The sequence below is a fragment of the Thalia democratica genome, chromosome 3, assembly GCF_965202585.1.
Source record: "Thalia democratica chromosome 3, ktThaDemo2.hap1.1, whole genome shotgun sequence".
In the NCBI taxonomy this organism is placed as follows: Eukaryota; Metazoa; Chordata; class Thaliacea; order Salpida; family Salpidae; genus Thalia; species Thalia democratica.
The window spans coordinates 59,082,855-59,154,943 of record NC_139167.1 but is presented as its reverse complement, the minus strand read 5'-3'; positions in this window follow the sequence as shown (position 1 = coordinate 59,154,943).

The window sequence follows — 72,089 nt, the reverse complement described above, 5'->3', positions numbered from 1 at the left end:
AATACTTTTATTCTATCAACAAAATTATTATTTTTTACTGCCGATTACATTAAATGTTTTTGAATAAAATTCACAGCATTATATTCAAAATAAAAACAAAAAAATCTAAATGAAATAAAGCAAACAAAAGTTAATAAAAATTACTTTTGTAAGAAAGTTTAACTATTACTTTATCTAACTTAAACAGAACTTTTTTTGTTGTTGTTTTAGTAATTGTTTCAATATCATTGATTTCAGCATTATGAAAATACAAATTTGCTGATATAATGTTACTTTTACTTAAGTATTTTTTGAACAATGATACAAATTAAATTTTAAAGTTTAAAATGTAAACAATTTTTTTAGTATAAAAGTAGTGTTTTATAGCAAAATTTAAAAACCTTAACGTAACATAAACTATAACTTCATATTTTAAGCTAACAGGGCTAACGAATTTTAGCTAAATAATATATCGAGTTAATATATCAATTATAATGTCACACATTTAATTCGATTATATTAACCGGATGTTATTACAATTTCAACAGTTAATTGATTAAACTTTTTAAACAGATGTAAAAGTAAATCTTTATTTAGAAATTTACCGGTTTAAAAATTAGATTTGTTACTAAATATAACCGAACAAACCCATTTTTTTACACCGAATAATTTTTATTTTATTAAAAATAGTTTAATTTTTCTTAATTGTTATCCTCTACTTATCTATTAAATTGTTTAAGTTAAAAGATCATTTTAAGATTTTTTTATAAAAAAAAAAACCTTAAACCGTTTCTAAAGTAAACTTTTATTTTCAATAGCTCCTTCTTATACTTAGAATTTTTTTATTAAAAATATCATTTGAAAATTTGAAAATTTTAAAATAGTTTAATGTTTTCATTTTTAAAGCTGAAAAAAAAACTAAAACATTAAGAAAGAAAATAAAATAAAAAAATTAAATATTTTTATGTGATTACATATTTGTAGTGTTGTTCATCAACTTTGACGTTAATTAACTTGATTTTCTCAACTTTAACTTGATTAAAGCTCATTATCTGTTTGACGATGGCATAAAACTTTTTGATCTGAGTTTAACTTAAAATAATTTCATAAACAGCTGTACTTCAAAACTTTTTGTTTATATATAAAGAGATATCTAAGTATAAAAGAAACATATCAACTAATAATTTTAAGTTAAAAATTTTCCATCTAACTATTTAAATTTAAATAGTAAACATAATATAGTTAATATATTCAATTTAAAAGTGAATAATTTTATTAACTTAAACGCTATAAATACTCCTTGAGTAAATTTTCGTAGAAAAAGTTTAAATTTATTAACGACAAAATATATCATACACTTTTGTAAGGTAGAGATAAATTTTTACAAACTTTACTTCTAATATTTTTAATGAAAGTTAAAATACATCTGTATAATTAAAAATAAGTCTAAACTATTGTTTCTTTTTTACTAAACTTATTTTAAGCGTTTTTGATATCAAAGGCTTTAGTTCGTCTAAATCGTATAAAGTTAAAGTGTTTATAAACACTTTTCGTAAACAATTTAGACTATCTCAATCATAAAATACTTTAAAACGTCATAACTAAATTGCAAGATTTACTTTGTACTTTAATTTACCATTTAGATCAAAACAAAAGTTTAACTGATTCAATAGCAGTATAACTCAACATGAATTATTAAACAAGTGTATAGTTGAGTCTAAATAAAAATTGATTTCACTAATTGATAATAATAAGCTTGTTAATTAACTACTTTAAGTATTTCTCGAACTTTTATGTGCATAATCTGTTAAACCAATTTTACTATACCGGTCTCCATAAATGATATATTATAGCTACATTAAATATTTTTGTGGTTTTAAAAAGATATGATGTTGGTTCAGTAGATTTTTTTGTTATTAAATTGAATAATTATTTCAAAATGTTTGAGTTTAGCTATTGAGAGGTTTGTAGTGTTTTTTCTAAAGTACTCAAATAAACTTTTTATTACCAAACAGTTTACTATACATGTCATTTTATTACCTGTCAATGTTATAATGGTCTATGTAGTATATTTAATTATTTTATGGATATAACCAAGCCTATTGTAAAACAAAATTAATTATAATGATAAATAAAGTATTGAATATATTTCTATTTAAATACTAGTAAACGTTCTTATAAAATTAGATATAAATGCGTGACAAGCCAAAACATACAGTGCTTAATAGAAAAAAAAACATTACAATGTATATCGTAACACACAAAAAAGATATTTATTGACACCTGAAAAGTATGAAATACATGTTTAAATGACATTACTAAATTAGAGTTGATGTAAAAAATTTATTAACATTGAATATATGTATTTGATTGACATTGAGTTATATTGTATTGTTTCGAAAAGTTTACAAAACTACAAGTTACTTTTGTTTGATTAGAATTTAAAGATTGCATTTACAGCTGTTTTAAAATTACTGTTAAAAAAGTCGTTAATGAAAATAATTTATACTTTTAAAAGTGTTTTTACCATTATTTACACTAAGTGTTTTACATTTAGTTATGTTGCATTACTGTATGTATTTTAAAATTTTAGCAATTACTTTTAAGATAATTAATTTTTTCTACTGTTATTTCCAGCTTCACTTAAATATTTATACTATTATGAAAAATAATTTGTAAAACGTGTAAATTACATACTGTTATTACATAAAATGAAATGATTTTTAACTATAAAAATAATTTAGAAGATAATATTAACTTAAAATTTGCATTTAATCATGACTAATATAAACTTATGTCTTGATATCTTAATATTAAGATTTATAAAATTTAAGTTATATTTATAAATACTAAAGCTCAGTGTTTTGATAAAAATTAATTGATACGCCAATTTATAAAATCTAACCGATATGATTTCTTATATGTTTTACCAAAATGTCTACTATAAATAGTCTTAATATCATTGATTTAGAAACTTAGTAATTTCTAATTTTTACAACTTAATTTACACAGTTCTTGTTAATTGTAGTATACTACAATGTACCACAAATAAAACTGTTCACATTTGTCAGTAACAAAACTAACTGTTTGGTTGTAACTGCAGTTTATTAAGTTAGATGAGTTAAACAGTAAAGATAAGGTAAAATTAAAATCATTTAAACTAAAATATGAAATGAAAATATTTTAAAAGCGTAATTAAATTAAGGAAACTTTTATTGTATAGATAACGTCTTTAAACCAAATTTTGTGAGCGATTTTTTTATCGTTTCATAAACATTTTTGTATATATAAAAGAATTAATACATAATTCTTTCAGTAAACAACTAAATAGTAAAGGTCAAAAACAATGATTAATGTTTTTACTTTAAATAAAACGGCTTGTTTTTTCTACTGCTTATTGTTGACAATTCAAATTTAATTAGTTATAAAAACTTTATCTTTTGAACTACAAGTTTTATGTTTTAGATACGAATTTGATTCTTAGGTACGATTTTTTTTTTATGTACCCATAGATAAATATTATGTAAAAACAAAATTCAACAATTTTTTTATCTGTTTGAATATCATAAGCGTAAATTAAAAATAATTATATATGATATTTTTCAAAGTACTGTTTAAATTCCTTAAGTATATCGGTAACTCTTCATAACAATTTCTTTTTCAACTCTAAATTTTTTAAATTACTAAAAAATATTTATATTTTTTATATTTCATCTAAAAACAATATAAACGTCATCTATTTAAACTTTTTTATTAACTTTAAAGCAAAATACTACATGTTTTGATGATAAGATGCTTTATTAAAATTACTTACTACGTCAATTTGACAAATAAAAAAGTTGCAATAAAACTTTGGTTGCGTCAAAAATTTTCTTAGTAAACTTATCAAACATGCAATAAATTTGATTTTTAAATTAAATTGAAGGTTTATTCTTTTATTTGTATAACTTTATAAAAAAAATGTAAACAAAGAGTTGTTAAGTTGTTTATTGATAACTAAATAAAATAATCGAAGTCAGTATATTCCTCTTAGTTATTTGAGTATATAGTTAAAACTTTACTTTTTAAGTCTGATAGAAAAGCCACATAAATTTAAAGTTAATCATATTAAAATGTTGCAATTTTTTCATAAACAATTTAAAACACTTTATGGTTAATTAAAAAAGTTATAGTATTAAAATGTTTCATTTGTTCATTAAGGGTTATTAACTATGATTAATCTTGGTATGCATAAAATTACATTTCTCACGATTAAAATTATTATAATTTTTTTTTTTGCATATTTATCAATAATACAAACAACAATAATGTATTTAGAGATATTTAGTATACAACAACAATATAAATTTAATTTGTACTATTTTGCAAAAACATTGGTTTTATAAATTTATTTAGTAAAAACAAAAGTTATCTTATTTTTTTATGTACTGAATTCAAAAAGTACTAAATCTTTTTTATTATTTTTTTCTAAACTAAAACATACTTTAATAAAAATCTTTAAGCCTTTATGTATTTTAAACAAAACCAATGATAAAAAAATCAAAGTTTTGAAAAATTAAACATTATTTTGGAAGCAGCTATATAAAGGAAGCAGCTAAAACAATAAAAGAGATAAATAAATACACTATAAATGGTTGTTAAGTTTATTATTTTCAAGAAATTAATAAAAAAGTAAATAAATAAAGCATATTATTAATAATATTTTTTATTATGTTTTATATTGTAAATAACTATAAAAATTGTTTGCACATAACTAAACAGTTCTTTTCTTTGTTTTTTTTTTTGATTGCTTGTGAATTCCTTATTACAAGATGTTTTTTAGAATAATTAGTTTTATATAACGTTTAGAAAAAATTCATAAGCAACATTTGAAAACATAGGATTTATCAAACTTATATATCGTTTTAGTTGTATACAAAATAGAACTACATATTAAATGGATGCTAAAAAGTAAAAAAAAAAAAAAAAAATACGTGTAAAACTATTGAAATTTAGTTCATTCTATTTCTAGTAAACATGTTTTAACACAAAGATCAAGCTGAATTTAAAGTTGTAACTTAAATACTATGATTACGAGAAAAACAATTACATCACTTTATCACGTTTAGTGTTAAAAAAATGTTTTAATATGTACATAACAAGTATTTATATATTTTACTGATATAAATAAACATATGTCGAAATATGTACAAAATAATTTAAAGTATTAGTTTTTGTGAATAAAAATTAATTATTAAATTTAAAAAGTGTCTCAAAACATTATGTTTAAAAAGAAGAATTTTGTTTTTAGAAAAAATATCTGATTTAAAATTTTTAACTTAAGTTGCGTTAAACTAAATTTCAATTGTTTCTTAGAAACAATAACGAAAAATTAAATTTGTTTAATTCTAACCGATATAAAACTAATAATAAATTTCTAACTTACCTAATACTATCAGTATCCATTTAGCATATTTATTATCCGATTCAGAATCAGAGCATTCAATTCCTTTTTTGGAATGATTAAACGTCACTTATCTGTCACGTGATGGTGTAATTCTTGACGTCAGACTTGAACATCTGGGACATGATATGACGTCATTATCGTCGGATTTCATCTCGGTATCAAAATCAGATTTTTCTTTCTCCTTGTGATATGTGATGACTTGGTCCTTTACTGTCAAAAATTTGTGTGAGTATAAAAATATTGCATCCACTAATTAGTTTATACTAAGTGACTACATAAGATTACTTTATTAAAATATTCACAGCTTTTTCGGCTGCTTTGTCTTACAGCTTTTAATTTATTTACCTGATATTTAATTTATTTTTTGGAGAGCAATTAGAGTTGGTATATTCTCCTCGAAATATGTTTTTGTGGTCGTAAAACATCCTTTTTTGTTTACTTTCGTTTCTAAAGCAACTTCTTTTTTTCATTACTATTTTTATGTATAAGTTGGGCAAACAAATAAGTATCTAAGGTAAGACCTTATTTTAATTATTACCTTTATCATACTGAAAAGTCAGACGTGAGATAAAATTACTGCAGAATTTAGAATAAAGTGCAAACAAACAATTCATGCAGTTCAGTATTTTATCAACTCCCATAATTATTACGTCATAAACAAGAGATTTGCTGTAGATTCCGTACAAGAAGCAACTTTTGTGGTGAAAATTATCATGAGTGTCTATGAAATTATCGGGTTGTACCAGCTGTTACTATTAAACAAGGGTTATTAAACTTATTAAGAACTTTTTTTTAAGTAACTCAATAATGTTGTATTGTAAGCAGGTAGTAACATATATGTTAAAAAATTAGTTAAAACACAAATTAGCATACTTAGTAAGTAAATTTTCGAAACTTTATGTATAAAAACTACATGTTAAACTACATGTAAAAAAAATCGAAACATTTACTTGCTTTGTTGCATAAAACACTTTTTTTTGAAAATTTATATTTATGTATTTTTTGTTCCAAAATAGTTTTATAACAGTTAGTTATTAACAATGTCTGTGTAAATATTTGTTTTTTTCTAAAGTTTTAAATTAAAAATAGTGTAAATTTTAATAAATATGTGGCTTTTACTTATAAACTCTAGAAAATAAAAAAACAGTATCTAATAATTCCTTCATAAAATAAAGATCAAAGCAGCAACTTTTCAGCGCTACAAATAGGTCATCCCCAAATATTCTACCACTTCAAAGTCAAATATTTACCTTTCATCTTCTTATATTTTTAGATTCGACATCAAACTGTGTGGAACACCGCTTCTGTTTAACATGACGTAACATTTGTGATGAATTAAAATTAACTTTTAAAACTAAAATTTCTACATTATTCTTACGTCAATTATTTTATTGCTGGTTATTATTTCAAAATCGGGTTTAAGATATTTTTTAAACTTAATTGAAAAGACGTGTTAGTTACAAACAAAAGGCTTTAACCTTTAATGTAAAATTTATTCACACGTTGTTTCGAAAAATTTTGAAACATTAATTAGTAAATTTTCCTTTAAAATTATAATTAATTTTGTAAGTATTTTAGTTAAAAAGAGTAATTAATTTTCAAAGCTATAAAACAAAACTTAAAAATATTAAAAACCTTCAACAATTATTTTTTTTATTTAAAGTTTTTGTTTGTCTAAAAAATATATAACAGACGCCCGAGTTATTATTTTTTTGCTTGTTGGTCAACTTCAATGTCACTTCAATACAATCATAAAAGTTTTTGCGAAATTTATTCATTACACTTAGTTTAACTACCTTTTTTTCTCATTAAAAAGTACACAAGTAGAAGTTTTATTTTGTTTTGAGTTTGATCATTATAACAGAAATTACTGGAAATCGTATAATCTATTAACTTATTTTGCTAACATTAACACCAAAAAAAAATTTAATTAAAAATACCTAGCTTTATATTTGTGATTGTATTAAAGTAGCTTAAACTCTTAAGACTCAAAGCGTGTAACACTTAAGACTAAATATATACATGTTTGTAAAGTGCTAACTTTTTAAGACTTAATTCTTTAAAACATTTTTATTACTAGACTATACTTTTAAAATTGCTTTAACATAAAAGAATTTCTCTTAAGTAAAACTGTGAAAATCAAATTGGAAAATACTACATTTTTAATTAAAATAGTATAATAGCCTCGTAAATCCGTTCTTAACAACTAAGTAGTAAAAACTTTTATTATCCAAGTTATATATTAAGTTAATTCTCTTGCATTTTACGATTGTGACCAAAATATTTCACGAACAGGAAGAAAAACAGATTTAACGTCATAATTCTCAATTTTCCTGAGAGAAAAGTATTCTAAATGCAATTTAAATCAATTTTACTCGCGATTTTACGGATAAGGTTAATTTTTTTAATTCTGGAGTTTGTAAGAATTTGTTTAAACATTTAAACTAAACGTATTTTTTTAATTTTTATTAAGATAAAAATGTTTGTTTTAAAAATAGTCTGTAAAATAAGGATTAGTTTTTAGTATATTTTATAAAAGTAGTTGCATAAACAAAGCTGATTTTATTGATTAGTTTAATTATTTTTCACATTCTTTTCAAAATTTAAAGTTTAATGGTTTTTTGTTTTGTTGTTTAATGTTAGTTTTAAACTAATAATCATAAAAAAATTATTCATGGTAAACTTTATATTGAAAAAGGTAGAATATGAATTTTACTGTAAAATTAAACGATGATATTGTTTGGATTAACTGACAATTATTATTAAAATATATATTAAACTAACTAAAACTACTGGTGAAAAAACATATTTACTGTTTATTTAATATTTACCATACTTTAGTGTTATGTAACAAAAGTTTATTTTGTTCAGAAGTATAATACTTTCAACAAAACCTGAACTTTAATTAAAAAATGTCAAGTTTTTAAATACACAAAAATCTAAACAGATAAAGTTCTGAAATGCTTTCAGCTTAAGTTTCTACAGATAAGACATCAATTTTTTTGAAATTATTTGATTTACGATTAAATATTTTTTTAAGAATAAGAGCATACAAATCTAAAATTTTAAAAATTTTTTGCTTTAAAATTGTAATAAGTAAAAGTTCACTATATTTTTAGAAAAAAACTATAAATAAGCTCATACTATTTAAGATGAATTGTAATACATAGAAACCATTACTTTAATAAATAAACTACATGTTGTGTGATCTATAATCTAAAAAGTATATAATAAAACATATACTAAAAAATGATACAATTTTATATTTCAAAGAACTTTTCTAACTCAAAAAAGAACTGTTTAATTTGTTTACTTAAACATAGTTTTATTCATTTAATGATTTAAAATTTAAAAATTTTATTTTTTTTTGAACACAAAAAAAACAAATACAAAACCATGACTAATCAAATTAAATGTGTTTAACGTACGGTTATTTTTGTTATCAACTTTCAACTAAACAACTGACTGTTTTTATAACAAAGCATATTTAAGATAATATATTTTTCAGTTTGAAGTCAGACATTAAGTTTATACAGTTTTAGTATAACAAATTAAAAATCTGGCAAAGTTTATATTAATATTCGATACAAACCGCAGTAACTGCACGCGGTAAATTTATTAAGGGTTTTTGATAAATTTATGTATTTTTGTCAGGTAACTTTGTTTAGTAGTGGTTTTTTTGAATTGTCGTAAAAACACAGACAATGAAAACATACACATAGTATTTAAATATTTATTCCTGATAATAAATGCAGAAAACTTATAATTTTATTAATTTATATTTACCTATGTCAAAAAATTATTAATATGACTTAAAAACATTAAAGTTTGAAGTAAACTTCATCAAACAGCTATATAAAGATACCTATACAACAGGTTTTATAGCAGCCGCCAAGTTTTGTGAAATTAGAAAATACTCCATTAAATTGACTAGTACGTTTAAAAACAAAAGAAAACAAGTCAAGTTCTTAGTTCTGTGTTTCTGTTTATTTAGTTAATAAAGGACTATATATTGTATAAGCTTATATATACTTCAATACTTTTTAAGGTGTTAAAATTTCTTTAACACTGATAGTATGTATTTACTTTGTCTATCTAAGCCAAAATAAAAAAGTGGATTTAATTACCTAATTTCCTCAATTAAGGCGTTTTTTTTTGTTGTAGTTTAATTCATTATAACTGTTATTTAAGTTTGTTTAAGTTTATTTCAGTATTTTTCAAGCTATTACCTCAATTATTCAATTTTGTAGCATTTCGATATTAGCTTTTATCAGTTTTGGTAATTATAAAAATGTTTTTAATGGTAAGTGAATGATTTAATTGATAAAGTTAACTAATAATAATAAAGAAATCTCTATAATTTACTAGATTGACTTGTACTAAGATCTATACATACTGGAACTTCAAAAATCATGAAAAAAAAAGTTTGATATTTTATACAAAAACTTTAGTAAAAGTAAAAAAACATATCTAGCTTAAATTTTTAACAATGCTTTAAACAAGAACTACTTTTGATACTTTAGAGTTTAGATCGTAAAATAAACTAAAACAAATTATTGTTTTAATCAAAATAAAAGCACATTTTGAATAACACGTGTCGTAATCGAATAAAAATATAGTCATAACTGTTTTAGTATGATGGTTAGCAACTTCACAGTTTATAACTTAATCTATTTTAGAAATTGTAAATCAAAAAAATATAAAAAAGAAAACTAAACGTTTCAAAAGCTATTTTTAAAATCTAGTCTTAATGTTTATTTCGTTTATTGTTTGAAATAAATGAACTAATATGTAATTATTCTGTTAAAAAAAGTTTTAAAGTTAAGGTAAACATATAAAACTATTAAAAAGTTTAAGCTTTTATTAGTACTAAAATCATTGCATATATTTGCTTATCATAATAAACTTATCGTTGAATAGTTAAATTCATGTCATCCGGATAATACTGGTAAAGTTGATTTATCTGATGCCATTTTTTTATATGTGATAGCCACAAAATTAATAGCATCCTCTTAAAATTTTATCAGTTATTTACTAAAATTTTGAAGATTTCTCAAATATGAAAAAAACTATATAAAGTTAAAACTAATTTTGAAAAAAACATATGTATTTTAACACATTAAACATTACAACTCTGCATGTCAAATCTATCTTATTAAAATTTTGCAAGTTTTTTAATTACTTTTCACTGAAAGTCTCTTCTATCAGTCTTGCCATACTTATAAATTTTGTTTCACATTAAAACTAATTTAAGTTTTATATTTTACAAAAAACTTTAAATCTTTGATTCAATTAATGTTTAGATCCATACTTAGAGTAAGAGTTATAGATAGAAAAAGTGTTATAATGTTTTGGTCAGCCGTTTATTTTAAAGTTTAATTGTGCGTATCATAAGGTAACAATACGTGGTTTTCTTTGTTAACATTTACATAATATAACAAAGCAGTAAAACTTCACTTTCTTTATTTTAAATTCGTAGAATGAAAGCAAATATATTCACGTGTAGATTTTTAAAAGCAAAGAAAGTCTTTAAAAAGCGCTTCCCTTTTTTTATTGATCTAAGATAAGCAACAATATATGTTTACGTGTATAACTGTATATTTATTTTGTTTAGTTGACTAAACTGTTTGAGTGTTTTTTAGTGGGTTTCGAACTATAACATTATAATTAATATAGTTGTGTATTGTTTTTGCTGTTCAGTGATAAAAATTTAAATTATCAATTCTAGACTAAAAACAAGAAAAAAAAAAACAAATTCTACAAAAATAATATTTTGATTACTTATAAAACATTAACTGTAATATTAAAATTAACTCTACTTAAAGGGTAGCTGTCAAATTTCCACTAGCGTATACAATTGCACGAGGCAACCAAGCTGCACGAAGATACTTATGCAAGAGGACACTTTTACACAAGGGATAAAATTGCACAAAATTAAGATTTCACGAAGACACTTTCGCAAGAAGACACTTTGGCACAGAGACATTTTTGCACGGGTTAATTTTTTATTTTAAAAGCTTTTTTATTAATCTTTTTTTTTTTTTAACTTAATTTTTTTACTAACACTGTTACCCCTTACCCTCGGTCGGTAACTTATTCTTCTTTTTTCTTTTTTTTATTTACTATCACTGTTATCCCTAACCCTTACCCTAGGTCAGTAGCTTTTTTTTTAGTTAAGTTATTTAATTAATCTTTTTTTTTCTAGTAACTTTTATTAATTATTTTTGTGTTTCTATTTTTACTATCACTGTTACCCTTAATCCTTACCCTTGGTCAGTTACTTTTTTTTTTATGAATTTATACTTTAGTTTTTTCTGTTTTTTTTTTATCTCGTGCAAAAATGACGCTCGATGCAGTTTTGTCCCTTTGTGCAAATCTTTCTACGTGCAGTTTTGTCCCTTCGTGCAATTTTTCTTCGTGCAATTTTGACCCGTTCCCTTATTTAATTTACCTTAGTTATAATAAAACTTTTGCTACCTACTCAAAGAAGTTTAGGCATACATCGAGCTAATTTATCAATTATAAAGACACACAATTACACGGTTATATTAACCGGATGTTGTCATAATTTTAACAGTTTATTGATTAAACTTAGTAGCAGATGTGAAAACAAGTCTATATTTATAAATTTGCTGTTGAGTTTATAACTAATGTTTGTTACTAAATATAACTGCAAACACCGCTATTTTTACACTTGATATTTCTTATGCCACTAAAAAACTTATAAAGTTTACCTCTTTAGTTGTCTTATGGTAAACTTTCTTAAGTTTAAACAACACCAACAATTAAATATTTTAAATCAGAGTTAGTAAAAGTGTACATTTACTATTACATTAAACCTTTATTTTTCTACAAACTGTATACTATTTTTATAAGTTTTGTTTTCACAATCATTTTTTAAAAGTCGCTAATTTCCTAAAGAACGACATTCTGATCTTGTTTTCTTTTAAAGTATTTTTTTAAATTGAATTAGATTTTTATTAGCTAAAAAGCGATAAATTACTATAAACTTATAAAAAAAGTAAAATGTTTTAAAGTGTATACTTATTTGTAGTGCTGTTCATCAACTTTGACATTAATTAACTTGATATAAGCTCATTATCGGTTTTGACGTTAGCTTAAACCTTTTTGATCTGGGTTTAACCTATATAACTTTGATAAACAGCTGTTTTTTTATATTTATTGTTTATATTTCAAATAATAATGAAAACCTAAATTAAATAAAACTACAAATCAATAGAGGTTTTACCTTTACAATATTTATCTAATAACTTAACTTTCAAAATTTAACATAAGGCAACTGTCGTATTTCTTTAGATTTTTAAAAAATACCCTACTTATTTTATCGTTTATTTATGTTTCTTTAGCAAGCTTCAAAGAAAAAAAAAATGCGTAAAAAGTTTTGTTGAGAACAAAAGCATTAAAAGACTTTGTATTAAAATTAAAAGAATTAAAAAATACACAAAAAATGTATAAAGAACGTTACTTCAATTTTTTATTTAGAAAATAGCCCATGAAATACTTCATTGTTCTTATTTTGTCTAATGTTTAAGTTATTTAGATATCAAAAGATTTAGTTCTAAGCTAAAATGTTTATAAACAGTTTTCATAGACAATTTAGAATATCTAAATCATAAGATACTTCAAAATGCCACAAATAAGTTGTATGAATGGCTAATAAATTCATTTAATTTGTAGTTAAATTAACAAAAATAAAAATTCATTTACAATTGAATTTTGGTAATTAATTATATTATGCAAGTATAAGTCAATAAATAGATTAATTCAGTTAATTCTTGATATTAAAAAACTACGGTACTTTACAAAAAAGTAAGTTTATAATATACTTTTAGTACGTTTATGATTTTTATTGTAATTATTAAAAAACCTTGTTTTTTGATAACTTCTATTACTCTATTAATTTATTTATTTTTATGAATTTCATTTTAATGTGTTTTAATCAGTGTATTTAATCAGTGTATTTAATCAGTGTTGGTGAGATTTTTAAACTTAGTAAGTTTGTTTAAATTTTTAAAACTCAATATTTATGATGTACTTAAGCAAACTTTATTTTACTATAGAAATTCCCTGTAAATATTCCATAAAGCATCAAGAAATGTTTTATTTAGTTCGTCACATGTTAAAATATAAGGTGTTTTATGACGAAATAATAAGCAAAAACTTTGCAATGTATTTTAAAACACTAAGAAAAATTTTTAGTAGGCATTAAAAAGTACAAAAACCTACTTATATATTTAATATTAAATAAAAATATGTTTTTTTTTTTCTGAATGGTTATTTTTTTTTTGACTGACGTGTAGTCATTTTGTATCGTTTTGAAGAATTTATAACAATACATGTTACTTTTGTTTGTGAGGAATTTAAAGCATGCATTTGACAGCTGTTTTCAAATTACTAATTTATCTTTTGCTGCTTTCGTTGAAAACTTTGTTATGTGTATATATATAAATGTATTTAACTTTTCTATAACTAGTCTAACAATAGAAACTTTAAATGTATTTTTAATATTTAGAATGTTATGATTAAAAGTAAAAGTTACTTTTTTTTTAAGTTTAATTAAAGTGAATATACTATTCAGAAGCTCTACTTAAACAAATTACAATTTTTTTTGTTAAAATAGGAGCCCAGTTGAGTAAAAATAAAACATTTATATGTTTAAACTTAATTAAAAGTTTAATTGTTTAAATTATTGAAAAAGTTAGAAATATACTTATATAATTCATTTATAACGAAAAATAGTTAGGAAATCATGTAAATTAGATCAATATCAAATCAACTTTAATCATTTAAATTTAAAAAATTAAAAAATTTGAAACAAAATTTAACTAAACTTTATAAAATTTTGATATACTACAAAATTGAAAAGTCAATTAATACTATAACTTTACAGTTAGATATACATTAACAAATATATAACATATAAAAAAGGTTAAATGCTATAGAAATAAAAGTAATGCTTTTATATAAAATGATTAAATTTTTAAGCTACATTTATGCAAAAACTAAAATAATTAGATTTTTTGTATATTGAGTGATTTTCTAAATTTATAAAAATATATTTAAACAAATTATATATTTTTACAAAAAAGAGATCAAAGTAAAATAACAATTCAAAATGAAAATACTTTTTTTCTCAGTCTTATGATATAAAAGTTCAAAGCTTACACAAAATTGTTTTTCAAAGATTTAAACATTTGTTTTAAAATAAAAGCTACTTTTTTTTGCTAAATGGATAACATTTTAGTGATGAAAATATCTGATTTAAATCTAATCTCACTTCTTAACAGAAATTTTGTTGCATTTAGTGCAAGTAAGGTCAACAAATAGTAGACACTAGTTTCTTGTGTTTTGAAACATTTGTTAAGTCAAAGGTAATATAAGTTGGGAAAGTTATTAATGTAATGTTACATACTTAATTCAACTAACTTTGAAACCAAAATTGCATCTATAAGGTACTAAGTAAACTGCAAGTTATCAAAGATAATTTTTACAGGTTTTAGTTGTTGTTGTAATGAAAGGTAAGTACCCTATTTTGTCAACCAAGTGGTAGTTAACGATACTTAACTTAAGCAAATTACTGCTGATTAGATCTAATCTGTATTTTTAACGGAAACAGTTTAACTTTTATGTCTAAATAACTTTTACTCACTAAAAATGTAAGAAAATTATTAAATTTCAAATACAAGTCGTTGTACTTAGATAATATTCACAAATAAATTTAGACTAATAATACCCATAGACTTTAATTTGATAGTCGTTCTAGGTTATTAAACATTAAGATTAGTTTACAAGTAATAACATAAGTTTTCGATAAAAAATTCTTAAAAAGCTGCAAAAACTACAACTAAATAGTAGTGTTATTTATAAGTATATGAAATAATTGTTGCATAAAAACAAAAAAATATTATTTGTAACATAAAGTATCAGATTTCAGTAAGAGTTTTATTTAAAAGAAGCTTATTTTTAACTGATTTAAATGACATCTTTCTTAACTAGACTGCTTATCATTGTTTAAATGTTAGTTATAAAATCATTATCTAATAGTTATTGTACATATGATAAATAATAATGAATCATTTTGGTTCTCAACAAATCACGTGCCTTAATCATGTAAAGAGTGAAAAAATATTTATTATTTCAATTGTAAAGTAAAACAAGTAAACTTTCCAGTTAATAAAATTTGATAAACAAAAAAAAGTAAATAAATTTTTTTATTACAAAATTTGAATATTTGAAACTAAATAGTTTTATTTTTATGATTAGTTTGTAGTTTCACATAAACAAATACCTAAGTACTTTTTTCGAAACAACTAGTCTTTGATAGTTTTATTATACGTTAAAAAAAATGTCAAGTTCCTAGAAACTTTTATTTTTAAACACGAGCTTTTAAAGGTTGAAATGTTTTCCGTACATTTTGCTAAAAAGCTTAAAGCATATTTTAGGTTTGTACAAGTTGCATAAAATACTAAATGACAAACATTAAAGTTTCATATCTTTAAGATGTACTGACAATCAACAAGTAACTCAAAAAATTTGATTGATTACAACAGTTTGAAAACTTTAAAAAACGACTAATCATTTACGTTAAAAAAAATTGAATAAAAGCTGATACAACTTTAAAAATACTTTGTGTCATGCATTGTACAAGAATTAAAGAACCTTTAGATGACTCATTATTAAATGACAAAATCAAGTTTTGCTGCAGCCGCTCGACTGTAATATAGGCTAGAAAATGGACTTGTATTTAATACTTAGGTAAAAGAAAGATTACTGTGGCTAATGTGTAGCTTGATTTTCTTTGATAAACGATAAACTAAAATTATTTTTTTTTGTGATTTAATTGTTTTTACACACTTAAATCATAGTAAAACATGTAATAAAGTTTAATTAGACATATAAAAAAAGTATAATTAATTTATCTTGTATACATTGTAAGACTCCTGGTAATAAAGCACTCCTTTAATGCAAACAACCTATTCGTAAATCAAATATACTTATATTCTTAGCATAAAGCGACTTTTATGCTTCAAAGACTCAAAGCTTGAGAAAATAAAAACTAATAAAACTAAGGTAAAAAATTTTGTGCGGCTTTATAGTGTTTTAAAAGAGTTATTATAAAAAAGCAATGAATCTAGTTTACAGTTCAATAAAACATATTTTCTAAGCTTTTATGTTGTTACGTTCAATACGGAAGTTCGATCAGATTAATTCGATGCATTTTATCCTGTTTATTACTTTTTAAAATAGTTATATAATCGCGAACTAAAAACTTTATTTTTTAAAATATAAAGAGTAACCTGTAAAAAAATAAATTTATAAGCTAAAAAACGCGCTTAAAGATTAAAATATTTCAAATAAAAGTTAAAACTTTTTTTAAGATATTTTAAACTAATGTAGAATAAGTAAGTTAACACTAAACTTTTGGAATAAAAATACCTAACTTGTTTAAGTATAGGTTGATAAAAACTTTTAGCTTATAGAACATTTTAACATTTTTTTCTGCAAACAATTCATAATTACGTGATGTTCTAATTTTTCTGCACATTTTATTTATCAATTTGAAACAAAATTAAATAAAAAACTTTTACATTGTCGAAATCTGCTTACTAATTATTTTAACAATTTAAACTATCCTATTTATCAAGACTTTATAAAATTTACTATTAATTAAGAAAAAACAAAAAAAAAACTTCACAAAAGTGTAACCTTTGTTTTATAAGTCTAATAAAACAACATTATATATATTTATGCGTTAATATTACAGTAACAGATAACTATTTGAATATCGTTTTATTGAAATGTAATGCGTGTGTTTTTATTTTTACAAAACAGTTATAAACATGAGTATAAAAAATTTGTTGATGTCATTGCTTTTTTTTAATTTTAAAATATTATACTTACTTTAAATAAATACAGTTTTGTTGATAATATATATTTATATATTTATATAAAAATATATTTATAATGTTTTATAGACACTTATTGATTTTTAGTATTCTATTTAATTTAAAAAAGTAAACTTAAGTTATGTAGTCTAGTTTACAGTCAGTATTTTAACTAATTTAAGTAAAGCGAGATTCAATTTTTATAAGTAATAATAAAACTTTCCGTTTAAAACAACCACAAGGACTAAACATAAGTTTCTATTTAATAAATCTAAAATATAAGTTTAAAGCTTTTACTAGCAACTGACATATGTTTTTCATAATAATTATCACGATAATTATGAATGATAACGTCTTACATTATGTTCGATTAGGCTAGCCGGATGTTATTCTTAACTTTAAATAAAATTGATCAAGTTATATAGACAGATATTGAGACAAATCAAAGTTCTAAAGGTACCAGGTTCTGACTAATGCTTGTTAAAAAATAAAGGTACAAAAAGTACGTGTTAAATATTTTCATTAACTCAGCTGAAAAAAATATCAGTTTAGTAACGTAAGAGTGATGTATATTATACTATATAGTATTTAAAGAAAAAAAAATTAAATAAATTTTAAGTATCAATGAAAAGTTTATATGAAATGTTTCTATTTTTAAACAAAACTTGTGGAAAAAACCTACTTATAATCGCATAAAAAGTCAATAAGTACCGCGCTTGTTAAAAAACAAATTAAGCAATTTTATATACATTGTTAAACGTAAGCTAAATAGTTTTGCTTTAATGTATTATTTCCTAATATAGATTAAAAAAATACTTGATAGCTTTTAAAAACTCAAGATGTTATGCTGATATCAATATTAACTATTATTTATGTTTGTGTTAGTGTATGACAGATCACTTTACGTTTATCAGATTTATCTCATATATAAGCAGTTATGTTGATTAAGATTGAATGTTTATGTATTGTTTTAATATGATAAATGTTTGTACAAGTAAAAGTATAAACAAGTTGTTAATTTATTTCATTTGTAGTCAATCTATTTTAAACATTGTAGAAAAATTTGAAATATTTTACACACATTAACAAAACAACTAACTGTTTATGCAAGACGATAAAAAATAAATACATGTTTTTAATAAGCATTAACTTTATAACTTTAATTTTTTTTTTAGTTTATAAGTAGTTAGAGCTTAATTAGTGTAATATACAAAAGAAAATACAATGTTATTTGCATGTTACAACAGCTTTCAAGTTAAAAAAAAACTGTTTTATAAATATTCTACGAATAAAAACAATTTTTTATCTTTATTTGATATTCTATGATATCAAGAGTTTAATTTTAACTTTTTTAAATTTTTGACAACTATCTTTTAAATAATTAAAAATATTTATAAAACTTTAGTTTTTGTTTTTCAAAGTAAATATTTTGAATTGTTATCTTTTAGAGCCTATCTTTAGTAATTTAAGTTAAAGTCCTGAGAGTTTATTACTTTTCATCAGTCATACTAATTGATTTATTGTTTATTTTGAGAAAAGCTTTGCATATTGAACGATTTAAAGTTTTTTAAGTTTTTTATTTTAATCAAGTTTTAAAAAACGATTGCTACATTTTTAACTTTTTTGTATGTTTGTAATAGTAATGTATAAAAACATATATATTTAATATTGAAGTTTATAAAAATACTGTATCATTTCTTAAAATTTTTGTAAGTCTTTAAAATTTAGTAAATTAAAATATACATAGACAACACTTTGCTTATATTTTAACTTCTGTCAGACTCAAAATACAACATTACTGAGTAAAACAGTAAAAAAACGATACAAAAAATTTTTTTATTTCTGTTTTTGTTGTAAAGTAACTTTCCTAGAGAATGTTTAAAACTAAATTTAAAATGATAAATTGCCTTTTGACAGTTAGCAAACACCCTTATTTGTGAAAAACTGGAAAGTATAAATGTTTAATTATTCATTGTTTGCTTTAATTTAGTCATATGGCATAAAAGTTGTGTATTTTACTATTTGTGTATTTATTTATTTCAATGTTGGTATAATCCTTAATAAGACTTTAAACTTAAGAAAATTGCTGTACTAGCAATATGATATTTTTTTAATAAATTTTATTTTAAAATAAACTTTTATTTTTGAATTAAAGCATTTTTTTAGCTTTATTATTCTCACACAACATAATTCAAACTGTCATTATAAAATAGCGTGAATTTAATGAGTTCAAAATAAGTACATTTCAAGTTAAAGTGATAGAATTAGTTAATTTGACGGTATCACGGTAAAGTTCAACTGAGTATATTATGATTTAGTTTAAATTTTAACTCTAAAATTAAAAACACTTGTAACAACAGCAATATTTCTTAAGTACTTTCTAAGTTGAAAAATATATACAAAAAATTTAACTCTAAAACTAAAAACACTTGTAACAAAAGCAATATATATTGAGTACTTTGTAAGTTAAAATGTATAAACAACACAGTACCTCAAATTTTTTTCTGTATATTTTATAAAAAACAAAGGTCACTTCTGTTTTACTTTTTTCTTTATTTTCTTGCTATGCAAAACAACCAAATATGTTTAAAATATAAGAACTTTTCCAAAACGTTTGAAATTTTTGTAACATTTAGCAAATAAAATATCAGCTATAAAAACTATCCGTTGTAAAAATACTGCGTAAGTAGTAAATAAACAAACGTATTAAATCTTCGTTTTCTAAATTTGTTTTAATAGTTCTATGGTTGTTAAAATTTCTTAGCTAAATAGTGAAGTAAAAATTGCTTTCTCTGCTTATAAAGTAGACTATGAATAAATTAAATTGTTCATTTTATAAAATTAAGTCTTATAGATTTTACTAAAAACAATTTATGCTTACTTTTAAGATTTTAAACTTTAATGAATATTTACTTAGTACTTAAAATCTATATTGTTTACTTTTTAATGGCTCTTTGGTAAGACTGTTTTAAATTACCTGAGATTCTAATCTAATCTGCATCTAAAACGGAAACTAAGTCGTTTGTTGTTTTAAAAAGTTAAAACAAATAAAGTAAACTTTACCATTATAATATACTTTGACCTCTTTTCTAAACAGTAGTATACAACATTTTCTATTCTTTATTTTTTAGCAAAAATATTTCACACAATTATAAATTAAAAAGTTGTAAAACTAAAAACTTTTAGATAAGTTTTTAACATAAACTAGTATTCACAGCTTTGTTTATACTTTGAGTCAAATAAAGTTAATAAAACTAAAAAGAAATTATATAGTCAAGTAAGTAATCTTAATATATGGTTTTAAACATGTTTGAAAGTACTAGTTTACCTTAAAGTAGGTTCAAAAGACATTATTAGTTTTCGCTTTTTTTTTTCATGTGACTTTACCACTCAAAAATCTTGTTATAACAGTCTTAGAAACACGGTCGTTTTGGTTAGTTAAATTAAAATCAACATTGTGTACATAAAAAGGATTTGATAAGCTAAGTGAACTATAAAATAACTTCAATTATTAAAAAAAGTAATTTATAATAATTTTAGACTTCAAATGTGAAACATTTATAAAACAAAGATATATTTGCCTTCAAATTATTATGAACCAAAACATATTCTTAACTCCTAAATAATTTTTAGAGTTTGATATAATATATTCTATATAATTTTTACTAGACATAACATGTTAAAATAAACTTGTGCTTATTTTTTTATAAGTTCGCAAATCGTACAAAATAATAACTTATATGATTTATTGTGTATAAAAAACACAATGTCGAATCAGAGCATTAAAATTTTAATAGTTTATTTTCACACGCTGTAAACTTTCATTATAAATAGCGTGAACTTAATGAGTTCAAAATAAGTATATTTCAAATTAAAGTGATATAATTAGTTAATTCGATGGATTCACGTTAAAGTTCAAAAGGGTATTGTTGAATAGATAGTTTTATTAAACAATACGTATATTTTTTTATTTCCTTGTATATCTGTAGTTTTATTACATAAAATGTAAATTTATATTTATATAGCTTATTAATATAACGTTAAATGTATTAAAAAAATGTGAGAAAATTTTGAGTTGATTGTTTACAAAAACCCCCACTAAAATTACACTAGAAAATATTTTTGTATTTAACTATGATTTACAGAGCTTCTACTGTTTATTCAAGTTATACCAAACAAAATAGCATTAACCAAGGTAAATTAATCATTATTAAGTATTTATTAAGAGTAAGGTAAAATTTCTTATATGTTTATCAGTCAAAACTGTCTTGTTCAACTGTTGTTACATGCATGTCTGTAGAAACATCACTGGTTACTCAGATACCTTGATAATTATATCTTCTCGTGAAAACGTACATATTAAAAAAACCTTAGCACTTTCTTTTTAAGCTTTCACGCTTAAAAACTGTTTTAAAGATAAGAAATTTATATTTTCAGAAAGTGTGCAAACCGCGTTAATTGACTAACAAAGGTATGTAAATAAAAAGTTTTTAATTTAAAAACTGTTGTTATAATATAAACAAACACAATATCACTTACTTCTGAGGTTCATTTGAGAAAAATACACTAGTTATTTTTAATGTTAGCTGTCAAAATACAAAAGTTCTTGGGAACGAAAAACTTAAAAAAATGTCTCTATCGATGAAAACTGTATTTATATTAAAATAGATTAACAATGTTAGTTTAATAATTCAAGAATTTTTTGGTAAATCATTGTTTCAAAAGTTATAAAAAAATTCTTACTCAAAAAAAATTAAGTTTAATATTCTACTTAAGGTGTTAGACATATACACGAACTTAGGATCTCATTAGTCCCTTTAAACAACTAAGTAAACATTTATAGAACAACTTTCAAATTAATAACTACTTTTTTCTCCTTGAATACAAGTTTAGAGCTTTAATTGTGGTAACTATGTAAGATAAAGAATTTAACAATTGAATTTTTTTTTGTGTTAACTTTTTATGCTCATGAACATTGTAATTTTTATAAAACATTATAGACAATTGTAAACAATTGAAGGTTAATCCAAGTGAAAATAAACACAACATAAAGAGGTTAAATTTATAGTGTTAAAAACATTTTAAGCACATTTGTATTTTTTCTTTTAATATTGTCAAACAAATATAAATTTCTGTTTAAAAACTTTAACAGCTTTTTGATTTATATTTAAGTAGTTATTTTATCTTTTCAATGCAAAACAACAACAGAATATTTTAGGCTTTTGAAAAATGTTAACTGTTTAAAGTTTTTATATGTGACAAACTATTTTGTTACTCCGTTGGTTTTGAATGTTAATTTGAATTATGTTAAAATTAAATATGCTGCTGTTGACAATTTAAACTAGTTTTTAAACATATTGCCTTACGTAAGCCAAGTTATGCAACAGTTACAAACAATTGGTTAAAACTGAAACAAACTAATAAAAAATATTAAAGTATAATGTTTTAATCTTGTAACAGCAATAAAATTTACAGATTAAGGTTTTTATTAATTAAGAAACTTAAACTTAAATTTGAATAAAAAAAAATTTAAGGATATCTAACCTCAAGTCATACAAAGATTTTGTCAAATACCTAATAATATAATTTACAGTAAATAGCAATTTACATTTAATAAAAGTTTTAAAATACTCAAAAGGTCTAAAAATTTATCACTTAAGTTATCAATTATTATTTTGAAGTATAACTAAAGAACAGAACAATAAATTTGAAACTAGTAAGCTACAAAAATATTTTAAAATAATAAACCACTTTTTTACTTTTATTTTTTACAATATTTTTTAAGTAAGTTTTTGTGTAGGCTTAATGAAATTCTTTTTAATTAACAATTTTTTTATACTTTATTCTGACAAAGTTTATTCAAATAGATACAGACTATGTTTTATAAGTATAAACCTTGTTTAAATCACTACAAAGCAATCACATTTCAATCCGTGTCTAAGTTTTAAATAGTAAAACTAAAAAAATCAAATATATTTTTTTTGACTTATTTTGTTTAAGAAACACATGCAGCCAAATTTCCACTCAAAATACAATTTAAGTTTATATATGTTGGTTATTTAAACCATTACTAAGAGAAACACATTACTGAGTAAAAAGACACTTTAGTTAACACATCATAACACTTTCACAAATATTAAGAAAATAAAATACCTAACATAACAAAAACTTAGAAAGTAAAGTGATAATACTAGAAGAACAAAACTTTATCGAACTGTCAAGTTTTTATCGAGATTCAAAACCAACGGAATAACAAAATAGTTTGTCACATATAAAAACTTTAAACAGTTAACATTTTTCAATGCAAAACAACAACAGAATATTTTAGGCTTTTGAAAAATGTTAATTGTTTAAAGTTTTTATATGTGACAAACTATTTTGTTATTCCGTTGGTTTTAAATCTCGATAAAAACTTGACAGTTCGATAAAGTTTTGTTCTTCTAGTATTATAACTTTACTTTCTAAGTTTTTGTTATGTTAGGTATTTTATTTTCTTAGTATTTGTGAAAGTGTTATGATGTGTTAACTAAAGTGTCTTTTTACTCAGTAATGTGTTTCTCTTAGTAATGGTTTAAATAACCAACAAATATAAACTTAATTTATATTTTGAGTGGAAATTTGGCTGCATGTGTTTCTTAAACAAAATAAGTCAAAAAAAAAATATTTGATTTTTTTAGTTTTACTATTTAAAACTTAGACACGGATTGAAATGTGATTGCTTTGTAGTGATTTAAACAAGGTTTATACTTATAAAACATAGTCTGTATCTATTTGAATAAACTTTGTCAGAATAAAGTATAAAAAAATTGTTAATTAAAAAGAATTTCATTAAGCCTACACAAAAACTTACTTAAAAAATTTTGTAAAAAATAAAAGTAAAAAAGGGGTTTATCATTTTAAAATATTTTTGTAGCTTACTAGTTTCAAATTTATTGTTCTATTCTTTAGTTATACTTCAAAATAATAATTGATTACTTAAGTGATAAATTTTTAGACCTTTTGAATATTTTAAAACTTTTATTAAATGTAAATTGCTATTTACTGTAAATTATATTGTTAGGTATTTGACAAAATTTTTGTATGACTTGAGGTTAGTTATCCTTAAATTTTTTTTAATTCAAATTTTAAGTTTAAGTTTCTTAATTAATAAAAACCTTAATCTGTAAATTTTATTGCTGTTACAAGATTAAAACATTATACTTTAATATTTTTTATTAGTTTGTTTCAGTTTTAACCAATTGTTTGTAACTGTTGCATAACTTGGTCTACGTAAGGCAATATGTTTAAAAACTAGTTTAAATTGTCAACAGCAGGATATTTAATTTTAACACGGACAAGATGTATTAAAAAAAACGTGAAATATGTGCCAATACACTTAATTATTGTTACATAAAGCTAAAATGTTATAGGAGTTAGGGTTTTAAAACATTATTCGCCAAAAACTATAGCTAAAGTTTTTACAACGATAAATAAAAACTTCGACGTTTAGCATGTTTTGCCATTATTATTACTGGTTTTAAGTAGTCGATAAAAACTAACGATTATTGCTACTTGATTATTTTTCATAGGTTCACGATTGCAATTTTATTAGTTTTTATCAAAGACATTTAAAGTCGTAGATAATAAATTTTTTAAATGGTTGGTAATGTTAAAAATTCTTATATACTTTTGGTTTTTATATATTAATTCAAGTTTTTTTTATAAAAAACTGCGTCACTTATTTAGTTAATAAAGTTATTGAGATTTTCAGTTATTTAAACAGTTTATTTGAATATATTTTAAAATTACTTTATTTAAAATAGACTCATACTTGTTTATGCATTTAATTAATATTTTAAAACCTCGGCATAATGTTATTTAAAAAAAATATTATAGGTATAAACTTAAATCATGTAAGTTAATACGTTTTTTTGTAAAAATTTTAATTTTTTAAAGTTTAAAGAAACAATTTTAACTTTTTTTGCTTTTAATTTTTTTTATTGATACTTTTTATTTTTTCTTAGACGTGAAGTTTTTTAACATTGTTAAAACATCTTAACATTTATAAAAATTGAATATAAAATTAAAATGATAGAGTATTTCTAAGTTAGACAAAACAAATTTCTTTATAACTTTTATTAGTTAAATGAAACAAATAAACTTAACGAGCATTAAAATCAAATTATACCTAATGCAAGTTATCGTAGATTAACATAATGAATCGAACTTAATTTTAAATAAAAAAAGTTGGCATATAGTTTTTTTATCGAATCATTATTTAAGTAAACATTTAAACTTAAAAACGGAGCAATTTTTTAAAGTGACATGTATTGTAAGAAAAAAAAAACTAAAAAATTGTAATAAAATAGACATAAAAACGGTAAAAACAAGAAGCTGTATCTAACTTCTTTTCAAAATACTTCGATTTGTTTATCAAAATCTAAGCTCATAGTTTTAAACAGTTGTTATTTCAAATTTAGTATCAAAAAACTGTACTATAATAAATCTTAATCAACTTTAAGCATTCTTTACATAGACAAAACAATTTTCATTTAAAAATTACAAGATGCTAAAGAATATTTATGTTTTAGATTAGAAATAATTATTTTAATTTTTTTCTAATTTAAATAGTATTTTATTACAATAGCAAGAATAGTACTTGTACCAGGGTTTTAAACTTATACAATTAAAAAAGTATTTATTTCGTAAAAAAAAATAACTTAAAGTTTAAAACTTGAATACTAATTATAAATTTATACGATCCAGAATTAAAAAAAAATATTATTAAACTGTAGCTTATATGTAAAAAAAGCACGAAAGTTAATTACCGTTATTAAGTTTGAACGAAAATAAATTACTGTGATTAGTATCTGTAGACAATAAAAGTATAAATTTTAAATGAGATTGCAAATAATTTCACAAAACTCTTAAAATTTAATTTTATAAATTTGAATTTTATAAAGACTTGTAGTAAAATCATTGTAAAATTTTATTAAGACTATGTAATTTGTAACTTTTGTATAAAAGATCTAGTTATGCGTTATAGTCAGCATTTTTTTACAACCTTAAAGCTTAATATAAGTTTTATCTTTATTATTATTCCTTAGAAACAATATCGTTTTTAATTGATCCAAAACTTATTTTGATAGTTTCATAAGCGATTAAAATAGGTTGTAAAATAGTTAATTACTAAAGATAAGAAGAAAAAAATAATATAACTAAACTATAATAAATTTTGTAATAAAACTTTTTTTAATTTGTTTTAAGTTTTAATCGCAAATAAACTTAACTTTTTCTAATTCAAATCGGGTATTTTTCGACTTTATCTTAGAATATAAAGCCATTAACCGTAACTTTTTTATGTATATGATAACTGAATCAGCCAAATCAAAGTTTAAAAGGACTAATTTAGTTAGTTTATAAAATTATAACAAATTATTATAAAAGCTTTACTAGGACTTGCTATTAGCTTACTATCAGTATATTTTATGCTGTCGCTATTTTAAAAATTAAAAAAGTTTTCTAACTTCATGTATTAGTTTAATACCTATCTTACTCTATAGAAATAATATTATAATTTAAGTATTGTTGATTAAAAACTTGAACCATTTTAGTACTATTTATAAAGAGAGAGCTCTCAATATCGGTTTTTGTTTTTTCTATTGTTGTATTTTAAAATAAAAAAAATTGTACAACAACTTATTTTTTCTTAACAGAATCATATTTAAAATTTTATTAATAAAATAGTTAAAAAAATTATCAATTTTAAGCCTCATTAATTCAATATACTCAAAAACTTAATTTTAAAACCTATTTTATTTCAATAAGTTATATCAATTTTAAATAGACAAAGAATGCACACTGAAGTGTTATATAACTGCGGTGGAAACTATAATTTAAATTGATTTATTTGTTTGTTTAAGCTTTATTAATTCAATTAGTCTTAGGAAATATGCAATTATGCTTCTCACGATATTATATAAAACATTTTCACAAAAATGACTGGTTTGATTAATCTCAATTAAATGTTCAAATTTATAGATGTACAAAAATTTTTGCGTATAGAAAAAAATAAGTTTGTACATTTATTTGTAATATTCTTTTATTTTATAAATAAAGTTATACATATCCTTTTAAAATTTGTCTTGAAAACTAAACTCTACATAGAATTGTAAGTTTTAAAAAAATAATGTCTTTTAGACACGTTTTTAGAAACAATAAAGTTTTTATTTAGCGTTAAAGTTTTAGAGTTAATATATTAAATAAATAATTTTTTTATAATTAACACTAAACAAAAAAAAAGTTTAAATTATTTGACAAAGTAACTTTAATATAATTCCTTTATACTCATGAGCTTATTAAGCCATACAATGTTTGTGAATTTAATAACAACCAACGCTATTAAAATAAAATAAGACGTTTAAAATAATTAACTCACTTTAGTTTCTTTAACTTTTATAAAAAAACCTCAGGAGTACTATAATAAAGAATTTAATTTTAATTTACTTTAGTTATTTTGTATATAACACAGATGAACGTTTGAAAAACTAAAAACTAGTTTTATGTTGTTCTTTGAACGGCAGAAGTAGAAGTTTAATTTAATAATAAAACTACTTTGTACTAGTTATTAAGCTAAGCATATTTAAAGTGAAATAAGGTGCTTTTCAAAGCTACTTAAAATTAATTATATTTGAATGACTTGTATATGTTTGGGAAAGAGTTATGTTCATTCAAATCGAAGTTTTAACAATCGCTTAATATTTAAAGTTTAATAGTTTAGTAACTTGATCAAGTATTAAAATTTTTTAATTTAGTAACAAAAAAGTTTAATAAACCGTTATGCTTAAACTTTGTAAAATAAACTTTAAAATAAACTCACTTGTTCTTTATTCGAAAACATAAGTGCAATTTCATGCGACATAATTCTTTAAGTTGTTATTATGCGACAATTTATCTGCAATTTTAAGATTTTGTTGCAACGTTACTATTGTTTAAACTTTGATGTTAAAACCTTTGAAATTTTAAGATTTTAACGGTTTAACATAATGACCATTTTGAACTTCAAAGAGGATTTTTGTGTGATCGGACTATTTTAGTTGATATTTTTACTTTTCAATTAATCTATTTTTTCAAACCTAATCTTGTAAAATATAAAACTATAATAAAGTTAAACAATAAATTTCCATCAATATTGTTTGAATTAATTTGGTTTACTTAGGTTGACTGTTTTTTGGTTTAAAAATACTTTAGTTAAATATTTAATTCTTTTTTAATTACATTAAAATTATTTATGATTTGTTAGAGTAGTAAAAAAAATACATTGTAATAACAAATTGAAAAAAAAAACTTAATCATCTAACTACCCAGTTTAATTTTAGTTATAAAAAATAATTTCGGTCAAGGTAAAGATTTATTTCTATTGAAATAAATTATTATTACTTAATCAAAATACATATTTATCTATTTAAGATGGGTTATTGTTAGAAAAATTTATAGTTCATCTAAATGTTGAGTTAAGTGATGTTTAGAAGAGATAGATACTGTGTTATATAACGTCATTTTTATACTAAAAATATTAATACGTGAATTTAGTTTTGCTTTATGATTGCTATAATTCAAATCGTCTCGACATATGAAATATTTTTACACAAAGTTTTAAATACGTTTAAAAGAAAATCATACAACAATAATAGTTTTTTTCATATTAATTAAGATAACTAATTTTAAGAGTAAAATACAAGTGGCTAATGTAAAAAAAATTATTAGAGCTAATAAAAACCTTCAAATTTGAAATAAGTTGAACCTTTGTTTACAAATATAGAAGCCTTAAGCTCTACTTAAAACCAATTAAAGGCTTTCATCGTGCTAATAAATGTCAAAACTGATTGATGAATTTGTTTCAAGTGTTTTACTGTAAACAAGTGCCATAACAAACGACTTAAGTATTTCAAACAGTTTTACAACTTTTGTAAATAAATTATAATTTTTAAGAAATGAGCCTTAACTTCTTTTCAATAAGATCAAAAAACTCAATAAAAACTACAGTGTTGGACAATGATGTATAAGATAAAATACACGAAAATAAAACGTTTATATACTTTTTATAAAAATTTAAGTTATAAACTTTTGTTTTTTTTTAATTATTCAATTAAATAATTAAATTTTAAGATTTTATGCAATTTTATGTAGATTTATTATAATACTATTTAAAAGTCTAATCGTAATTTTACATAAACTTTAAATATTAAAAACACACGTTTCCTTAATTTTCTTAAAAAAATAATTTGCTAAAATCTTAAAACCAAGGATTTTTCAACTAATTACAACAAAAGCTAATATTTCGATGGTAAAAAAATTTTTAGTTTAAAGTTATATATTTTTTTAGAAAAATACTGGACTTTATAGGATAGAATACAAAATACTTTGTAGAAATGAAAGGATGCAAAAAGTTTTCAGTTTCACAACAAATTTGTCATGGTTTTTAAACGGTGAACAGAAAATAGTTTTCATAGAAAATAGTGTTTTGTCTATTTCAAAAGATAAATCTGGGTGGTAACCTACAACACACATGCATAAAATAAAGTGGAATTTGTTATTGTTTGTAAAACAAAAATAAATGCATGTAACTCATAAAATATATATGTACTTATTTCCAAAACAGCTTTTAAAAGCAACGCAATTTAATCCTAAATGTCTTTTTGTTCTTTTACACTTTTTTAAACCTTTTTTTAGTTTAAACAATTATATTTAATGTTTTTCAATAATTTTTAGAAGAAAAGTTAAAACAATAAACAACTATAAAGCTTGTAAGTTAGTTTTTTTCAAATTATTAGCATGAAATTTATAAGTTTTACTTAATAATAAAATTAAGTTTTTATAATTTATATTTTAGATACTCTTCCAAAAACTTAAGTTCTAGAAATGTTATAAAAAAGTTAAACATTAAAAATATACAAAAAAATTAGTCATTTTTTAGTTAAATATTACTTACTTTTTTTTTTGTGTTTACAAATGAACTTGAGAAAATTTATCATGAACTTAGTTATCACAGAAACTATTCAGACATTTAACAGTAGAAAACGTTTGTCGATAGTAGCTAATTATTAATATTAACTAAAAACTAAATTGTGATATGATCTGATAATAAATAATTTACGAATAATCTATTGAGAAGCTGTTAATATTTAAAATACTAAATGAACTATGCCTAATTTTTTTAGCTACTAAGTTTATAGTCAAGTATGTTTTTTTTTTGTAAATTTATATATAACTTGTACTTTGTTTTAAGGAAAAACTATATTTAATTTTTTTCAAACTTAATTGCCGTTTTTAAGAACAAAATTTAATAACAAAATACTTGAAACATTATATTTAATAATCTTTATTAATGAAATAATTTACTTTGTTTGTAAAGAAAATTATATCAAGTCTACCTTTTGTTAAAATAATTTAAAAGAAAGAAAATATGATTTTTTTTAATTTATAATACATGTATAATTTACTTTAAGATATTAAAAACAACGAAGTTTATTAAACTTTATATTTAATTAATAACCTGACTTAGATATTTACTTGTGAAATAAAAGTTTTAAAAGAAATTAAAAAATTTAAATGTATAAAAATAATTAAAGTTTGATTGTAATATTTTATAGTTCAGAAGATGGAACAAAATTTTTAGAATTAAAATTATAAAAAAACTATTAAAGTGTTTTGTGGTCTTTTCTGATACTATAAAACTTTGTTTTTCGCAAAAGTTGAATATAAAAAATATATTTCAAAAACTAATAAAGTACTGCTAAAATAAATTAACCACTATATTAAAGGCAAGCAGCTTACGAAATTTGATGGAAAACTTTAATACAAAACATGATTTTTACTAAAAACATAATAAAAATACTAAAAAACAAGAACTTTCCAAAAGTTAACAAAAAACAAAAACTGTATTAAACATTTCTACATAATAACACAATTTTTGTCTTTGTTGTTTCTTTGATTTTCTTGAAAACTCTTTGTTCGAAGATGTTGCCTGTTTAAGTAAACATTTTAATTTTTTATAAGCAGCTTTTATTTATTTAAAAAATAAATTTGTAATATGGAAATACTTTACTATTTACAATACTTCAAAACAAAGACATTTTACTTTCCTATATCTTGTTTATAAAAATAATTTACGTAAAAAGCTTTTGTTGAAACACTTAAAAAATACAAAACACGTGTATGATTTGTAAAGTCTAATATACATGTTTGTAGTGATAACAGTTTTACACAGTATACAACTAGAACAATTGCAACTCGTGAAACCAAACACTATAATTACAACTGCAACAATTACCTCTATGTGTCACGTTTTAACACAAATTTGTAAAAACATGTTTAAGTGTGGACGAAAAAGTTTCTATTACTATTTTGTTATACTTAGACAAAGCATGATCACTTTTTATTTTTTTAAGCTTTGGTTTTGTTATTTTAATTTTGCGTTTAACGTAGTTGTAACAATTTGTTGACAAAGAAAGTAACAATGTTTTAATTACTAAATGAACTTTTTTTAATTTTTTCAAACTTAATACGAAAAAGTTTAGCAACATTTTGTTATTGTTTAGATTATTATTCTAAATGCTATCAGTATTTTTGTACTGTACTAAATTTATTCTATTAATTTAATAGTGTTTACAAGCTAATTGAAAAAGTTTACACTTTTTAACCGGAGTATTATTTAACAAATTCAAAGCTGTTGTAAAAGTTGTAGCATAAAATAGTTTATAACTAATTATAAATATTTTAAAATTTTTAGCTCTTCTTTTCAAAAGGATCTAACAGTATAGGTAAGAAAAACTAAAACATACTATCAAAACAAGCAAAAATATGATTTTTTTACTTACCTGATGCTATCAATATCCCATTTATCATATTCACCATCCGACTCAGAATCAGAACTTTCGATTTCTTTTGTCGAATAGTGAAACGTCACTTTTCTGTCACGTGATGACGTAGCTCGTGACGTCACACTTGAACTTTTGTAACTCTGTATGACGTCATGATCAGAATCAGTGTCGAAACCTGACTGTTGTCTTTTCGTGCTTAGGGATGACTGGTTTCGTTTGCTGAGTAGAAATGTGTGTTAAGTAAAAGTTTGAAAAAGTTTTTGGTTTTAGCATTTGAAAGAAGTTTTAAAATCCACAACTATATCTATGGAGAAATAAAATTTATACATACAAATTAAAAAATATAACGAATTGCGTCATATCACAATATATACATTTTATCCTCACCTGATGCCTTGTTGTTTATTTTTATTAAAGTTTGTTTCAATGTTTTCTCCATGAAAAATAATTTTTTGATCTTTTAACATTTTGTATTCGTTTTCATTTAATTTTCCTGCATGTTCTTTTGTCTGATGATCATTTACGTCTGTTAATTTTAGTTTTATTTTAGTCATTGAAAATTTTAAGCTTACAAGGCGATTTGAAAAAACTTACAAGAGTTTTCACTTTTGTTTATTTGCTTAGTCATGTTAATCAAATTCGATTCTTGCTTCTTCAAGATACCTTTCAACTTAATTTGTCTAATCGAATCGTTAGAGTAGCATTGTTCTGTTAAATAACTTAGATCATAAGGAACCAATCAATATAATAAACAACAAAGAGCGTATGCTGATAAAAAAATAAATCAGATAAACACTTTTTTTGACATTCTAAAAAGGTAACGAATATGTAAAAAACATTAAATAGTAGTAACATACTGTAAAACTTTAGAAAATTGTTAGTTACCTTCTAACTGGTCCAATGCTTTTTGAAAATGATCGGACAAAGTGTTACTTTTATCAGCGTTTATAGAACACGGGTTTATCTGAGCTTCTTTATAAATATCTTGCAGTTTCTTTGGAATTAGGATCTGTTTCTTATTATTTAACTGCGACCTTTTCCTCGGTGCGGGAACTGGTTTCTTTTTCTGCTGTTCTTTCTTCAAAACCTCTGAGCGTTTTATCAGGGTGTCTAAAGTGTTATAACCGCTGCTATAAGTGCTGTTTATTTCTGGTACAGTAAGAGCGTTGTTAGTTTGGTTTTCTGAAGAGTCGCTAGTTTTAGTGACGTCATTAAAAATATTGACGTAATCACGTTCTTCTTCATCTGCTCTTGCGTTTGATTTCTAAAAAATAATAAAACAGCGTTTTTCAATCTTCTTAGGTTCAGTATTTTAATACAAGCATGAAACAATATTTAGACTTATATTTTATTTTTGTGATGTTAAACAACCGCATACAATTCATACATTTTTTAGTAATAAAACAAAATTGTTTTTTGAAATTATTATACCTTTTAAAAAATTGTTTAAAACAAGTTTTATATTTATATTTCAGTAACATTAAAACTAAGCTTAATAACAGACAGTCATGATAATTGCATTTGACAATAACAAATTAACTGTCCATTTAAAATTATTATTAATCTTTGACGTCTACAAACAACAGATTCAATCATACCGATAGATCGATATAAGCTGATACATTTTTAGTTAACGAAGCAATTTGACAACCGTATTAACTGACTAATAGTTTATGAAAGAAAAAAAAAACAAAGCACAAATGGATACAATTTCGACAATAGTGTGTGTCATTTAGTCGTTAAACAAGCAAGTAAAGTTTTGTGTAAAATGAATCATTGATAATTGACGATGATAAATCTTTCAACAGTTGTGCAAATATAGTTCTAATCTAAAAAATACTTATATTTTTTTTTGAAAGATTTTGTATTTCATACTACTGATTGAAATTTATCTGTTTTTTTTTTAACTAAAGTTTAATGGTTAAATAATAAGCATTTGACTCACTATAATAACACGACTAACTAATTTTTATACTCTTTTTAGTAACTCACTGATAAATAAATATTTTTGCAGTTAACATTGCAGAACACTAGGGGGAGGTGTGGCACCATTGTTTTATTTACTAGTGTGACGTCACAATTATAACAATTGAAACAGTCATGATGCCAGTACTCATCCTTAAAACACAATTTTGCTTCCTTGATGCCTGTGAAAGATCAAACTACTTTTTGTTTCATTATAAAGTTTTCAGATGCTAGTTTATACTAAGTTATTATGTTTTTTATATTGAAAAAAATTATTTTAATTTAAGCGTGCTAAATGTTTTTTATCTCACATTAAAGTACCAAATTATTTTTTTTCTTTTAATTAAAAAACTAATACTGACTCGTCCCGATCTAAATCGAAAACTAAGCATTCATGTTGTAAAAATGATCAAGTTATTAAAATACTTATGCACTTATTTACGTGATTATAGTAATCTCCAAATTTGTTACAAGACTATAGCTTAGGAAACCCAGTTATAACTTTTATGATCTCAATAAAAAGTTATTGAATTCGGTCAGACATGCTTTAAAAAAGAGCTTCTTTAAAATTTATCTTACCTATCCTTTTGTCACATTTACTGCAGATTTTAGCATGAAATGATTCATAACAATTCACACAATTTGGTATTTTATCAACTCCCATAATTATTACGTCATAAACAAGAGATTTGCTGCAGATTCGACACAAAAAGCAACTTTTGTGGTAAAAGTTGTCGTGAGTTTCAATTACGTCATCATCTGGTATTAGCTAAAAATATTTTTTGTTTTAAAATAAGATTTCTAGTCGAGTTTTATTTAAAACTTTTATTATACGAGATCCTATAAAAGTATTTTATATATGTTTTTATATGTTACTAAATTTTTTCAGAACTACGTTGAAAAGTTATTAAATACAAGCTTAATTTTCAAAGCGTGTCTGACACATCTAATGTGTTTGAGAACAATTTTCAAAATAAAACTATACAGTAAAGCAGTTTTAACTCACTCCATTGCACAAAACACACACTTTATCCGCTAAGTTCATCGTTGATTTTGTAAGTGTCTAATTAACTAAGTTAAGACTAAAGTACCTGTAAAAATTAGTAGATGAGCTCGTTTATATTCCAGTATTTTTCTATGAACTTATAAATAATAGCTCTTGATATAACTTAAACATGTCAAGCAAAATAAATTTTGTCCTAAACCAGTAATTTCTACTTAAATTTCAACAATATAAATAGGTCATACCGATATATGCAACCACTTCAAAGTTAAATATTTTCCTTTTATCTTCTCATATCTGCAAATACGACATTAAAATGTGTTTCAAATACCGCTTCTGTTAATTATGACGTCACAAAAACCTTTGTGATGCATCAAAATGAACTTTTAAAACTTAAATTACTACAAAAAGATTTAGAATAAAAATTATAGCTGGTCATTATTTAAGGATAAAAGTTTTAATAACTGTACTGTTGTTTTGTTGTTCGGTACCTTTTTAACTCATATTACAATAAAACTACAATTTTTTAAATAACAGGGATGTTTTAATTAGTTTTATCTTTTTGTAGACAAGTCATTTAATTGCATATAAAAAACTGAACCATTTGCTACTAAAACTAGTCATTTGGAAAAATTACAAAACAAAAAAAGTTTTCAATGTTAAGAATTACTTATTCTATTTTAAGCATTATAAACATCAAAATACTTGTCTATTTTTTTACAAAAAGTTTGTGAGTAATATAAACTATTTTCGAATAAAGTTTTATATTAAGAGTTTTCGCTACAAAATGTTTCCTAGCCTGTTTCAAGTTTTAAGGTACAATACAGTGTTGTTTTTTTTTTTTTTACCATTTTTAACACTTAAAATGGTAATTACTATTTTACTCAAAAATTCAATTTTGTATAACTTTATTTCGTCTTAAAAATTTTTTTTTACGATTTAGATATAGTTACAAGTTTAACGTCATAATTGCTTAATTCACTGAGAAATTTGTTTACGAAAAGCAAATTAAATCGATTTTAGCAACGATTTTACGGATAAATTAAATTGTTAAAATTCCCAAGTCTGTAGTGAAAATGAATGTTTTTAAAACTAAAAAATATATATTTAAAAGTTAAGTAAAACTAAAAAGTAATATAAAAAAACTACTAGGTATAAAAAATTAATCCGTATAAATTACAAAACTACTAATTTTGAAGTTAAATAATTGATTTATTTTTATTAATTTGTTATAAAAACTAAGTACCATGCTAAAATATGATGCAAACAAAGAAAATTCTACTACAAAGTAAACATTTACACACTATAAAAAAAATTACAAAAAAAATAACGAAAAATCATCTCTAAATAAAAAAAACTCGTCTTAGAAATACTTATGCTTTAAAATTACTTATATACTTATTTTATTTATTCAATACAATTTTGACTAATAAAGTTTTATGACGCCGTAACTTTAAGTTTCTACTAACTTTTTTTCTACTTAGCTTATCTTTCTACTTGGTCTCTCAACTTTGCTTACAGAAAAAAACCAGTTATGTAAAAAACTTTAAAAGTTCCTAAAATTAAACTTGTAAGTGTGTATTTATTTTTATATAAACAGTTTTAAACTTTTATATTGTCAAAAACAAACAAATAAAGTGTATTTCTTTAAATAACTAAAAATTTGACTTGTTTTATAAATTTTATACTATATGTTAATAAAGGTTTTTAAGTATTAAAGTTTAAAAACTATACTAAATAAAACAAACAGAGTAATATATTTTTTTATATTCATTTTAAGTGAACTTAAGTACCCTTATTTTAAGTATACGTAGACAACATTACTAAATATTTGAAGTTTGACTTAACATACATAAAAAAATTTGAATAAATTTAGGAGTTCTTCAAAAAGAAATATATTTATCCTTAACTATTACATTTATTTTTAGACTTTTTAAGTTTTAATTATTCAGTTGAAAATAACTTGACTTTTAAATTAAGTTTTTATTAATTTTAAATATCAAGTTATTCTAATAACTAGAAAATAAGGACTTATGTTACACAGACAACGTTATGAACATTATTTTTTCTAAGTCTAAGTCACTAGTTTAAAGATAACTGATCTATACAGTACGAATACATGATTTATAATTTTCTTTATGATTTATACATATATTTTATTTAAAATTTAACTAAATGAGTGATTGTAACTAGCACGCAATGTGTTTGAGAAAAGCTTTTTATTCTCAAAAGTTCAAAGTTAGACATTCATCAATTCATGCATTTTAAGTGAGACAAATTTAAAAATATGTAAAAGATATATTAAAATTCGATTTAAACCACAATAACTGCATGCGGTAAATTTATTACGGGTTTTTGATAAATTTGTGTGTTTTTTATTGCATTGTAAGTTTGTGTTGTGGTTTTTTCAGTTGTACTCAATTTGAGACAACAAAATTTAATGCATTGTCTTAAAACTTATTTTCAGACATAGTTTTTTATATTTTGTAACATAATATTTTATTTCTTTAAAATAAATTTATACTTGCCCAAATTGTTTGTAGCATTAGTTATAAAAAGTCAATGTCTGACAATTTTAGTTTTTAAACCTGTTTTTCCACAAAAACGATTTGAAGAAAGCTATGCTGTAAAAAATTTTCTTTTAAGATTTCGATAAAAATAAACTACAATAGTTTTTTCAATTATATACGCAAAAAAAAACTGAAGAGATTAATTAATTTAAAAGTATAATTATAAAAGTACAAGAAAATTATCCTGATGTTAACCTAGTATTACTGGTAATTATCTAGTTAATTTTCTAATCATAGATTACTATAAGTTTAGCTCAATACCTTAAAATAATGCCATAAAAATTTTAACATTAGTTTTCTTTAAATTACAGTTTAGAGTTAAACTTAATTGTTAGCTTAGAATAAATAAACTTTATTTGTATTTTCTGGCTTAACTCGTTAAAAATGAGTTGAATCATTTAAGTTTTAAAATATCAAACACTAAACATAACCAAACAAATTTTTAAATATGTAATTTGTAAACTTTAACTGTTTACTTTATCACAACAATAATCCATAGTATTGCTTGCGATAAAGTAATTCTTTTTTGTTTTTTACAAAAATATCTTTTACAACGCAAAACTAACCTTATAAAACAACTCAATTTTTAACATAGTTAATTTAAATCACAAATTTAAATTTAAAAACATAGCTCTTCATTTGGACCAAACACTTTAGTTCTGCAAGTCAAATCTGTCACACTAAGCATTTGCAGTTGTTGTTTTATTTTTTCTGTTTTATTACAAGTTCTCTTCTTTTGGCTTTTACTTTTTTCTGTGTGTGTACTTTAAACTTTGTTCCTTTATTTGAGTTGGCTTTAATAATGTTTTTAACTCCACATAAAACATTTATAACCAGTTAGAATTTGTTCGGAAAAAATGTTTTAAAAAATGTATTCGTCGTTATTATTATATACACCGTAAACAAAAATGCAATAAAAAAACTTTTTACTATTAAGGTTTAGACTTACATACTAATAAATTAAGACTACAAATAAATTACGAAATTTAACATGATTTGTTACACTTCAAGATAAAGCAAACAAACTAATGCTCGATTTATATGTGCTTAAATATTTAAACAGCTTGTTACATGTAAAGTTCAAGTTAGAACTTCTAATTTATATATGTAAATGTAGTTTTTAATAGTAAAATTAAAGAAACAAATCCATTTATTTATTTTGTACATTGCTCAAACGTAGTCTATCTTTGTGACGTTTAAGAACAATATAAATCAATTTTGCTGAAATAAATTAATCAATAACATTTATGTTTGATTGAGCAGTATTAAATTCTATTGTTCTTTTAATTTTGAATTGTTTAAACTAGAATTTCTAAAACACCATGAAACTTATTTTTTATCATTAATTTTTAAATTTAAATTATTTTAAAGATGATTTTTAGCTTAAATTTTTCTATATTTTTCTAATTTATAGCAATTAATCACTAGTGAGTTTTTTAACAACAAATTAATTAATTAAAATTTAACTACAAAAAATGATTCTTAGAATTTTCCAAAACTTTAACTTGCACACTGTCTTTCTAGAAATTAAATATGCATATACTGATGAAACAAAACGTGATGTTTTCGTAAAAGTTTGCTTAATCTAAAAACCTGTAAACAAGTTCCTTCTATATTAGCTTTCGTAAAGGCAACAATATATATATTTTCATTGTACAAATTTACTTTATAAAAACTGAGCAGCTATTGAACGATGTATTGAAAGTTGTTGATATATTGAAAGAATTTATGATTTTTTTTTTTAAATGCTAATTTATAAAATTAACAATTTAAGTATTTTAAAAATAATTTACTAACTACTAAAAATATTTTTTAGATCGCACTTTAATTAAAGGTTACAAATAATTCAAATGTTGTGACTTATATAAAACTAAATATAGCTTTTAATTTTTATTTTACATTTATTTCAAATTCTTAGTACACATAAAAAAATAATTTTATAATATTGATTTATGTTGTTCTAGTTCTATTTGAGTATTGTGTTATGATTACGTGAATAAATAAATTTCAAACACGTCAACAAGTAATGAATTTATAGCTTATTTTAAATCGCTCAAACTTTGTTTGCACGAGTTGTAAAGTTAAGTTTTATTCGTGGTAAAATACTAAATTTTGTTTTTATTCAACATTAACACCATTGTTTTCCGAATAACTTGTATGTAACAATTCATTTTGTTTTGGAGAGATTTCATAACGTTTTTATTAGAACAACTATTTATAAAAGTAATTTTTGAGTTTCTTATCAGTCTTTTAAAGTTTAGAGTGTTAATAACGATTTTACGACTAACAAATAATATTGATTACAAAAAGTTTATACTCATTGCTCGTTGTAAATTTATACTTATCATTATTTCAACAAAGAAAATAAATTCACAAAAAAATGTAAAAACAATAAGAATTGCACAAATATTACAAAATTTAAACTTAAATAAAAAATAAGTGTTTTTCAAAGTTTTATTTTAAGAACGAAACTTACAAAATAAAATTATATAAAGAGTTTTTTTAAAATAAAAATAATAATAAAATTATTTTTTACATTTATACAGTGATAGAGTAAGTATTTGACAAATTCCAGAGTTTGAAAACAGACATGATTTTCGTGTTTGATTGACTTATTTTAATTTGATTTGATAAAAATATAAAAATTTGTAGAAAGTTAAAAAAATAAAATTTAAATTCTCAAAATAAATTAAAGTAAAGTAATGTTATTATGTGTAAATTTCTTAATAAAAAAAAACTAAGTGTGTAATCTTTAAAAGTTCGAATTTTAACATGATTTTTTAATAAATTTTGAATTTAAAGTTATTTATTTAGTTATAAACTAAAAAAAAGGGTCAGCTTCATTCAAGTTAAAAAGCTATTTACCAAATTTTTAGCTAAAAAAAACCAAAACAAGATAATTCTTCAGCTATAATGTGTCAAATTTAATACAATTACACTAAATGAATGTTATACTAAATTTTTTTCAGTAAATCTATTTTTTGTGATACACATGAGATTGAATGTTTTTTTATATAAATAAACTAGTTAAAAACAATTGAACAACACTGTTTGCCACTTAATATAACTGTAAAACCTTAGATTTTTCACACTTGACATTTTTAGCATATATTTTGAACAATTAGTGTATAAAATGTAGTTATATTCATTGTATATGTGTTTATTAAGTTGTTAAACTATTTTATTTTATTGTTAATAGTAGTTTTGTCTTGTAGCTTAATTTATATAATAGTGACAAGGCTCTTAAAACTATTATTTTTGTTAACAAATTATTTAATAATATACTTATAAATGCAACAAAAGCTAACTTCATAAAAAATGAATCATGAAGAAGTTAAAAATAAATAAAAAGTCTAAAAATGTTTTGTTATTACATATTTTCAGTGCTATCCATCAAATATGACACTAATTAAGTTGATATGAGCTTATAATTGCTATTGAGGTGGGCTTGAAAAACTTAATCTGGGTTTAACCGATAACAATTTAAAAACACCTGTGATCTATGTACTATTTTTTTATCTATAAAATAAGTTTGTAAAAAAAATTGAATAGTATAAACTTATTTTTGAACAAAAACTTATAGTTTGAATGTACTTATTATACAGATTGCGTTGGGTTTTTAAGTTTATATTTTTCCTAAATAGGTTCATTAATAAGCAGTTGCTAGGTTTTACAACATTTAATGTGTTAAATGATATAACATCGAAATAGCATTCAACTTTGTTAAAAAAAAAACAATTTATCTTTTAAATTCAAATGTTTTATTTTTTACAAACCACGAACCATGCAAACAACCTAAGCTTTTCTTATTATTTTTAAGTCATAAAACTTATTTAAGTTACGTATATTTTAAGATTTTATCTTAGTGTTGCTTAAAACTCTTTTAATTGTATTTAACTTCAAAGACTTTAAAACGTCAATGTCTCACGAAGTTTAAATATTTATAAACATTTTCCATAAACAACTTTAACTATTAAAATCAATTTTAAGTTCATCTTTTTTAAAACACTTTTTCTGTATTACAGTACAAGGATATTTTAGTTATAATTTTTATAAAATCAATAACACTTTTTAACTACATAACAAATGAATTTATTTTTTTGTCTTCTTTTTATATTATTATAGTTTTTAATGATTTTTGAAATGTGCAAAAGTGTGTGTACCATTCTACATAAACAAAACATTTTTAACGCATAAAAATAGAACAAAATTTTTATTTTTGTTAAACACTGCGCTAAACATGTATCTATTTCTGATTTATGTACGTTCAACAAAAATAACTTTTATTTGCGTGACAAGTAAAAACATATCGTGCTTGGTAGAATATTTTTCATATTGCAAAACACAGAAAGAAAGTTTAGTGACATTTGAAAAGTGCATGGTCTAAAAGTTTTATTGAGATTGATTAATTAAGTATTTTTTAAGTATCTTTATGAATTCACCACTGTTATCATTTAAATTTTTTTTCGATTGACATTTAGTTATGAGGTTTTGTTTTACAGATTTTGCTTAAGTTTACTTTTGACTGATATAAGTTTAATTTACTTATGCTTAATTTACGAACACTGCCACTCTTTTATGTAGGTGAATAGCATTTTTAAAAACTACTTACGTTATTTTCACTTTTACTTAACGACGATTGTTTTTTTATATAAATACAAAATAAATTTTATACGAACTTAAATTTTTCTTGTACTGAGTTATTTGATATTTTCTATCGTAAATGTTTTACCTAAAATGAAATATCATTTAAACAAACTTTTAAAACAAAACTCACCCGTCAACTTTCCTTTGCTACACAAGATAACATCAATGTTAGAAATTACAAATACAATTGAACACAAAGAAAACGTAAAATCTCCGTTTGTATGATAAGCCAGTTTTTTTTGTTTCAAAATTTCAAAATATGCTTAACTTATTCATTACTAATTTTATTTTAACAAACCTTACTAAGTTGTATGTTGTGTTTATTTGATATTTTGTAAGCACAAGTACTTTTCTATAGCATTTAATGAAAATTAGCGAATAAGGTTTGTCATTTTAATAGATTGTCCTGTTCTGCTTATTTGTAAAAAAATAACAACATGTCACAGTTTTTTAGCAAAAATTTGGGAGAATAACTTTAATAATGTATTATCTTAAATAGCGCTAACTTAAAATTCATAAACTTTAAATACCAAAATCAAAAATCAGTCGTTTACTGTACATATTTTTCAAATAGTTTTTGAAAACATACATTTTAAATCAACATAAATATGATTAATTACTTCTTGACATCTAGCAAACAATGTGAATTGTTAAAACCAGGGTAATAAATCAAATTAATAAAGCTAACTATGCAATTGTATGGTCACATGGTGTAGGGGTGCCCGACTATTCAAATTCGGACAATTCAAATTCCGACAATTCAAACTCAAAATAAAAAATTAAAACGGCTAAATATAAAAAAGTAATGTATATTTGTCTAAAATATAATGATGCATATGTAAATCAAATTAATATCTACAGGACATTTTTTTCTTTTGGCAAAAAATTAAATATTTTTGGAGATAAAGCTTTATTAAAGTAAAAAATATAGTTTATTTATAGTAATTTTAAAATATTTTGAAAAAGATAAAAAAGGCTTGTAGATATTAATAAGATCTACATAAGCATTTTTTCTTTTTTTCAAATTTATATTACTTTTTGAGATATAGTCTTTTAAATATTATTTTAAGAATTTGAATTGTCGGAATTTGAGTTGTCCGAATTTGAATTGTCATGTAACCCATGGTGTAGCGTTCGGTTATTTTATTTGTTTAGTCTACTAACATCGATGTTGAAACAAAATCAAACTTATAGCTTATTCACCTAATATTTAGTATTTTGTTAATGTTATGGTAAAAGTATTTTTTTAAATGCTTGTTTTTTCGAGTTTTTAAATTACTTTTTTACACCTAGCTTCTTCAGAAGGAGTTGTCAAAAATAAAGCTATTCAGGTTTTTTAAATTAAATGTTATGTAGTTACTTTTTTTTAGACTATTAATGAATATCGTCTAAAACTTAATAATTCTACTCAAAAAAAGTTTTATTTTATCATATTTTGTAAAACTAATGTTAACTTAACTATTGTTAAATAAATATTTTCTTTGGTTATTAAACTTTGTAATCTTAAACTTTAGCAAAGTTCTTTAACTATGTTATACTAGTTTTATCTGTTTTTCAACAAAGTAATAGAAAATAATCAAACTTTTATTTACTTGTATAAAAGTATTCTATACAAAATAACAAATATATTATTTTCATATATGCTTTATATATTGATGCAAACAAAAACAAGTACGTAACTGCTGTGTAACTCATAATGTCTAGACCTATAGTAAAAACTAGTAAGTAATGACAGCAATTTTATTATTTTTTTTTGTTTTTCAAGTTTTTTAAAAATCATCTTAGGTCGTGCAAACTATATTAAAAAATATATACAGTTGCCCTTACAAGATGTTAGAATGAACTAATTAAAGAATTTTAAATTGATTTAAAAATATTACTTTATAATCATATAACATTACAATGTTAGTTTTTTTTTAATTTAATCAAAATAGAGGTGCTGCTAGTTTAAATTGTAGAAATGAATATTATCAAAACAACTAATATGGTTAATAGTTATACAACACTTGAAATAACTACACGCTATGTAGTATAGCATCATAAATAGATTTGGTCAATTTAGATTTTCTAAGAAAATATGGTTCAACTTATTTTTAAAACCGTCACGATTTTTTACTTCAAATACTTAAGTTATTCTACATCTTATCTCTATGACATGAATTTATAAAAAATAATTAAAAGTTTATAAGACGTTAAATACTAGAAAACATAAATAAACTAGTTATCAAAACAAATTTTTAACCTTTGCAAAGAGAAAAAAAAAAGATAGATCACAAAAATATACTATGCATTTATTAATTAGGTTAAAACTAAGGTGTATTATTACTTTAGATATAACAAAAGTACTTGGTATATTTTACTTTTTACTTTTTTAATTTACTAATTCTGGTAAAATATTACTATGTTTGATTATTTATCTTTTTGTTAGATTAGTGAAATTAAATTTGTTGATATGGTTGTGTTGAATTTTTATAGTTAGTTAAAATTTTATTTTATTTATAGTTTTAAAGAATACATTTTTATTTTGTCAGAAATAAAAGTTACAATACTTGACACAACAAAAATTTTTATCAAATAAATTTATATTTAAATAACTTTACACCGTGTACTAAATATGCATTTAAATTTAAACGGTTTGTTATAGATTACTTTCAATTTAACTCGGTACAATAAGTTAATCTGAAAGCTTTACGCTAGAGTTCAATTCAGTTGAGTATAAAAGTGTAAAAGTGAAGTAACTTCAGAAACTTCCCTATATTTGTCTTGAATGTAAGCACTGCTAATTAGTTTATGAATACTTTATTAAACTAAGATTTTATTCTCATTCAAAATATTTAAGTTTTTACGGACTTTAATAAAGCTTGCAGTTAAATTTAAAAAGTATCTTAACAAAGTCTGCTTATTTTTTATATTATTTTTTATTATTACAGTTTAAGTATTTTATTGACATTAAAAAAATTTCATAATAAATATTTTAATAGTTTTAGTTTTAATTCATACCTTATAACAATCTTTATAGAAAAAATTAAACATAATTGCTTATAAAATGTTACTAAAACTTTTTACAAAAAGTAAAAACAAATGTCTGGTCAATAAATACTTCATAAATCATATTTGAAATAATCATCAAGTTTTTCGCTTCATAGTTCTCACACAACACAATTCAAACTGTCATTATAAATAGCGTGAACTTAATGAGTTCAAAATAAGTACATTTCAAATTAAAGTGATATAATTAGTTAATTTGACGGATTCACGGTAAAGTTCAAATGGGTATTGTTAAATTAAATTAATTTTATTTTTTATCTGTGTTCACTCGAATGTTTGACTTGTTTGTGATATTGTATTAACTATTTTTTTACGAATTTAGTTCGCTTAGTGATCTGAAAAGTATGCTTATAAACAGACAAGTAAGCTATTATATCTTTTTATAATTTTAGAAAATTTTCTAACGATTTTTGGCTTAAAATGGACAATATTTTCTAGAACTATCTTATTCGTTGGTTTCCTTAATAAAAACAATTCAAAACTCATACAAAATTTATGAGCATTTGGTGCTAAGTTGAGAATAGTTTTTGTCAGTTCTAAAATAATTGATAAATCAATAGAATGAAGTTGTTAACTCATATTTATGAAAGTTCAATTTTTTGTGTCTTTACTAGTTTTTTTTTGATAATTCAGAACACTTATTAAAAAAAAGTATTTTAAATAAAGTAAAGGTCCCGATTTATTATGTAGTTAAGAAACTTAAAATAAGCTTATTAAATTCAATATCAAACGTCTTACAAAATGCTTATTGTCTTTTAATTTTGTTTATATACACAATAAACTCATTTGAACACAATTTTCTTATCTTTACATTTAGCTGGTGCCTAAACTACTGTCACAAAGTATCAAGTCAAAAATGATTAATTAATGTTATTGTAAACGGAAATTGAGTAAGCTTTGATTACATAGAATTTAGTATTTACTAAACTTCATAAAACAAAAGCAACAGAAAAAGCATTTCATTTGTAAAAAACACTAAAAATAATATGTACTTTACAAACATAGTTATGACACTCAAACAAAAAAGATAAACTTTTTTGTGTTAGATTATCTATTTAGTTATTTTCAAACCAAGGTAACTTTTATATTGGTATAAAACAGTACATTTTTTAAGCATAAATTGGAGTTGTTAAAAAATAATAATAAATCTCACTCAAGGTTTAAGTCATATCCTGTTTATAGCAAACTTGTTTCAAACCAAAATAGAAAGCATTGTGCTTTTGTGGAGTTTGTTTACTTAATATTTATATTTTGTTCTAATAACATACAGAAAGTTCATTACTTTCAGATGTTTACACGCGTAAGTTCAAATGTATTAAGCTTTATTTTATTTGGATGAAATTTGATATTTTTAGGAAGTTTGTTAACACGTCATAATGACAAACAAAATTGTAATTATCTAAAAATTTATTTCTAAAGTTTCTTCTAATAAAGCATATTATATGTTTTTATTTGCTTTAATTGCTTATTTTCTATAAAACTACTAACGTACAATTATTTAAGTAAATTAATATTTTTTGAAGTGACTACTGACTACTTTAAATGGAACGAAAAAAAATAATCGCGAAGGGAACTGAATGAATAAAGTTTAGATTTACGAGATAATGTTCTATTATGCTTAATTGATTACAGTTCTAAAAATAAAGAAAATTTCTCAAATATTATAGATAAAATCAATTATAAATGAACTTGTACCTAATTTCAGTTGTTAGTTATTACTAAAGTAAAACAACGATCTATAATTATCAATATAAGTATTTGCTTATTTTTTCGTGCGAAATTATGCTTACATATATTTTAAATAGCTTACTAAGCTACCTTCTTAATGACAAACCAAAAGCTTATAGTTAAAATTAACTGCTATTCGGTGATATTTACAACACAAAAACAATTTAAAAAAGAATTTTATAAGAGTTCTTCAAACAAAAACAATTAAAACCTTAAAATATCTTATCATGTTTTGTTTTAATAATTTATAATTTATAGTTTTTTTTTAATTTATTTAGTACAATAAACAAACTTATTCGTTTAGTCTTACTTCGTGTTTTAGAATTAATGTTAAAGAAAACTTGTTAATTTATTTGCAAAGACAGATTAATCTAATTTTAAACGTGTGTTAACTAATTTTGTTAACTTATATTCTTTTTATGACAGTAAATTATTGATTCTGAAAATCTTTGTACAGAGCAATTTATTTTAAACAACGTATTTTGTCCATCTAAAATTCAGTTCATTGTTTTATGTAATATTTAAAATTGTTTTATATATACCCTAACATTCTCTTTTTTTAATGATAGATGTTTTAAACTGAAAAGATTTTAAACAGTTAACTACTAACTACATTATAATATCATGTATTGTAAACTTATTAGCAATCAGAGTAGATTAAATTAGTTAACGTTTTAAAATCATACATATCAGTTATCACATAATTAAATAGTCGTATAAGCAAAAATTTCCTGTTGACATCAGGCTAGATTTTATAACATCACGGATTAATTTATACTTAGTAAATAAGAAAATAAATTAATATAAACTAATCAATTTAGCACTAGTTTCTAAAGTCTCGAATTGTTTAAAATATTCAACCTGTTGCAATAGAACTAATGTATTTATATACAAGTTATTATTTTAAACTTTTAGTAAAATCATTGGTAATTTTTTTCATGAATTTTTAAGTAAATTTACTTAAGTTTAAATTTTAGAATTAGTACTAAAACTCAGAGCTTAACAGTTTTAAAGAAATGTTTTAAATGTTTTAGAAACTGTGCAAATCTTTAACCTCCGTACGATAAAGTGTTAGAAATTATCATATTAATAAAATATATAGAAACATTTTTTGCTAGTCTTAAAACAATCTCTACTTTATTTATTTGTTAATTTAAAGCTCTCAATCATTTTTTTTTTGTTTGAGTATGACGCAAAAAGTTTGAACAGCTAAAAAAAGTTTCTTATTTAATAAAGATGCAACTGAAATGTACAATAGTAACATAATGTTAAACAGCTTGTACAGTTAAAAGTAGGTTCATATACAAACTTTAGTCTTAATTAACTTTCGATTTCGAAAAGTATTGAAACTCAAAATAACTTTACACTTACGATAAAAACAGATATATAAAGGTTTAATAAAACTTATCGTGAATAAATTGTAGTTTGTTTGTAAACAAAAGCACGATAGTAAATTACAGTTATTAAGTACGAGCGAAAATAAATTACTGTGATCAGTATCTGTAGACAATGAAATTACATAATTGCACCTCAAATTGCGAAGTAATTATACGTTAAATTGTCTTTATCGTGAGTTTTCTGTCCGTGAATCTTTACTCTTAAAGTCAAACGTAATTACATTTCTAAAATAGGATTTCAAGGTAAAATTTGTGTTTATACAATACATTTTAAACTGTTGTATATGTTTTTAAATTTTATATTCCAAAAATCTTTTATTTAATTTGTTAATTTATTTGTAATAGTTCAAAAAGTCAATATTTATATTAAATAATTTACATTAAACAAAGTTATTAAAGAAATAAAAATTGTCTTGAGTATGTAATTAAGCTTAAAACTCTTGTCATTAAATTTTACTATTAATCAATTTAAACAGTTTTATTATAACACTTATATTATAAAAACAATGACAAAATTTTTTAAATTTATTTAATCAAATTTATATTTTTATAAGTCACTAGTGTTAATTTTCTACAATCTGTAAAAATATCTATATAACTCTGCTCCTTATTTTTAGCAATAGCTATACATTTGACTATACTAAAAATTTCATTTAAATCAAATTTAAGTACAGTACACTAAAACTTCTTCAATTTACATAACTATATAGAAAAATACTAGTTAACATTTTTTTTAATCAGTAACATTTAGTTTTTATTACGATTTAACCACTTTTAGCGTTTATTACGATTCATAAGCACTTTTTTAATTAAAAAACTGCTAATAAAAAAATATTTAGAGAACGTTACTGGTTTTTCAAACTTCTAATCTGGATGGTTTTTCAAAATCTTTATATTTAGTTTACAAAACACAATCTTTTGAATCAGGTTTTTTATCTTTTACATCTATGGCGTCTTCAAAACTTTCTTATGTGTCAATTTCAAATGATTAATTAGTTTAATTGTGAGTCAGCAAGACTTTGTACTAGTCTTTACAATTTATTAAAACTCATGACAAAAACACCCAGTTTAAGCTCTAGCTGAAAAAAATATACAAGCTATAAATTTGATAAGTTTACATGAGTTTGATTTAGTTTATTATTGTTTTTGTTAAACTTTAAGCACACTGTTGTAATGTTCACTTTTAAATTTAGTAAACTGCTTAAATAAACAAAAAAGTTTATTTTTAAGGCTTCTAATTGTTATAATTTTTAATTGTAATGGTTACAACAAACAAAGTAAAAACTATTTTCAAAATAAAAAGCTTCAACTTGTTTGTTTACTTTTTAATATTTATATGCTCCAAATTTAAAAACCTAGTAGGTCTAGGATTGTTATGAAATAAATAAAGAAAATTTAATATACTTTTTTGTATGGTTATCATTTGAATTATTCAAAAAATTGCATAACATTATTTCAGTATAGAAAGTAATATAAAATACTGCGGTATGTTTTGTGAAGATTTAGAAACTTATCTATTTATTTGTTTAAGATTTAATAATCTAATTTGTCTAGAAAAAATTTAAATTTCTGTTTTACCGTAAGAAAGTTATGTAACTTTTTTTTCGAATTTATTGCTTTTTTTTTAAAGAAAGCATTAAGCAACTTACTTTTTTAGTCTTCCTTAAATACAAAGTTAAAGTTTTTGATTAAAAAAACATCGTTTTTAAAAAATAAACAACTACTAAATTTGTAAAAGTGTAACAGCAAACAAAAAGAACAACTTTACATTTAATTTTTTTTTAATTGATACGAAAAAGACGTTTTGAATCAACACGTTTACCAATAAAACTTAATCATAATAATTTAAAAGATTTTTATGTCGAACAGTATAATTAGAAGCAATAAATTTTTCTAAGTTAAACTTAATTTTTTTTTTAATTCTCTAAGCTACACAAAGGTTAGCATTTTAATATCGAGTGTAGTTTCATAGTTTGTTTTAGTTTAATTAAAAGTTGTGTTTTTTATATAATTAAAGTGTTATAAACTGTATAGAGTTTACACATAAGTATATTAAGAACAAAAAATAAACTCACTTATTCTTTATTCAAATACGAAATTGCAATTTTATGCGACATAATTCTTTAAGTTGTTATTATGCGACAATTTATCTGTAATTTTAAGATTTTGTTGCAACATAACTATTATATAAACTTTGATGTTAAAGCCTTTGAATTTTTTAGATTTTAACGGTTTAACATAATGACCGCTCGAAGTTTAAAGTCAAAATTTTTTGTTTAAATATATACTGCATATTCAGTTTCTTTTACTGATGTATTTTAATCGAAATGTGTAATATCTTAACAGTTACTTATTTTGATAAAATTAATAAAATTCGTTTGTTTAAATTTGTTTTAGTTGCTATCAATGTTTTTAAATAAATTTAAACTAATATTCATATTAAGTATGTAAAACAACCATATTTTAAATTTACATAACGGTAAAAGTAGTTTCCGTTTCTTACGGCAATTTACAATTTGTATTTGACATATTTGTTTATCATACTTGAAAAATTAAACACATCTAATCTTTAATCTCAGACAGAAATTGTAAATTTTAATAACTGTTTATATTAAATTTAAATTATATCTCTTACAGATGTTTAAACCACTAGTTATTATTCAAATTCACTTCAGTTTTTTTTAAATAAATTATTTTTTTCAAGTTCTACTCTTTTCAGATTATAAAAGTACAAAAAATGTAAACATATAAACGATAGAATCTATTCATTACAAACAAATCATACGAAATTTTGAACAAATTAATCGAAAAGTCTCTTTTAAAATTGAGGACTGTTTGATTGTAATTAGGTTAGTTTAAGTTTTTACTTTTAGTTTTAATAATACTTTTAGTTCAACATCTAGTTATATCTCTTAGAAAAACCCACAAAAATAGTTTGAAGATGATTTTATGTAGTTAAATGCTGCAATACAGTAAATTTACAGCACGTTTTAATGATTAAAAAGAAATGAGTACACCAAGTCATTAACTTGGAAAATAGCCACAAAAATAAAATAGTTTTGTTATAACCTATTTTTCTTAGAACCTAGTTTAAGTTTAATGTTAATAAAACACTTAAAATCAATTTATGTAGAGAAAAATGTGCATATACAATCAATGAAAAAAACTCTGTTTTTTTTTTACTTTAAATAAATTTTGATAACTTTGCTCTATTTAACACAGTTTTAGATTTATTCTAAAACAAACTTTTAAATTAAAACTAAAATTTGAATTCATACGCACCTGTTTTATCTTACAAAAAAAAATAATTAAGTTCGACTTATTTTATTTGAAACCACTTTATGTAATGCCGGAAGTTAAAACCACATGTAATACTTACTTGAAACCTTTTGCGTTTTAAATCAATACTACTATATCTAGTTAGCTTTCATTAAAATATAACAGCTAATAATATAAGAAGTTACTGTTTATAATTATATACTGAAGCTTATTTTAAACTCGAAATGGTTATCTTTTCAGTAATATTGTTTAAAAAAGTACTGTTTCAAATTTTTTTTAATTAGAAAATTAAAAAAATTAACGTCCTAAAATTTTAATAATCTAATAAAATTTGGTGTATGCAATATATATAAAAAATTTTTGGCTTTAAAATAAAAATTTGAAATAAAAAACAAGTAGTAAAAGAATTTTTTCTTAGACAAAAAAAAAATGCCACAGTGTTTAAGTAAACTGCCTTATTTATGTATCTTTATAAAAGCTATATGATATTTAAATCTACCATAGTACAAATAAGAAATTTAATATTCAAAACTAATTTTCTCTTTATGGTTGCCATACTTAGAAATAATAGACTACATATTTATTCGCACTTTTTAGTATAATTACAATTTTATATAGATCCTTCTGTCTATGAGGCCTAGATCTTGTCGTATATATTTAATTTTCAACAATGGATATATAAATTAATAGAAAAAAAAAGTTTCGAAGCCTAAATAAATTTGTAAGATTAAATTGTAATTATCAAAGTTTTAGTTTTCTTTATATTTTAAATAATTAAAAAGTATTATAACTAACTTTATAACACACAATAAACTACTTTAAATAGCTTTTAATGTTATAACATCAATAGTTTAACCATTTTATCATATTGTAATAAGTATTCTACTTGGAACTGACACATACTTAAGGAGGGTGGGTGTCACTTTTGCACGAGGGCACACTTTTAAATGAAAACACTTTTGCACGGCGTCAATTTAGAACGAAGGGACACTTTTGTACGAGCGTCGCTTTAGCACGAAGGTACACTTTTTTACGAAGCGTCACTTTTTCACAAGTGGACAATTTTGCATGGCGACTCTTTTGCATAAGCGTCACTTTACCAAGAGGGGACACTTTTGCACGAAGAGACTTTAGCACAGTTTGAATATTTTTTATTTTAACTTTTGTTTTTGCTACAATTCTTTACCCCTAACTCTTACCCTTGGTCGGCAATTTTTTTTTAATAATTTTCTTATGTAATTTTTTTTATTTTCTTGATTTTTATTATTATTAATTTTCACTAGGTATATATTTATTTTTTATATCACTGTTACCCCTAACACTTACGCTCATTGGGTAATTTTTTTTATCTTATTTTATTTTTTATTAGTTTATTTTATTTATTTTTCTAGTATTTTGATTATAATTTATTTTGTAACTTAATTTTTTTATTTTTACTATTACTGTTACCACAAACCCTTACCTTCAGTCAGTAATTTATATATATTTATTTATTATCTTTATAAATCTTTTTATTGTTTTTTTTACAATTTAATTTTCTTTTTATTTTAAATATTTTATACTCTCGTGCAAAAGTGACCCTGCGTGCAAAAATGACGCCGTGCAAAAGTGACCGTTCCCACTTTAGGAAGGTTACATGGAAATTCAAATTTCGACAATTGAAATTATAAATAAGTATTTAAAAGTCCGTATCTAAAGAAGTAATTTATATTTAAAACAATAAAAAATATTTATGTAGTTCTTATTAATATCTTCAAGCAATTTTTCATTTTGAAAAAAAAAATGATATATATAAAATTGCTAAAAGTTGCTATATTTTATAACTGATTTTAACCGTATATACAAAAAACTTTGCTAAAAATAAAAATGGTTTTTATATATTAATGAGACCTACATACGTACTTTATATTTCTTTTTTAAATGTACATAACTTTAAGAATTGTAGTCCTTCGAATATCTTTTTTTAAGAATTTAAATTTCCGGAACTTTAGTTGTCCGAATTTGAATATTCGTTCACCCCTAAAAGAGTACAGTTACTTATAAAAACTAATTAAGTAAACAAATATCTAAATTTTAAATTATTTTTTTTATTTTTAGTTTTAAATTGTTAAACTTATAAACTTTGATTATTCATATTTCTTTGTTTCAAGTATTGATAAAATGCATATGTCAGTTACCGTACTGTATTTAATTTGTACTGTGTTTATGTAATAAAAATTTGCAAACTAATTAAGTTACACAAAAACAATTTCAAGTGATTTAAAAAAACTCGTTATATGTAAACGTTTAGATATAACCTAAAAGAAGAGTATTTTAAATAAAACACACTTACTAATATCAACAACTAGTGGATAAAGTTATAGCAAGAAACTTATTTTTTTAAACGTTTGAAGTGGAATAAACTAAAATAGTTTTCGTTTTTTATCAAATATATGGCATTATTCTAACGAAAACAAACAAAGTTTGGGAACAAAATACTGATATATTTTATACTTTATATTTTTGTCTGTTTTAAGAATTTTGTTTCTTTATTTTTTAGTTATATGACTTCATATAATAAATGATTACTAAAATTTTAAAAAAATACCAAATTTCATGTTTGTATTTTATAATTCAAAGTTAGAAGTTAAGTAACTGAAACTGTTTTAGTTTTTGTTTTATTGTCTAAGTTTAAATTTTAATTAGTTGAAAATAATGTCACTTGTTCAAGTAAACATAAAGTTGTAATAAAACTTTTATTTTATCTTTAGCTTTTCTCACGGCATATCTCCAGACTAAGTTTCTGTTAGACTTCTTGTTTTCTTTTAATGCTACTTGTATATTAATTTAGAGTTAGTTTGATTAAAATAAAAAGCTTAGGTAAAATACAACAATAAACATTCGTTTAAGCACAATAGTTTTGTTGGATATGAATTATGCTCACAATTAAAACAAATTGAAAATTTGTTTACACACATATAAGCCTTAAGCACTACTAAAAACTAATTATTCTACAAGCTTTCATCGTGGTAATAAATGCAACGATTGATTGATAAGTTCGTCTCAACTGCTTTATTTTAAATATTAGTCTTATGTCATGCAAGGCGTCTCAAACTATTAAAAGAATTTGAACAAAACCTTTTATGTAAATAGGTTTTTCTTTAAAATCTAAAACAGGTTTTTTTTTTAAAAACTACAGTTTTATTTCCGTAAACTAAGTGTTAAGCGTTAACAAAGCACATTTGTATTAAAAAATGTTTATAATCTTTAAGGTTTATATAATTAAAGAGCTTCAACTTCTTACGACAAGTAATATTTTCAAATAATATTATATAATAAAAAGTTATTAAACCCTATAAAAAAATTAAATGTACTAAAAATACTATCGAATGAAGCTAGAAATATTGCTTGACCACAACAAATTAAGACAAGTTGTTGCGGAAAAATAAAAGATTAGATAAAAACTGTTTAAGCTATTTGTACTTAAAAAGTGTTTAGATAACTACTTTAAATCAAGCCACTACGAGTTTTAATTATAACAATTAGATAGACATTTTTGCTACGTTTATTAGAGACAAACAAAAAAAATAGTATAAAATATTTTTTAGTAGGTTTATACCTTAAAAATTTAGCAAAACTTTTCTCAACTTTATATATTTTACAAATTGCGTGACAACACAAGAATGAAACTTGACAAAAAAATTTAAATTTCACAACAAATTTGTCATGGATTTAATACCGTGAAGGAAAACAATTTTTCAAAGAAATTGGTATTTTGTATATTTTATTACAAAACACATTTCTGGGTGGCAAAACTTTAAAACACAAAAGCATAAAATTTGAAGGAATTTGTTATTGTTTGTGAAACTAAAATTTTTATAGAAAAGTATATCATTATGTCATGTGGCTGTAGATATTTTTCAAACAACTTAGCTGTTTATTTCGAATGAATTCACTTTTTACATCATTAATTTTATTTTAGTTAATTTCATTTTTAGAAATTGTATAAATAAAATTAAAGTTATTCTTGGCTTAGAAATGAACAAGTTTATATTGTAATTAGCAAAAGAGGACAACTTTTTATTATTTCTACAATAAAAATATATTTCTTAATCGTTTTGTTTAAAAAAATAATTAAGACTAAATTTTGAAAATATACAAAACAATAACACTTGTAACTTTAATTTTGTAAACAAATGATATATTTAATTGAAGTAGTTATATTTACGTTTATAGCAAAGGTGTCGCGTGGGGTGTTGCACTGCCACAATTGTACCACCTTAAAACTTTGTAAGAAAAAATTAAGTATCTATAACGTTTTAGTTATTTTTTAGAACAAAATTTCTTATAAAAATCCAATTCAGAAAACGACCGTTTTGCTCACTACACTGCCGCAAACTCTTTGCTAACTGCCGCAAATGAACTTTAAAAAGTAAAATTTCTTCAAGAATTACCGCAAAATCAATATCTTGTGGTAAGTAAGCTAAGTTTAAAATTTCCTAAAGCAGTACAGGATTAAGTATCATTTCACAAAAGATTGTAAACAAAAAATGAAAACAAAGCTAAGCAAAACAGATGAAACTCGAATAGAAGCAATACAAGCACAGGTGATTCTAGCAAAAGCAACTCGGGCAGAGGCAACTCGAGCATAAGCAACTGGTGCAGAAGCAATTCGTGCAGAAGCAACTCGAGCAGAAGCAACTTGAGCAGGGATAACTCGCGCAGAGGCAACTCGAGCAGAAGCAACTGGCGCAGAAGCAACTCGAGCAGATCAACTCTAGCAGGAACAACTGGAGTAGGGGCAGTTAAAGAACATGCAGCTCGGATTTTTTTTTTTCCGCACCACATAAGAAGAATACCACGAAACGCCACTGGTTTATAGTATTAAAAAGAATATTTGTACTTAAATTTAAAACAACATTCTAACTCTACTTTCGAACAAGTAAATCAGTACTACATTTCAGAAATGTATGACTTTAGATAATAATTATTTTTTAGAGCTTATTTAGTCCTATGAAATAGCTGATTTTGTGAGATGTATACTATACAGAACAGTTCTGTAATAAAAAACTAATTTATATTTTTTAATTAGTTTGAATATTTAATTATTAAACAGTTTGTCACTGAAAAAAAAAGAAAAACATGAGTGTAACGTTTTTTTGTTTTTTTTTAAACTTATGGTTTACAGGACGCTTATTGAATATTTTCTTTTTATTTACAGTAAAGTTATACTATTTTGAAACATAAATTTTTTTCCTGGAGTATGTTAATTTGTCAAAATAAAAATCAGTTGAATACTTTGTGAAAATTTGTTTAGTGTAGAGAATTTTATACTATTCTCAAATATTTTTTTAACATTTAACAAACAAAAAAAAATGTTTCGTCAAAGTTTTATTGACATTTTTTGTAAAAAGCTTTAACTATCATATATTAATTCCAGAATAGACTAATATAATATGAATTATTTATACTAACGTTTGAAGTTATTTTTTATCATTTATTAACAACATTTAGTAAAAGATTTGATAGTTTAGATTTTAAACAAGTTTATCGTAGAATACAAATTCAATAAAGTTATTTCAAACTTTGAAACATTTAATTCAACAGTTTTTTCTGACAATTGCACTTAAATGAACTTTCTCACAAACTTATTTAGCATTTACGACTATTGAGATATTTCATTTATGTAGACATTTATCTAAGATAAGCAGTTACATTAACATTCACAAGTATCTGATAAGATCTTACTAAATAATATAGTTATAATGAGGCTATTGAGAACCTTAAATTTTTATTTGATAAATTGTTGTATACGTCAACAGATAGAACATTAACAAGTAAAAAATAAATTAACATTTTTATTGTGGCTAGACCTTTCCAATAAAGTTTTTTAGTTAGTTTAAAAGCTTTATAGTTTCCGTCTTAAACAATAACTATGTTTTTTTTATTGAAGTTAATTTTATCTATAATTAAAATAACTTTACGTTTTTAGTCGAACAATTATGAGAGAAATTTTAATATAACTTATTAACATAAATTTTATGTTGCAAATAAATATATTTTTATTTCAAATAAGTTTTGTTTTTGGTTACTCCGTAGAAAAAAAAAATAATGTGTATCAAAAATTTAATAACGTTAAAGTTACTAAACAACTAAAATAATATATAATTAAATATTTTAAATCTATTGTCGCCTTCTAACTATCTTTAGATTTAAAATGTTTTTAAAATATACAATTTTTACGAAAAAGATATTTTATTAAAAAACAAGTATTAGAAATAAATGTATTTGATATAAAGCAACTACCACTTAATTATTTTTATTTGTAGTTGATGTTCTGCACGACTCTTTAAATTTCAAAACTGTTTTTGCTACAAAAGTTTCTATTTTTAGATAAACAAATCAGTTTACAATTTATCTGACAACTTTCACTTTCACTTTTTTTAAATTGCATATATATCTTATCTAATATCTTGAACGGATATTACGAAAATTAAATATTGTTTACATAAAATCTAAGTCTTATTTTAGCAAAAAAAAATCTAACATTGATGTAATAGACATAAATTTCAAATTTTAAAGTTTTTAATGATAATTTTTTAGCTTTATTGATGTTTTTATAAATAAAAATTAAAAACAAAACACATAACAACTAAGTGTTTTAGTAGCACTATTTAAGTCAATCAACACATATAGAGGTTTAATTGACAATTAAATTGACATTTAACCTGATTCACACTTCTTAATTGATTCTATTTGTTGTACAGCTGTTCATTAAAGATATAACGCATTTAAAATCTTATTTATTTTTTGTTGTTGTTTTTGTACCAAAATGTACCGTAGACTGTTTATAATGTCTCTAATTGAAATTAATATTAAAACATGTTTTAATTTATAAATCGAAAATTAAATTCTTTTTTTTTTAGCTTTGTAGTGAAAATTATACAATTTATTTTGTTTCAAAAAGTTGAATGTTATAAAAAAAAACGTTTAAATGAAGTTTAAATTCTTAAAATTCAAAAATAATAAAGTCATAATTAATAGAAGTTTAATAAACACGATAAACAATTCAACGCACAAAAATTTTGATCAAAGAAAGTGGTGGACAGAAAGACATTTCAGCCATCAACCTACACACCTAAATAACATATTAAGTAATTAAAAGTTCATAATAGTGAACAGAATGAAAGAAAGAAAAGAGCATACATCGCTTAATACTTAAAATGCACTTAAAATAAAGGCACATAGCTTATATTTGAACTTAAATGCACCTATTCAAAACTATTCAATACAGAACAATATGCGATTTTTCAAACAACAGAACTTTAACAATATTTAATTAAGTTGATTTATTAGCGTAATTGTGTTGTTTCGTATTAAATTATGTCCTTGATTTAACGAGCTAACACAATATTTTCCTATCAACTTTACTTATTTTTTACACCTAATTTGAATTTTTTACTAATAGGTCATGCTAGAAGTTTTAAAATATTTTTGTAAATAACTTGTTGACTATTTCATATGACTAGAAAAATTTAAAAATGTAAAAAATAAAAGATCTTAAGGTACTTAGCTTAATATATATAATAAGTATAACTAATTAAAATGAATCATAACTTACAGAAAATTTAAACAAACTTACTAAGGTTTTATTAATCTATAAAATTAATATAAAATGTTTAATATTTAGTTTTCAAAACTTTGATTAGTCATTTGTGTAGATACATAAAAAGCAAGTACTATCTTTATAGCAAAATTGTTAATTACTGTTAATTAGGTATAAGAATATATTTATGAAAAACAAAAAATAATCTTTAAACATTTTACATACTGTGTTAAATACCTAAATAGTTAATCTAACTAAATCCATACAAGTAAACAATTTAATTAATAAAATATATAATTTGCATATAATTTACTAAACTAAAACTGTATAATACATAAATAGCAAGTATTGAGTATTTTATCTTATAAAAAAGTGTTTTTATACCATTTGAAAAGAAAACTTATTTTTTTATTCTTTTATTCAAAAGCGAATAGACATCTTATATAACATGTTAGAAATAAACTTGAATACTCGACTGATCTTTTTGTAAAAATCTGAATATGTTGTTCGGTGAAAATTATATTCTATAATGCTAAAAATTTAAACATATTGGTTTGATCTTATCTATTTGATCATTATACTACAAGCTTCGGTAGACTAAGACTCGGGTTTCGCTCTTATCAAAACCGGTAATAACGAACAAAACGTGTTTGAGTGAGAACGAAACCTGAGTCCCAGTCTACCGAAGGCTTGTGGTTTGTTGATCAAACTGGTATAATAAGGCCATAACTTGGCTTGACCGACGGCATACGAAAGTCCAGCCTTAGGCTCTGTAGACTTTCGTCGATACTTTTTTTGATAATGCTAAAAAGTACTAATTTTTGTTTTTTTTTAACTAGTTTTACTTAACTTTTTTTAATTTAATGTTTTAAACATTTTATTTTGAATTTACTTTTGTATAACTTTGCTTATAAATTCGAAATAACGTAGTAAGCATTAAAAGTAAACAGCCATACTATACATTAATACAATGTAAAATGTATTAGTGTTAGCAACGGAACTTATCAAAATACAAATTAAAAAATATTTTAAGTAGAGTTATGAAAATAAATTTAAATTAACAAATTCAAAATCATAATATGTTTAAGCTTGTTTACATTTAAATCAATACGCTTTCAATACTGAATTGAACTTGTAAGTCACGTTAATAAACAAATGACTGACAATCCTTTTTAACTACAAAGAAAATTACTCGAAACTGAAGTTGATAAATATTAGTTTAGTTGTGCCACGCTTTTATTGTAATTTATTTTATACTGATACTACTTGTTTATTTAAAAGTCTTGAATTCTTAAACGTTAAAATTTTAAAACGTAAAAACTACTTAAACTTTAAACTTGTTAAAGAAAGAAAAAACAATAATAGTCTGCTTGTTATACAAAAAGAACTTGAGCTACAATTATGAAAAAAAAAACTATTTTAAACTCAACTACACCTACATAAAGCAATTAAGTGTAATACACTTGTAATATTTCACACAAAAATACATTGTCTAATTAAATTGATTCATTAGTCTAATCACCTTTTAAGTCTGTTTAGTACAACAAACAATTTGTCATTTGCACAAATCTTTGAAAAAATGTTTCTACTGTATAAATACTATATGCTTTATACACTTTTACATTGTCATTTGTTTCACAGTTTTGATACAGCTAGATTAAATGTATTTATTTTATAAAGAACGTGTTCAGCTTTTTTTAAGTAGCTACGAATGTTGTCAAAAATTATATAAATTTTTTTTCTTTTGACTACGTTACAAACTTTATAAACAATCAAACATTTTTACGGAAATTAAATAAAGTAAAACGTTATTTAAAAAAAATGAAAATAATTGCTATTAATTACATACGTTTTAATTAACTGGTTATTATAACGAAGGTTGCAATAATCAGTGATTTTAGTTTAATCAAAAACTATTACATATTTACAATTAATTAAGAGAAGTAGTATTAAAGATAATTTTGTTATTTTACAAGAATGATTTAAAAACATTTCATAAACATTACTTTAAACTTGTACAGTTTAAGAAAAAAAATATTGTTTGTTACTTGTTGTGTAGGTGAAAATACTGTGTAAAATTTATAGTAATTATTTTTTGATTAAAAAATTGCGACAACTTAAATAATACCTTAAACGGAAGTTGAAGGTATTAAATATGTTTACATAAAAACGTAATCTGCATATAACTTACTGTTCGTAAGTTTGAGTACTGTAAAAAACTAAAACAAACAAGTTTTTATTTTATCTTGTTACAGTAGCAACAAATAAACTATGTATTTTTTGTTTGATATAAACAAGGCTAATCACGAATAAAGATACATGATTGATTAACGTTTATTAATTAGTGGAGATTGCTTTATTAAATTGTTCATGATAGAAAGAACTTTATCTTATTAATTTTTAGTATTCAAAGTTAATTAGCTTTCCTACTAAAATTAACTGTTAAATTTTTGATCACTTCTATGAACCTATAAAACTTGTTACTTATGTTTCTAAACTTGGATAATCTTAAATAATCTATATTGAGTACAAAGACAATCATTAGAACAAAACAAAGTCTATTATTATGCAGCACGTAGTATTAATTAGATATATTTGTTTTAAACCACAAATCCTATCGACATTTGATTGATTTCAGCTGATAGATATATTTGTTTTGATTAATACAAGTTGTGTGTTTGCTGATAAAACACTGAATTATCTTGTGTAGTCAGGGTTGCAATTGATAAGTCAGTAGACTGTTTACGATAGTATTTTTACTTTAAGACATAAGTTTATCACATCATTTTGAGCAATCTTCAACAGGTTTTACACAACAAAATAAAAATTTCTTTTTCTCATTCTTTCTTAAGTTCAAATTTTAAAGCTATGAAATGGATCAGTATTTTTTAATTATTCATCATTTAATAATGTTTCCTTTAAAAAATTGAAGCAACTTTTCTTTGTCAAAACAACTTAAAAATGTAAAAACAAACTGTGCTTAATAATGACGATAGTTTGCTAACTTGAAAAAATAAAATGACAATAATGTAAGAAACAACAAACTAGAATTAAAAATTAAAACAACTACAGAGACATATTTTTGACTAACTTTTATCAAAAATATGATTGAAAATGTTATCTTGTTTTCGTAAATTTAAGTAAGTTTTAGTTTCCATAGTGATAAGAAATCTCATCGTTGAGAATTAGTCTTTTTTTTTTTCACAGCGATTCAAATTGTTTGACCTTTATTTATTTTTGATACTATATTAAGATTTTTGTATTATTAAAACTTTTACTAAATCTGTGTCAAAACTAATTCCTATGTAGTTAAAATAATGGGCGTATTAAACGTCTGAGATAATTGTTGTAGTGTGATTTTGTACTTGCTTTAACCAATAGAATTAAGTTTTGATAATGACACATATCTCACGTTATTGTTTGTTTGACTTAAACAACTAGTAACTTTATTATGCCTTGTTCTTAGAACTAAATTTCAAAGTCATGCTGATCTATAAATGATGACTTTCATAATCTACTATAAAAATATTTTTTTTAATGTTAACAATATAATAAAAACAAATGTTTAAGCACTGCTTTGGTTTATTACCGGTTTCGGTGGGCCTTAGCCGACCTTTTCAAATAATTTCAAAACAGTAAATAACATTTAGACATTGGCAGTAATGTGAATCTGAACTCATTGATGCGTAAAAAATAAATAAACATTAACTATTCAAATATTAATGAAAAATGCATAATTAGGTGAACTAAATATTGGTATTAATTAATAAATAAAAATAAAAGAAATTAAAAAACTAAATGCAGTAATATAAACGGAAACACAACAAATTCTTAACAAAATTCTGAAAAAACTAACGGATGATTAAAATGCTAAAAATATTTAAATTATTAGGTTTTAGACTCATTCCAATAGAATAATAAAAATTTGTTTCTGTGCCTGCAAGAGCTCATTACTTCTGATCTTTTGTTAATACAGTTCTTATCTGCTTGTAGGATCTTTAATGCTTCTTTCAAGCACAACCTGCACGTCTCGATTCTCGGTCTTGATTCATATTCTTTTTCCAGTATTGTCCAAGTCAATTCATAATTCTTATTTTCGTTCTTCAATGTGTGGATGTATTTTGATAGCTCAGTTGCTTGTTTGTATTGAATATAATTTTTATCTTCTGGTTTGCTATTTATTGTCGTTCTGTGGGTTGCCACTCTTTTTTTAAATTGGTTGGCGCTTAGGCCAATATATGATTTAGTTGCATTGTCAGTTTTTACTGTGGCTTGGTATATGACATTTTTTGCTCTACAGTTACCGCCTTTCAAAGGACATTTCTCTTTGTTTCTGCAGTTACATGTTTCATCTTCATCATTCTTGTTGCAGTTTGTGAGCTTCTTGTTATGATTCTTTATGATTGTCTCAATGTTTGGCAAACAGCTGTAACTTAATTTGATGTTGTTCTTATTCAAGTATTTTTTGAATTTACTGTCTACTCCGAAGTATTTGTTTATTATTTGGAGAAATTTCTTGCCAATGTTTGTTTTTATTGATTTGCAGTATGGTGGATTAAACCATATTATTTTTCTTTTTCTTTTTCTAGGCTGTTTCTTTTCATCATCTTCATCTTTGAACTTTATTTTGTAATTATAGCCACTTAACTTTATTGCGTCATTGTAATCTTTACTTATTTCATTGAATAGATTTTCATTGCTAGAATTTTTGGAAAGTCTTTCTTCTATCATTTTTGGGATTTGTTTCAGTATTGCTGGAGGGTGGTTGGACTTTGAATTAATATATATAATTTTGCTGTTTTCTTTTCTATATGGTTGGAATGTGTGGTTGTATAGATTGAAGCTTAAGTCTAGATAGTTAATTTTACGTGAAGGATTTTCAATATCTAACTTTATTCCCATTTCTTTTGATATGTTGTGCATGGATTTTTTAATTTTCTCTATATCAACATTACTTTTGTTTTTTTCTATGACCATTAAGCCATCGTCGCGGTACAATCCTGTTGTTAGGTTTGGGAGTGCATACCTGAGTTTATGTAGTATATAGAGACCTACTAGTTCGCATATTTCCGCTCCATGCTTACCTCCCATGGTGATGTCGAAAAGTTCATTCTCTTCTGTGTTACTCTTTCTTTTTACCCATACTTCTTCTTTGTTATGTAATACAGATTTAGATGCGTTTAAGATGATCTTAATTTCTTGTTCGCTTACTTTTGTACTTTCTTTTGCAAAAGCTAAGGCTTTACTTAATAGCTTTTCTGATATAGATGGGTAAAACTCCACAATGTCAAACTTCATGAACTTGTATTTGTGTTTTTTTAGTTTTTTGTACCAGTTTAAGACTTCTTGGGAACTTCGCCACTGTAGGTATTTGGTTGATTTTCTTAATACATTGTTGATTCTGTCAATTATACCTTTGCTAATTTGACCTATGTCTGAATAGCTAGGATTTATTAATCTTGTTTTGGGATTGCTGGCGAAATCCTTTTTGTGGTCTTTTAGCGTTATATAGCATTGTTGCTTAGGTAAGTGGTTTACCAATTTCTTTTCAAGTTTTAGATTTGTTACTATTTCTTTGGCTTCTTTATTTATCTCATTCATAACTGTTTTGTCACTTTTTTTATATGATTTTCGGATCGATTTTAGTAATAGGCTGTCGTATTCTAATTTAGGAATCTTGTAGTAGTTGTTTGTCTTGTCGGCTGGTACTATTAGGCTTTTGGTTTTGCCTATTTGTCTTAAGTCTTTTTGAAGCTCTTGTTGGAATTTGTCTTTAGATTTTCTAAATTTAACTTGATTAATTAGATCGAACATTTCATTTTCAAAATTCTTGAGTTCTTCAGGTTGCTTAGGTGTGAATTTTGATTTGAAACCATATGTCTCTTTATTTTCTATCATGTCTGTGCTATCTTCATCATTGGTGCAGAAGTAAAGTTTGATTCTAATTCGTCTACAGAAACTTCTAATTTTTTCCATTAACTTTATTTTGTATTCTATCTTATTGCATAAAGGAATGTTCTTAGTTGAATAATTAAAATTCAGCTTTTCATATGCTGCCATTGTCACTTTGTGTCAATTGAAGGTGGCTCAACTATTATTAGGGGCCTTGCTGTATTATTGAAATTGACTTCAAAAAAAGTGCTCAACTTACACAATGTAAAGAGCTAAATATAATAAAAACAAATGTTTAAGCACTGCTTTGGTTTATTACCGGTTTCGGTGTTTGTATTTAATGTTAACAATAAATACCAAGTGTTATAAAGTTTAATTTCAAATACAAACTGTAACAAGTAGACAAATTTTAATATTTGCATACAAAAGCAAAGTTTCTTTAATTTTTGTATCAACATCAACAATTTGAAATTTTCGAGAGAACGGTAAGGAAGGCTTTTCAATTTGATTTAATTTAAAACCTAAATTATCCTTTAACTAAATGTTTAGATTTTTTTTAATCAGACAATAAAGTAAAGTAAATTTATTTTAAAAAAGATACAACACCTTTCGTTTCAGTACAATAAAAAATATTGATCAAGTTTAAGAAAACAATAGTAATTTTCAAAGTTTTATAATTTTAAAGCAAATAACTAAAAAAAAGTAGTTATCTGTATTCATATTATATTTTAAATGCTCGTTTATTTTTCTCTCGTTTTTCTAAATATGACAGAAAACATTAAAAGTTAAAATGGATTACAGCCACTTGAGTATTTAGCACCATTCAATTTGCAGCAGTCTTTTGTGACACAAAACAAATAGTTGTCTCTAAACTTTAATCCCAAGTATACTATGGTTTAAAAAGTACAATACTTATACTTAGCATATATATATATATATATATAAATTACAAACTAAAACGCTAAAGAAAAAATACTTATCTAAATCTTTTCCTTGTTTCATTTAATAAATACTTATACTTATACTTAGTTTTTTATTGGGGTTATATACTATAATTATGTTGTATGAACAAGTATATAAACAAAAAAAAATAAATAGAGTTAACAAGTTAATAAAAAAGTATCTTCTATATTTTACTATAAACTTTTCCTTAATTTTTTTGTAGAAGTTTATTTCGAAAATTGATTGTAAAAATTTCTACAGTAACTGCTAGCGCAGAGAGAATTATAAATGTAAATTGTTTTTATAAAATATTAGATTGGTATTTTTAAAAGAAATATAAAAAGTCAGTAAAAAGTTATGTTACCATGATCATTGGTACTAACTAAAAGTAACTTATAAGTTAGAAAGAAAATTTTTACTTGTTTTAGGGTATGTATCACTAATTATTATATAATAATACAAAAGCTGTCTAAATTAGCTATTCGAAATTTTTCTAGATTTATACAACAGTTAAATGACTTAAACTACTAAAATTCGAAAAGAATGTTATATGTTTGACACATATAAGTTTTATTTTGTCTAGTTTCTTATCTTGATAAACACTTTATATACGTTTCCAAAGTTTTAGATTTGCTTATTTAACATAAATTAATTATTTCAGCTTTTATTAATTAAACTAAACTTAAAGAACTATGTACAAAAATGTAATTACTTAAAGTTTTTTTTTTAAGTTTCTATACTATTTAAGCTTCGTATTATTTTATATTTTAGTTTTAGTTTCTAAACTTTTAAAAAGTTTGAACTGTATGTTAGTTAAATGAAAACGCAACTGTTGTTTTTTTATACAAGTTTATTAACTTTTTTTTCCTAATGATGCAATAAACTAATTAAAAGATGACACAATTGAATTATAACGAAATAACTAACTTTTAACCAGATTCACATATACTAATTATAAAGTTATTTACCACCTTTAGATTTTATAACATTTAATGTTGTACTGGTTTTAATCTAGACTTACAAAAAATATAAATATAAGTAAAAGATTTACAGTTGCTAACGACCCATTATGGTTGTAAGTCATTTAATTTTATATTTAACAGTACTAAAAGTTAAGTAAACTTAACTTTTTTTTTATCAGTTTAGTTTTTTTCTTCCTAAAATATATTATTTTACATTTTATGGACACAACTTTATAAACTAACTTTAACACGCTATCGTACTCATGTTAGACTGATAAGCTTACCTAATATATTTAAATAAAAGTTTACTACACACTAGTGTAGTTTCATAGTTTTTATGGAACAAACTTTTAGTTTTTTTAACTTTAATAGTTGAAACTCTAACTTTATTACTTTGCTTTAAACTTGTATTTTATTCACACGATTCCAAATATGAAATATCAAGAATAAAATAAAAGTAGCTTTTAGTAGCGATTCAACACCGTATTAAAGTTTACAAAAAACATACCGTTCTGTACTCAAAAACATACACCTATTAAAAGCAATTCAGAGCAGCCCACAAAGTAGTTATTAATTATTGAACTTTAAATAGCACCTTATTAGATTCAATTAGAAGTCTAGTTGTGCTTCACCTCTGACTAGTGGTAAAAACCTCACTTGAACAGTTTTACGCAAACTGTTATAATTTAAGTCTGTGGTGTCTTCTATAATTACTTTTATTGTGTTTTATTTAAAATTTTTGTGCTGAAATAAGAATAAAAAAGAAAAAGGGGCTGTAGTTAAGGTAATATAAAACATCAGTTTAATCAGCAATTTTAACAATAATCTAAAAAAGGGACATAAAATGTTAAATCAAGTTTGAAAAATTTATTCAAAATCAGACAAAAACATTTAAATATGATACACTATTTATTAAAATAAAATATTTAATTTCATTCAAGTTTCTCTTCAGTAGCTATTAATAATATAATTTTTTGTTAGTTTAGTTAAGAAAAGAAAAACTTGTTGTTCTACTATACAGTGTTTAACTTTGCTCAAGTTTAAGTGTAGCATAAAATTTCTTTTTAGATAAACAAAACAATTTGTTACTTATATGTCAATATTTTGTTTACTTTCTTTGAAATTGTCCAAATATCTTATCAGATATCTTTAGAAGGAAATTACGAAACAATAATGTTATGGCTAACCAGAAAATAGCATCGTCTTTATTACAGTTTTTTTACGTTTTACAAAACTGCTAGGCTTTTTTTTTTGTTCTGGTATACGAAAAATTTTAATTTCCAACTTTATTGACTACAGTTAAAAATCTTATTAACTAGAAATTCATTATAAATATGATAAATTGTTTTGATATATATAACAGAAAGTATATGCCTAACTTTAAATTTAAATATTTTCTTATTTAGTTTTTTGCCACTGAATAAAGAAATTTCAAAGAAGATCTTGTAGCTAAAAATCACGACTATAAGTAGCTAAGGGATAGAAATAAACTAAATGTACTAAAACATCAGCACTTTCTTTAACTTTTTCTCGTCATTTACAAATTGATTCGATTTTTTATGTTTGAATTGTAAACAAAGTAATGTAAGACCACATTAAGAAAATAAAATTAATGAATGTGAGAGCTTAAAATGTTACTATTCACATTTGTTTATGTTAAAATTTAGTAGTAAGTAATTTCATTTGATAAGTTTATTAAAATTGTCAAAAAAAAACCGACGCTCAAAACGTTTGGTCTAAGGACCTGAGGTAAAGAAATAATTTTCTGTCATATACACCAAACAAAAGTAATAAAGTTTATAAAACCATAAAACAAAAAGTTAAGAAGAAAATTGTGTAAATACTATTAGAAAATAAGACTTTGTAATGTTTTCATTTATAAAAGCAATTAAAAATTACTGTATAATGTCTTAAAACTATTTAATAATATTAAATGCTTTATATAAATATTTTGGTGTTAAAAACGATTTAAAATTGTTTGAAAACACTTTGAGAGTAGTACAAAAAACATTACTACATAATAGATGTTAATACTAAATACTTTTACTTTGCTTAGACAAGGAAATCAGATAATTTTTTATTAAAAGTACAATTAATTCTGATTAATTTTATTAAAGTCGTAGCATAATGCACTTTTTTCTGAGATTATTTGTTTAAAACAAATATTTTATTGATTTATTTTAGTCGTAGTACAGAGTACTCTTAATCCTATGTAATTATAAGTTGGGTAGGACACTCGACTATTTAAGTTTTTCAAAACTATTTTAATATTTTTTATTGATAATAAATGTTTAAATAGTTGTTGTAGGTTTATTTAAAGCTTTTGATTTTTTAACTCTTTTTGCTATAAAAACTACAAAATTTTATTAATAAATTTAAACTGTTAAAAATGAAACTTACAAAACTTTACTATTCAAGCTTTCACTAAAAACTAACTTGACATTGTTTATATATTACCTTTGTTGTTTCACTTTAACTTTAACCTTTTTGTTTGACTTGTTTATATAATTTTTTAGTTTAAAGCATTTATTCTAAATATTTATAACTTTTTTTTGAACACTAGGTAAACTTAAAGGATTAACAATTTAAGTCTAAAACTGCAATTTTAGAATAATTATTTTCATTTTACGAAACGAGAAAACAACTGTTGCTTGATTTCTCACATTGTATTTTTACCTTATGTTATGAATAGCTAAGAACTTAGTTTTTAAAAACATTTACTACAAGTGTCAAATTAGCATTGAGAGCCGTACAGCTTCGGTTTTTAGATAAAAAATCAGATAGTCTGTACTTTGTGTCGCTTGACAATCTATTTTGAAGCTCTTGTAAGTATTTACTACAACTATTGAGCTACTACTAATACAACTAAAAGTTTCAAATTTAGATATTTAAAACAAACGTTTTTATTTTTCTGGAAAAGATCTAAAAATAGATGTCCTCTCAAATTAAACATATACTTATATTTTTTAAATGTCTAAACATTGTTTGATTTAGTTTGCTGACACATTTTTACGGTCACTGTTTGTTCAAGTTTAATTACAAAGCCACTTTTGACGCCTCTTTTCTCGGAACTGTGGATCAAAAGTCACGTCAATAAACAAAATTTTCAATCAATTTCCCAACTACAAAGAGATTTATTTGAACTCAAGTTGGTGAGCATATGTTTCCACGCCTCATGAATGTAGTTCACATTTATTTTTTACTGTTAAATTTTTATCTGTTCTTTTATTTTTTTTTCTTGAACAGTCTTAATTTGGTACAATCGAACATATTAATTAACTTTACTTACCTATGTTTGCAACTGTATGAAATAAATAAATAAATGTGGTTTTGAATATTGTGAGTTAGCTACATTTGTTAAATATATTTTTATTCTTATTTTAACATATATTGTTTCCTTTTTTAATTAAGATGTATTTAGATGATAACTATGAAAAATTAAGGCACTTAAGTTTTTTTTTTAATTACGCAACGGCAAAATATAAAATTAGTTTGTTTAAAAGTCACAACGTCTGCAGAGTTTTTAATGATGTTTGTTTTTATTTCATAGCAAACAAATTTGTAGATAAAAGATAAGCCAGTCTATTTAAACTTTTTTTTTCTTTAGTTTAATTATATTAGAAAACTAAAGTGTAGAAACACGTAAAACTTGTCTATAAAACGAACCCAAACTACTTTGTTTATAGTAAGTTTAAATAATTTTACGGACGGATTCAAAGCTGTTAACATAAAGTTGTCTTGGGAGAACGAAAACAGTTATGTTTATAATGTTTATAAACAATACAATATACTGAAAACTAGTTTATTCGTAAATGTATTATGTTCAAAACTTAGTTATAAAAAAACTGCTTTACTACTGTTACAAAGACTTTTAAATAGATAAAAACAAATATAAATTCTAGAAGTCATAAAAACTATTTTCGTTAACATGCCGCTGTAATTCTTCATGGTATTTACATAAGTCACGCAAACTCCAGTAATATTTTCCCACACAGATATAAAGTAACAAGTAATTTACTTTGAAATATTATATTTACCCTGAATTTATAAGTAGATTACGTATATGGAATTTTTATATGAAAAATCATAATTGAATAACACACCAACAGTAAGCTTTGTATAATAAACTTAAGGATTATTTATTTTCTTAAGTTACATTGTATTTATATTATACATAAATTTCCGTAAATAAAAATCTCACATTTTTTTTAACTGTAAATGAATTTTTCAGTTTTTGAATATCAAACAGCATCTGTAAAAACTAACATCAGTAAGTAGTATTTAAACTAAACTGCTCTTACAATAATTTTCAAGTTTTTGTATATTGACAACAATATATTTTTTTCTTGAAAAAAATTCTAAACATACTATAAATAAAAACTTTATTCCTAGTAAGCAAAGAAACCATCAAAAATGTTATAAGATTTTATTATACCAAAAAACTTAAAAAACACCTACTTTTTGTAAGTTTCCTAGCTCAACAGCTTTTAAAACTAAATCGCGTTTATAAAAGTTGAAGCGTGTTTAAATTTGCTATGTTTGACATCTTATAAACTGGGACAACAAAAAAACTGTCTCAGATTTATACATTTGCTGTTGTAAATTATGAACAGATAATAAAACAAATTTTAATTCCTAAACATGCAAAATTAAAAACAAATGTTATAATTCAGCTGTTAAAATACAATCTCTCAAGAGATTCAATTTTTCAAAGCACAAATATTTTATGAAAAAAGTTATAAGCTATAAAGTATTGATTCAGTTCCAAAGTTACAGGCTATTTAAAAACTTGTTTTTAACAACTATAATTCGCGCTATTAATTCTTACCTATTATTAGTATGTTAGTACACTAGTTTGTTTACCCAAGAACCGTTTTAT